The sequence below is a fragment of the Dasypus novemcinctus genome, chromosome 9, assembly GCF_030445035.2.
Source record: "Dasypus novemcinctus isolate mDasNov1 chromosome 9, mDasNov1.1.hap2, whole genome shotgun sequence".
NCBI lineage: Eukaryota > Metazoa > Chordata > Mammalia > Cingulata > Dasypodidae > Dasypus > Dasypus novemcinctus.
Genome location: NC_080681.1, coordinates 122489195 through 122559330, shown reverse-complemented (window position 1 = coordinate 122559330; position 70136 = coordinate 122489195). Strand labels below are relative to the sequence as shown.

The 70136-nt window shown below is 55.9% G+C and overlaps 1 protein-coding gene and 1 long non-coding RNA gene across 3 annotated transcripts in view; one reads left to right on the top strand and one right to left on the bottom strand.

Annotated features, from left to right (window-relative positions):
* Window positions 1-15331: 15331 nt before the first annotated feature.
* On the top strand, window positions 15332-19711 carry LOC111761666 (uncharacterized). Of its 2 annotated transcripts, XR_009187425.1 has the most exons (5): window positions 15332-15369; window positions 17189-17338; window positions 17854-17942; window positions 18238-18288; window positions 19062-19711. It is a non-coding gene; the product is annotated as an uncharacterized lncRNA (long non-coding RNA). The 2 variants fall into 2 exon arrangements; XR_002794957.2 differs by having other exon boundaries at window positions 17189-17942.
* Window positions 19712-53731: 34020 nt separating this feature from the next.
* Window positions 53732-70136, bottom strand: part of CIROZ (ciliated left-right organizer protein containing ZP-N domains) — a 17680-nt gene continuing 1275 nt past the window's right edge. The window contains exons 3-11 of the mRNA XM_071217176.1: window positions 68445-68569; window positions 66223-66366; window positions 62612-62650; window positions 61616-61750; window positions 61028-61112; window positions 59683-59879; window positions 59328-59451; window positions 54544-56379; window positions 53732-53998 (exon numbers count right to left, since the gene is read on the bottom strand). Of these exons, the coding sequence (XP_071073277.1) occupies window positions 53748-53998; window positions 54544-56379; window positions 59328-59451; window positions 59683-59879; window positions 61028-61112; window positions 61616-61750; window positions 62612-62650; window positions 66223-66366; window positions 68445-68569 (2936 nt within the window). The 3' untranslated portion in view covers window positions 53732-53747. The remainder of the gene's footprint in view (window positions 53999-54543; window positions 56380-59327; window positions 59452-59682; window positions 59880-61027; window positions 61113-61615; window positions 61751-62611; window positions 62651-66222; window positions 66367-68444; window positions 68570-70136) is intronic.

The window sequence follows — 70136 nt, the reverse complement described above, 5'->3', positions numbered from 1 at the left end:
CTATAGGTTTTTAGGAAGAAAATGTCTATTTTTTTAAAAACATATTATAAGGCATTAAAGCTGAAGAAAGGTTAAAGAGCTACTAAATTTCTTCACTTTGAGGATCTGCTTTTTCTGCTTTACTTTTCAACTCAGAGTTATCAATAGCTGTGTTTTCCCCCACAATATCATGCTCTGGGCCATCAAGAACACTGAAGATGCAGCATTTTAAAAACAAGGCTCCACCGGGTTTTCATCCAAACCACTGACCCCTCCTTGGCCAGTTTTTTTTGTTGTTGTTGTTTTGTTTTGTTCAAAGATTTATTTATTTATTTATTTATTTCTAGCCCCTTCTCCCCGCCACCCCGGTTGTCTGTTCTCTGTGTCTGTTTGCTGCATCTTCTTTGTCCCCTTCTGTTGTTGTCAGCAGCACAGGAATCTGTGTTTCTTTTTTGTTGTTGTTGCGTCATCTTGTTGCATCAGCTCTCCGTGTGTGCAGCACCATTCCTGGGCAGGCTGCACTTTCTTTCGCGCTGGGCGGCTCTCCTTACGGGGTGCACTCCTTGTGAGTGGGGCTCCCCTACGCAGGGGACACCCCTGCATGGCACGGCACTCCTTGCGCGCATCAGCGCTGCGCATGGGCCTTGGCCAGTTTTGAAGCTGTCTTTTTCTTTCCTTTTCTCTCTTTTTTTAATTAGAGAAGTTTAGGTTTACAGAAAAAGTATGCATAAAATATGTAAAATATAGAGTTCTCATATACCACCCTATTAACACCTTGCATTTGTGTGATACCTTTGCTTTAATTCATGGTAATTTATATTCTAGATTCTGATTCAAGGAGTTTGCATATTCTAATTGTTTCATATCATTGAAATCATGCAACATTTGTCCTTTAGTGTCTGTCTTATTTTACTTAATACGATGTTTTCAGGGTTCATATATGTTGTTGCATGTATCAAAACTTCATTCCTTTTCACTGCTGAATAATATTCCATTGTATGTATATGCCATGTTTTGTTTATCCCCCTTTTCCCATTTTTAATTGGGTTGGTTGTCTTTTGTTGTTGAGTTGAAAATTTTCTTTACATAGTCTGGATATTAAACCCTCATCAGATTTATGGTTTCCAAATATTTTCTCCCATTTGTGGGTTGTCTTTTTACTTTCATGATAATTAAAAGTTTACATTTTGATGAGGTTCCATCTATTTTTTTTTTCCTTCTGTTGCTTGCACTTTAGGTATAAAGTTTAAGAAACTATTACCTAATGTAAGGTCCTGAAGAGGCTTCCCTCCATTTTCTTCTAGGAGTTTTATAATTCTGGCTCTTAGGTTTAGGTTTTTGATACATTTTGAGCTAATTTTTGTATATGGTGTGAGACAGGGAGAGACCAGGAAGCCATGTCCTTATCTATTTTGTTCATTGTTCCACTCCAGTGTCCACATGCCTAGCAAATGTTAGACATGCATAAGCAGTTGATGAGCAATGAATACACATTTTTGCCTAAATGGGCGGCCATTTGTATAAAAAGCATTTATTGGATTCTACTTCTTTGAAATGTTACCTTTATCATGACTTTAATTCTCACAGACCTGTTTAATGAGCACAGAGTTTCTGTTTAGGGTGATGGGAATGTTTTCGGTTTCTTTTTTCCCTTTTTTTCCTTTTTTTTAGAGAAATTGTGAGTTTACAGAAGAGTCATGCATATCATACAGAATTCCCATACATCACCCCTCCATCAACGCTCTGCTTTGTTGTGGGGCATTTGTTGCAGATTATGAAAGAACATCATCAAAATATAACTACTAACTATGGACCATAGCTTACATAGGGTATCTTTTGCCATTCCCCGCCATTATTAATGGCATGTTTTAGTATTGTACAGGTGTTAGAGTTCATGAGAGAGCACTCTCGTATTTGTACTGTTAACCACAGTCCATCATCCGCTACCTGGTTCACTGTGTTACACAGCCCCGTGCCTTGTTCATCCATCCAAAGTGTGCACTCGGCGCCTCTCCCTGTCATCACAGAGCTGCGCAGTCTTTAGGGCGATGGAAAAGTTTTGGTGACGGATGAAGGCGACAGTAGCATCACGACATTGTGAATGTAATTAATGCCACTGAACTGGAGACTTGAAAGTGGCTAAAATGAGAGATTTCATATTGTATGTTATCACAATAAAAAATTGTTTTAAATGGACCTGATCTGTTCCTTTGATCAATTTACCTAAACTCAGTCCAGTACTGCAATAGTTTAGTTACTATGTCTCTATAGTATGTTTTCCCAGCTGTTAGGGCTTTTTACCTTTGAAAAGAGTTTTCCAATATTTTTACACATTTTCTTTTTCCAAAGAATCCCATAAGTGGACTATCATGTTTGGTAAAAATATATGTTGGGAACTTGCTTAAGACTATTATTTCATTTATAAATTTAGGAAAAATATTTTTTATTTCAATATTCTCATCCCATTCAAAATATATTATATCTTTTCACTCATTTTTTAAATAAAAATGTCAGAGGACAATATTTTCACAACCTAAGGGTAGGAAAATCTAGGGGGCAAAAAGGAAAAGAGTAGCTACACCTTTTTTATTACATCGAAATGTAAACAAAAGACCAGCAAAAGGCTGTGAGAAAAATTATTCATATCCAGAGTATATAAAAAGTCAATCAGAAAAATGGACAAAATATATAAACAGACATTTCACAGAAGATTAAATGAAAATAGCCAATAATCGTTTGAATTAAAGTTCATTAGTAACCAGGTAAATGAAGATAAATACAACAGTGGAAATATATGTATATATATAAACCTGACAAATTGGTGAAAGTTAAGAAGATTGATATCTAGTGTTGATAAAGATGCGAGTAAATCAGCAGTCTCATACAAGGCTAGCAGTGTATATGAGTTAAATTTTTGGAGGACAATTTGTCAATATCAAAATAAAAAAATTTGACCCAGAAATTTCACTCCTAGTGATCTCTTTTCCATACTCAGGTATGCAGAGATGTGTGTAAGTACGTTTTCTTACCTCATCACTTGTGATAGAAAACATTTTTTAAAGAACATAAATGTCCATTAATCAGAGAGAGGGTAAATACTCCCAGCCCAGCCACACTCTGAAACCCTACAGAGCTACCTAAAACGAGAGGTAGGGAAGTGGATGTGGCTCAAGTGCTAGAGCCTCCACCTACCATATGGGAGGACCCAGGTTCCATTCCTGGGTCCTCTTGGTGAAAAAGAAGAGAAAGCGTGCCTGCATGGTGAGCAGTGCCCACACGGTGAGCCAAGCGCCTGCGCAGTGAGCCAAGTGCTTGCGTGGCGAGCCGAGGGCCCACATGGTGAGCCGAGTGCCCATGCACCAAGCTGAGCGCCTGCGCGGTGAGCCAAGCGCCTGCGCGGTGAGCCAAGTGCTTGCGTGGCGAGCCGAGGGCCCACATGGTGAGCCGAGGGCCCATGCACCAAGCTGAGTGCCTGCGCGGTGAGCCAGTGACCACACAAGTGAGTCATGCAGCAAGATGATGACGGAACAAAAAGAAAGAGAGACGAAAGGCAGAGTCAAGGTGAAGCACAGCAGAGACCAGGAAGTGAGGTGGTGCAATTGACAGGGAACCTCTCTCCACATCAGAGGGCCCCAGGATCGAATCCTGATGAATCCTAGAGAGAGATGAGAAGACCAAAAGAGAAACAGATACAGAAGCTCACACAGCAAATGGACACAGACAGCAAAAACAGCAGGATGGGGGAGGGGGTGGGGAAGAAAAATTTTTTTTCAAAAAAGGAAAATCTATTTTTTTAAAAATAGAGGTAGAGCTATGTAGACCTATAAAAATCACGGAAGAGTTCCAAGGCATACTGTGAAGTGCAATGAAGCAAGTCAGAACAGTACATGTGGTGGATGTCATTTATATAAAAGACAGTTAAGATATTTGAAAAACGGGTAAAGGATTTAAACAGGCATTTCCCCAAAGAAGAAACATGCGTGTCTAACAAGCACATGAAAAAGTGCTCGACGTTACTGGCATTAGGGAAAAGCAAATCAAACCTATTAGGAGATATCACTTTGCAGCTACTAGACTGTCTACAACCAAAAAGACAGATAATAACAAGTGTTGGCGAGGATGTGGAGAAATTGGAACCTGCGTTCACTGGTAGTGGGAATGTAACTCAGTGCAGCACTGCAGGAAACAGTTTGGCAATTCATCAAAGGGTTAAAGATGGAGTTACCTGATAGTCCAGAATTCCACTCCCAGGCGGAGATGAGAAATGAAAATATATGTCCACCCAAGAACTTCTATAAGAATGTTCATAAAACAACGTTATTCACAGTAGTCAAAAAGGAGAACCCAAGCACAACAAGTGTAGCTCAGTGGTTGAGCACCTGCTTTGCATATACAAGGTCCCTCATTTAATCTCTAGTACCCTCTAAAAAAAAAAAAAAGAGTAGGACCCAAATGTCCATCGACTGATGAATGGATACATAAAATGTGGTCTAGCCCTACAGTGGAATATTACTCAGCCATAAAATGGAACGCAGTGCTGATACATGCGATAAGGATGTATCATGAAAACATGTGCTGTGTAAACAGAAGCCAGACGCAAAAGAACCATATATTATAAGATTGCATTTATGTGAAATGTCCAGAATAGGCAAATCCGTAGAGACAGAGGGTAGATTAGTAATTGCCTAGGGCTGGGGCTGGGGAGGAATGGAGCGCGATGCTAATAGACAGGTACAGTGATTCTTTTAGGGGTAATGAAACTTTCTAGAACCGGTTGTGGTGATGGATGCCCAATTCTGAGAAAACACTAAAACCCATCTAGTTGAACACTTTAAATGGGTGAATTGTCTGATATGTGAATTATCTCTCCCAATTAACTGTTTATTTTTAAATAAAAGATAATGACGCTGCTTGCCTTTGATGCTGTCTCACTGGTTTGTCATAGTTTCAGGCTTGGACTCTCAGGCCCAAGAGGGAGTGCAGAATCCAAAGACCCCTCTTTCATCTCCTTGATAATCCCCAACTCTGCTTCCATACCTCCCGGGACAAGGCGCTCACCGCTGCTCAGGTGACTCTGAGCAGCTGATTATTAGGAAGAATTCCCTGCTGGAGTGTAGACTCTTGAAGGGCTGGGACTGCACAGCAGACATTTATATATATATATATATATATATTTGATGTATGTCATATTCCACAAAATGCACACACTTTTAAGTGTGCAGCTTGATGAACTTTCACCGATGCACATACCCACGTAGCTGCCACCAGATCAAGAACAACTGTGTCGACTTCAGCTCCTACACTTTGACTTATTGAACTTACTCCACTCAGCTAACATGGAGTTGAAGAAGGTCAACCACCACAACATGGAGCCTAGAGTGTCTACAACTAGAAGAGGGAAGAGTGCATCCAGTACCCATGTGGAATCTAAGCCCTCACTTGACATAGGTGTGCAATGGACACAACCAATGTCCACAGAGGAAATGTGAAATGGGTGTGGGAACGGTAGCCATGGGGGCTGCTGGGTGTGGGGAACGGAAGGAAGAGATGAGATGTGGAGGCGTTTTCGGGACGTGGAGTTGTCCTGGATAGTGCTTCACGGACAATTACGGGACACTGTAGATCCCCCCAGGGCCCACTGGATGGAACGTGAGAGAGTCTGGGCTATGATGTGGACCATTGACTATGGGGTGCAGTGATGCTCAGAGATGAACTTACCAGGTGCAATGGATGTATCACGATGATGGGAGAGAGTGTTGCTGTGGGGGGAGTGGGGGGCGGGGGCGGTGGGGTTGAATGGGACCTCATATATTTTTTTTAATGTAATTAAAAAATAATAATAATAAATAAATATTAAAAAAAAAAAAAAAAGACAACGCAGCAAATAGACACAGAGAACAGACAACCGGGGCAGGGTGGGGGGAAGGGGAGAAAAATAAATAAATCTTTAAAAATAAAAATAAAATAAATAAAAGCAAAAAAAAAAAAAAAAAAAAAGAACAACTGTGTCGCCCCAGAAAGTCCCCTTCCTCGTCAATACCCAGGACTCATTTTTCATTTCCCCCACTGGACGGAACCCAGGCCTGAGACGCAGCCGCACAGTATTCGTGACAGCCACAGCATGTGCATCACATGGTGCAGTTTTCAAAGCAGGTCACTCCCTTCTACCTGCCCGAGACGTCAGAAGGAGACATTTATCCCTACATTTCACAGATGGGGAAACTGAGGCCCAGAGAAAGGAAGGGACTTATTCCACGGTCAGAACCAAAATAACTTAGATCTTTCTCTGATGCCCCCTCTAGAGAGCCCTTCACCATCCACCCATCCCATGAGGTGGGCGCCGGAAGTTTTAAAAAAACTGAGAATTAGAATTCACTCTACGTACTACGTGGCTCCTTCAGCAGCAGACTGAAGCCTAATAATTTTGTAAAATCTATTACCACTTGCCTTCAACACTGTTTACCTGCTAAGCACTTGTGAAGCACTTTGCATATATTAACACATTCATATCTAATTCTCGATAGAAACGTAAAAAGTAGTATTACCTCCGTTTTACAAATGACATTGCTGAGACACAGAGAGGTTAAGTAACTTGCCCAAGGTCACACAGATGAGAAATAGCAGAGACAGGATGTAAGAGGAGTGGGGACTCCTGACCGCCCCCTCCCAGGAGTCAGCCCCTCCCTGCCCCTCACTGGGCCTGCCCAGAACTCAGTGGGAAAGGGCAAGCACTGGGCTTCTGAGAAGTCCTGGAGGGCTTCCTAGAGGCAGCAGCATTTGGGCACCTCAGCTTGAGTTTGGGGTCTCTTTTAAGCTCTCAGTAGACTGAGGGCCGAGGAACCTGCGTGCCCCAGTGCTCAGCACTGGCCTGGCCTGCAGATGCACCAAGAAGTGACCGGAGGGGCCTGAAGAGGTTGTTCTGGCCGGCCCTGGGCTGGACACCCGGATGCAGGTGCAAGCCGGAGGGCCCCGAATGCCAAGCCCAAGGATAGGGAAGAATCTGGAGAAGAGAGGCAGGAAAGACTGGACCATCTAGTATCTTCTCTCCTGCACGCCTCCTGGCAACCCCGCCAAAACTGCGTCAGTATGTCCCTTTTAAAGGCTGGGAATTGGCAAAGGGGGAATGAAGCACTTGGGTGCAAAATTTAAGGGGCTCAGAAATCAAGATAAATACTATTTTAATGCTGTATTTTTTAAAGTCAAAATTAATGCAAAATAACATAAAATCCGTGGTGAACAACACACCAAAATTGCAAATCCCGTAGGATGGATGTTACTTGACTTTCCCTTGACCTCAGGCTGCAGCAGGGCGCAGGAGGCAGTGTAACCGATCTTGGCGTTATTTAAAATTTCGATGTTTTGTTCACTGCAGCTTTTTTTTTTTTTCTTCATTAATTTTAATTTTTTTAAGGACTATTGCGTTCAGGTATTATGTATCCTGATTACTGACTTTTGGCGCCCTGCCCCCATTCGCGCCCCACCCTGGTCCCGGCCTTAGGTCACACGACTAGCGACCCTGGCCTTGGGCTTGGCATTCGGGGCTTGGGGCTACAGGAGTCACGGGGACTGCTGGACTCCAGGCTCCACGGCCGCTGGAGGGGCGGGACAGGGGGGCCTGGAGGCGGGGGGCTCCGGCTGCCCCTGCCTGGGGGAGAGGGTCAAAGGCCACGGTCTCACGCCTAGAGCTGCGGGGAGAGGAGAGACAAAGACCCGCAGACCCCGGAGAGAGGGAGAGATGGACGGGGCGGGGGGAAGGGGACGCCAACCGAGGAAAGGGGGGGGAAAAGCGGAGAGGGCGGGGGAGGGAGGAGGTGAGGGGACGGGGGGGGGCGCTCGGGGGGGGCTCGGGCTAGAGGCGGGGGAGGGGCGCCCGGGGCGGGGCGCTGCCGGCCGCCCGCCGCCTGCTGCGCATCGATCGGCGCCCGGGGTCGGCGCGGGGGCACCAGCTGCCGGCGGGCGGGGCGACCGCACATTAGCGCGGCCGGGGGGCCGCTCCCCGGAACGCGGGCCGGGCAGCCCATTAGACGCCCCCGGCCGGCCGGGCGACCACCGCACGGGGGGGGGGCGCGGCTGGCTCCGCCGAGCCGGCCCCTGCAGCGCGCGGGCGAGGCCGCGGCCGGGGCGGGGTGCGGCGGCCCGGAGCCCACGCACCCGGCCGCCGGGCGAGGCGGGAGGCCCCTCCGAGGCCGCTCGGAAGCCCCACCTCGCCCCAAAGCCCCGCTCGGGCCCGCCGCTTTCCTCTCGATTCCCGAAACTTCGCGCAGCCCCTCGGCCGAGGCACGTGGTGCTCCCGGGGCCTGGAGCAGCAGCCCTCCCGTCCCCGCTCGCCCTGGGAAGCCCCTCCTGACCCCCGAGACGCCCTTGGGGGCCGACCTCCCTAACAGCCCGCGGGAAAGCGCAGGTTGCCCTCCCCCGCTGAGAGCCCCCCGGCTCCTCGCTGGGATCATGGTGTGGGGCGCCATGGGTGGGCGGCACCCAGCACACCTGTGATGAAGGAATGAACACAGAAGGAGGCAAAGTCTGCAGAGCCCACAGGGCGCCTGTGACCCCCTCTTCTTATGAGGAAGGGGGGCGTGAAGGATGCGGGGCAGAAATAAGGTGGAGGCTAGGTCTGCTACTTGGCAGCTGTGTAACCTTGAATGAGTTACTTAACCTCTCTGGGCTCCCGTTTCCCCACCTGCAGCTTCATCCAAGTCTGGTTGGGAAAGGCCCATGTGTATCCTAATTCCTGCCTGTGCAAGGAATCCACCTACGCACACACCCCACCCCACCCCACCCCACCCCACCCCACCCCAGAGCTGTACCTGAAACTGGGGAGGGGACTGGAAATCCCATCAGAAGGGTTGGGATGCAAGGACATGAAATGCGCCAAGAAACAGGCCCAGCTCCTTCTGCTGCTGCTGAGACCTAGATCCGGGAACTCTCTGGTGGGCAACTTGACCGGGTGCTCCTCCCACCTAAAGCCCGCCTTCTTTCCTGCTCGTGGCTAGCACTCCAGCACCAGGACACTTTCCTTCTTTAACTGAAACTCAAATAGCATAAAATTACCATTTTAAAGTGAAAATTCCACTGGCATTTAGTACATTCGCAATGTTGTCCAACCATCGCCACTATCTAATTCCAGAATATTTTCATCACACCCCCAAAAGAAATCCCATACCCATTAAGCATTTACTCCCAATTCCCTTCTTTCCTTAACCCCTGGCAGTCAACACCAGCTTTCTGTTGCTACAGATTTACCCATCTGGGACATTTCCTCTAAATGGAATCAGACAATTTGTGACCTTTTGCATCTGCCTTCTTTCACTCAGCAGAATGTTTGAGGTTCATCCGGGTTGTATCAGAACTGCATTCCATTTTATGGCTGCTTAATATTCCATTGAATGGATGTACCACAATGTCTCTCTGTGTGTCCATCGATGGGCACTTGGCTCACTTGCACCCTCTGGCTATTGTGAGCAATGCTGCACTAGTGACTTCTTTTCCTTTTTTTTTTTAAAGATTTATTTATTTATTTAATTTCCTCCCTCCCCCCTCCCCCGGTTGTCTGTTCTCTGTGTCTATTTGCTGCGTCTTGTTTCTTTGTCCGCTTCTGTTGTCGTCAGCCGCACGGGAAGTGTGGGCGGCGCCATTCCTGGGCAGGCTGCACTTTCTTTCGCGCTGGGTGGCTCTCCTTACGGGTGCACTCCTTGCGCGTGGGGCTCCCCTACGCGGGGGACACCCCTGCGTGGCACAGCACTCCTTGCGCGCATCAGCACTGCGCATGGGCCAGCTCCACACGGGTCAAGGAGGCCCGGGGTTTGAACCGCGGACCTCCCATGTGGTAGACGGACGCCCTAACCACTGGGCCAAGTCCGTTTCCCAACTAGTGACTTCTGAAGCGCCATCTATATGCTGATAATCCCCAAATATATATCTTGGGCTCAAAATTCTCTGGGGAGCCCCAGGCTTGTCTATTCACCTGTCTACTCATCACCTTTACCTGCATAAATAATAGGCAGGGCTGCCTCTAGCTCAGACAGCCCCTTGCAAGTCAGGAAAAGGTGACTTCCTTAAATAAAAAAAATTAAAAGTAAATAAAAACTTTAAAAAAAAAAAAAAAGTGACCCTGTACGTTATTCCATAACCTGCTGAACTGCAGGCAGGCTGCCCGCGAGAAAGCAGAATGCACCTGCCAGCCTCAGACCATGTTAGATGACCCCAGATTGGCCCTGGGTAAAGGAGGGGGAGGGGAGGAAAAGGAGTGGGGGAGGACAGGGGCAGAGGTGGGGGGAGCGCTGGCTCTCGGCTTTAATCAGTAGCATCCAGCTTAAATTCGTCTGAATGGCGGCTCCATAAATCAAGCTTCTTGTTAAACGTGCGGCCAGAGCGCATGCATCCTTTCGGGAGCAGTGAGGCTGCTGGAGGGCAGATGTGCCTCCAGCCCGGCCCCTCCGCCCGGCCCGCCGTGCCTGGAGGAGCATTCCTGCTGCCAGCCGCCCTGGCCGGGCACACCCGCGTGCCCGCACTCTCGCCCCCCGCCCCCCCGTACCCACGCACTAAGGCAGCAGCCACCGTCCATTCCCTTCCACTGCCCCCAGCCCCTCGTGAGGCACTGTGCCAGGTTGAGAGTTGGGTGGGGAGTGGGGAGGGTGAAAAACAGGCCTCTGAGAGAAGCTGGTGGACAAGAGAAGAACCTCTGGGGATGCCCTGGGATGATTGCAACCGGACCCAGCGAGTGCTGCACACTCGTGTGCCCGGGAGTGTGTGCCAGCACGCACTCATGAAAGACAAGTCTGTGATGAATGTGAATCCCCTCCGGATATGCTGTGCTTGTGCAGTGTACAACTTGCTCAACCTTAGGCAGCAGGGCCCTGATAGGATCAGTTATGCTGTGATAACCAGCACCACCAAAAGCTTAGAACAAAGATTTCTTTTGTTCTGATGATACATGTCCAGGCAGGTGCTCAGGACTTTCCTCCATGAGCCAATCAGGGTTCCAGACCCACGGCGGGGCCACCCCTGCACATCCTCCGGCGGGGGTAACCTCAGCAGGCGCCCGGCAGAGCTGGAGGTGATTAAATGTCCACACGTCCCTTCCACTCACAACCTCTGGCCAGAGCCACGGCCACATCTAACTCAAGGGGGCAGGGGAACAGGATATCAGGAGAGTGGGGATGTCTGCCTCAGCACCCCAAATGTCGCACATCCAAACCAAACTCCCCCCACAGTCTTCCCTCCAATTGCTCAGGCCAGACTTTAGAGATTCCTCTTTTACTTTGCTATCCCACAAACAAGGGGCTTACAAACCCTGTCACCTCTATTTTCAAAATGTATCCGGAAGGAAACTCATTCTTCCCAGCGCTGCACGATGGGCTGGTCTGAGCCACCACCTCCAGCCTCGCTTGTCTCAGTGACTTCCCACTTCCACCTTTGCCCCCTGCAGTTACTCTCCACCCAGCAGCTGGAAGGGTCCTGCTGGACATAGCGCTACTTCTACCCATCTATAGTAAAGAAGTAATCAGATCCTTCTGATTATGGGCAAAGATTTATGTATAATAGTGTTCATCAATTATACTTCTCTTAAGTAAAATTTTATTGAAGTAGATCATTCATATATGAACGTGTATAAAAAATGAATGTATGGTAAAATTTATGAAATTACAAAACAAACATACATACATCCCACAGGGTTCCCGTGCATCTCCCCACTACCATCATCTTGCCTTGTAGTGAAACATTTGTTACAAACTATGAAAGAGCATCTACTACTAACTATAGCCTGTATCTTACTTTTGGTGTATTTCCCTCCAAGTCACACAATTATTAATACCCATCAATTGTACTTTTAACAGTAAAAAGTTGGAAACAATTTCTAAAAAGATTTTTCTAAATATAGCAAGATATACTTTTTGAAGAAATACTAGGCAACGCTTAAAACTCAAGTTCTCAAAGAATATTTAACGCCAAGGGAAAATGCCAAGACTATAATGCTAAGTGAAAAAAATTGGATATATTTCTTAATTGAGCAGTGACTATATTTAAGCCATACATTTTTATTCTTCCTCTTTAAACTGTACTTACGCTCTTTTTATTAAATAGTTCACAAAAAAGGCAGGAAAAAGCAACATACAAAACTATACAATCTCGATTAGATTCATATATTTTATGCATCACCCCCCACTACACATTCATACAGAAAACACTGGAAAGAAATAGACCAAAATGTTAACAGTGGTTCCTTCAGGATGTGGAGATGTTGAAAGACTTAAACATTCTTCTCGACTCCTTATGTTTTCCAAATTTCTTATCACGATCACAGCAGTTGCGTTGCTTACATAATTAGGGGGAAATTTTTAAACATGGATTTAGGTCAGAGCCTTCCAAACGCTAGCTTCACATACAATTGTTGAGACAAGGATCCCGTGTGATCAAAAGCAGGCTAAAGACAATAAACCCAGGTTCACGGCCAGGACTTCCAGAGCCTTGACCGCAGCTCGGGTGGTGACCCTCGGTGGCGGCATTTCCCACACTCAGAGGGAAAGGGAGCCCCGAGCTGCGGAGTAGCGCACGATGAACCCCTGGAGGCCGACGGGCGCCCCGGGACGAAGAGGCCCCGGGGCTGCTCGCTGCTCGGGGGCAGCCCTGCCTGGGCTGCAGGCTCCTGGGGCTGCTCTGCTCTCCCCCGGCTCCCCCGGGCGGGAGCTGGCACCCGGGCCTGGTCTGGTTCTCCCCATCCCTTCTCGGGATCCCCTCTTTTCCTCTGAGCCGACCCCAACCCAACCGCCCTTAAGGTCACCCCCACTGGCTGGACTCCAGCACCTCATTCCCTCAAGCGGCCGTGACCTTAACTGACCAGATCGGGTCAGGGGATTAAGTGTCCCACCCCTCGATTTCATGATTGTATTGGACTTTTTGGTTTGTTTCTTTGTGTGTATGTGCGTGTGTGTGTACTGGGTGCTTTTCTGCACGAGAGGGCCCATCTGTCCTGCCAGCCGACCTGCAGGGTCCCTGAGGGTGGAGCTGGCTTTGGGGGCCTCTCAGGTCTCACAAAGCACCCAGCACTGCAAACCCTCTGCAAACACTTCGTGGGGAGCCCGACCCCCACAGTTCAAGCAGCTGCCTCGTCCCTTCACCCGAGTCAAGACACCTAGCTTCCCTGAACTCTCACCGACCTGCCGCCAGGTGCCTGCTCTCCTCTGCCTTTCTGAAGACCTCCTGCCCATCCCTTCCTCCAAGAAGTCCTCCAGGACTGCCAGGTGAGGCCATGGCTAGAAAGAGCTGCCTCTCCTCACACACAACTGGGACAAATGTGACAAGTGGGAAGGCTCAGGTGTGCTCCCTGGAGCACCCCGCATCCAGGTAAATTCCTGGGGTGTGCTGTCTATTGACTCACCAGGAGCTTCCCTTCCCGGTTTCGGTTTGCTCACCTCTCCAACAGGAACAGAGAGGGAAAAAGTCCTGTTTCTAATCGTTAAAGGCCCCGTTGTCTGTGCACACACCCAGGGCTGCCACCTGGACGGGGTGAAAATTCCGGCGGTGCGCTTTCTTGGGGCACACCTCCCCGTCTGAACGTGCCCTGCTGCAACTCTGCGTGCCTGTGAGAGGCGCTCACTTTTGTGGGTGTGAAGGCCTGACCCTGTGTCCTCGCAAGTGTGAACCCCAACATAGCGTGTGCCTGGGTGTGCATGGTACAAGGGCGCAGACGTGCGTTCATGGGGTAGGAAATGCAAGCGCAGACCCCCCAAGGGCGTGCGTGTCCTGGAGCACTCGAACTCAGGCCCCTCCACGGCTTGAGAGCCCCCCACCTTCCCTTGAAGCTCCCCAGGGAGCCCTGCAGGCCTCTGGGCCGCCAGACAGGCCCCTGCTCCACGCCCCCAACCCGGGGAGGACCTCGAAACCCAGACGGAGTGGAGGAGGGCTAAGAGACCCCACCCAACACACTCAGGCTCCCGGGGGTCTCCAAGCAGCCGGAGTCGATCCGGGCCACCCCCCCAAGGCCGCAGGCCCCCGCAGCCCCAGACTCGCTGTGGGAGCCCCGCCCCGGGGCCTCCCCTGTCCCCCACAACCAGGCGGCGCGCTGGGGAACCCCTCACGCCTGGCCCAGAGGAGCCGAGCTCTGACTCGCAGCCACAAGCAAATGGAGTGAGGATCCCCCGGCGCCCCGGCTCCCTACCCCCACCCTCGGGGCTGCTCTTCCCGCAAAATCAATCATCCTGCCACTGCGTTTGCGGGAAGTGGGGGGCGGGCAGGAGGGCTCGAGGGGCGCCCGTTCCCTTGGGGGGGTCCCCGCCCCGTGGGGGTGGTGGCCAGGACTCCCGGGTACAGGGCACCGGCCACAGCACTCCCGAGGGACCCCACCCCGAGGCCAGGGGCCCCCCCTCCCTGCCGGCCAAACCGGGCCCTAGGTGAGGGGGCGGGGTGGGGGGATCACTCAGAGGCAATGCCAAGGGCAGCAGACTGGACGCAGCAGGCCCCAGGGAGAGGTGGCCGGGCACAGTCAGCGGCGTGCCCCACCTCAGGCCGTGGAGAGTGACCCAGGGGACTTCTCGGCTGCCAGGGCCCCCTGCTGCCTGGACTGCCTCGACTGCCTCCTCCGTCCAGCAGAGGCTGAGCTTGTCTATCCTCCTGTTTCACATGGAAACGTGCCCATGGTTGGGAGGCAGATGAAGAGCCGCCATTTCTGCTAATAAAGACAGTAATGCGGCCAGATTTCAGCACGGGGCTGCAGCCTGCAAAAAGCGCTTATGCAGACCCGAGTTTATTTGATCCTGAAGACAGCCCCGTGAGCTGGCGGGGCAGAGACTGCTATTTTCACCCCCATTGTACAGATGAGGGTGTTGAGGGTCAGAGAAGCCCACCTGCTCACGCGACTGAGTCGATGGCAACCAGTGAGGACAGCGAGCCTGTATCCGTGCCTGGAGGAGCAGCCTGCGTGTGCGGGGAAAGGAGGGCGGGATGGGGGTGTCAAAGGGAGGCGGCAGAGGAGGGGACATCTCCCGGAAGGTGTGTTTTTGTAGAACGAGCGCCGGACTGGACTGGGAGGCCTTGGGCTGAGGTATAGCCGTGGCTCAGCACTGACTTGCTGAGGCAGCGGTGTCCCCTCCCTGGACCTCCACTTCCCTCTCTGTAAAATGGAGCTACAACCCCTGCCCTGCCCTGCGGGGATGGCACAGGGATCAAACCAGTGTTACTGGCTGGGAAGACTTTGGAAATGGCAGGAAGCTGCCAGCTGGCAGAAGTCCTCGGCCCACGCGTGCCTTGGAGCATCTGTGTGTCCAGTGGGGGAGGCGGTTCAGGCGGGGCCCTGGGTTCTAGAATCTGGAACTTTGCCCCGCTCAAAGTTCTAGGCTGGGGACCAACGTGGGAACAGGGCAGAGCAGTCCAGGGGCCGCCAGGAGCTCCTCTTGGGTACCTGCGAGGGGTGGGCTAGGGGGAGGGGGCAGGCCTGCTTGCCAGCTGGAATACTAGTGGTACAAACAAATCTGATGCTGCTGATAAAGGCTGGGCCGCCTCGGGCCTGAGCCCCACCCTGCTCCCCCGGCCCCCCGGCCCGCCCTTCGCTGATAGGATCAAGGCTGAGCTGTCCGGCTCCCCATTCTCGGGTGATGAAATCCCGGCTCAGTTGGGCCGGTGGCTAATGCTGCAGTTACCAAATCGCTGTAATTGAGATTAATTTAAGTGCCCGATTGGGTCAGCCCTTGCCGGCACCCATTAATTAGTGGGGGAGGCTGGAAGCCCTAACAGCTGGGCCCTGCACCCGACATGGGCTGGGGACAGTGGCTAAGGGCCCCTAGGAGGGGCCCCGGAGGACGTGGCCAGCGGGAGGGGGCAAGTTGGACAGCCCGCCCCATCCTGAGCTCTTCTTCCCGGTGCCCAGGACGGGAGGGGGCCCAGGGCCTTTGACTTGTCACAAAGGCAGCTCTGGGTCTCTAAGGGCTTAAGGACCCCTTGCTAGGGTGAAGAGAGGTGGTGGGAGGTGTCGGTCTCACAGGTTTCTTGGACTTCAAACAGCTCTTGCAAAACTTCTCGATGAGTTAAGTGCAAATGAATTTGAAACAGACAATGAAGTTCCTTACAGAGACACCTGGGCAGACAAAAATGAAGGGAAAAGCGCCCCAGGGAGAGCTCGTTTGGAGGTTTTTTTTTTTCCTGAACCCAAAACAGAGAAAAACAAACCCACCCGTCTGTGCCCGGTGCCAGAGGCAGGCGGACGCGCCCTGACTCAGTACCTGGCTGGCAGCAAGCTGGGTACACACGTGAGACCCGGGCACATGCCTAAGTGTAGAGAGCAGCAGCGCATGCGCACGCAGAGCCGGAAGTGCCGGGCACGCTCGCGTGGGGGTGGCGCCAGCCGGCGCTGGAGCGGAGCCCACGTGTGTGGGAGGGGGAGGGCGGCGGGGTGGCGGCCACACGCGTGGGGGCCTCTGGAACGAGGCCAGACAGGTGAGGGTGGGGCGGGGGCCTGGGGCCCCCCAGGCGGTAGCATCGGGCCGCGAGCAGCCCCCCACCCCAGCCGGAGCCCTGGCACTGCCTGGTCATGTGGGTACTCCTGACCCCGGGGGCCTCCCAGTTGCCCGACTGGTGAGGTGTCAGCGTGAGGGCCGTTGGGCCCCGCCTGTCCCATCCCTCTCACCCAACTTGCTCCGGTTAATTGTCGGGGTGTTTCATTTTCTCGCCGAGACTCTCACGGAGGGACCAAAGCAGGCTCTGAGTCACCGGGATGCAGCCCCCGCTTCCGCCCACTCTCGGGCCTTGCCCTTGCTCCCACCCCACCCCGGGGACCCCGAGGACCCCGAGGCGACTGGAGCCTGGCCCAGAATGACTATGGGGAGCCCTGGACCGGCTGGTGTGGCTGCCCACTGACCAGCGCCCCAGGGCGCAGGGCGTGTAACCCCCCCGGGAGCCCTAATGGAGCCGCCTCCTCGCTGCAGCACATTTGCAATTCATGGCTCCAGCGGAGATTGCATTAGGGCCGCCTGTCACTCGTGATGAATGTCGCTTGTTTTCCAGAAAAAAGCGGGTCCTGGATGCGGAGTGACAGGGCGGCGGAGGCACGGGCCCTTTCTTGCCCCCCCCACCCCCGGCTCTCCCAGGGGCCCCCGCGGCGGCCTCGGACATGATGGCTCCTGGGGGCTCGCGGGGGTCCCTCAGGGTCAGAACGAGAATCCCCGCAGCGCGGTCCTGTTTAAGCCCCTCCTCTACCCTGTCCCCCGGGTTCTGCCAACAGCCCTGCGGCAGGGATGCTGCGTGAGCTGCTCCACTTGGCAGATGAGAAAACTGAGATTTGCCGGAAGAGGGAAGGTGGCTGAAGACGAGCTGGCTGGCAGTGACGGGGACAGTGGTCCAGGGCTCTGCACGTGCAGGGGGGCTCTTGAAGGTCTGGGAGGCAACGGGGAGGCAGATTTAAGGGGTGAGGAGGAAGAATCGCCTGGGACCTACAGCCCCCCGACTCCCAGTCCTAGCTGGGGAGAGGGGGATCCCCCCCTCCCCCCAGGATGAGGTGCTGTTCTCTAGCCATTCCTCCATCTCTCTCCCTGGCAAACCCGTCCTGTCCCAAAGAGGGAGACCCTCATTTTGATGGGGAGGAGAGGCAGAGGGACTTTGTTCACTCTATCCCACCCCAACTGGGGCCCCCCACCAGATTAGGGGGAGCAGGTCACTGAGGTGCTGGAATTGCTGGAGATCTCAGCTGGGGTGCTCCCACATCCCCCAGGCCCTTCGGAACTGAGCAGCCTGGACAGGCCTCCTCCACGGTGACCTGGAGTCACAGTGGCTCCCAGTTTCCCCCAAAAATATACTATTTCATCCCTTTTCCTGCTCCTACCATCTGGAGCCACAGCTTGGCAGGGCAGGAGACAGGAAAAACAATTCTATCCATGCATGTCTTGTCAGGCCCATCATGGGAGAAGAGAGGAGAGCTCACCTGGGAGCAGTTTGTGCCCTTTCTCAGCTGCGATTTCTTGCAATTTAGGCAGAAGTTGGTGAGTCACAGATGGGGAAACTGAGGCAAAGTACTTGCGGCAAGTAGCAGAGGCTTGGTCCTCAGCTGTGAGTGCTGTTTTGTTCACGTGCCTCTGGCAGTGCCTGGCATGTATTTGCTGAATTGGGGATGGATGGATGATGGATGGATGGATGGACGGATGGATGGATGGATGGATGGGGGGGGGGTGAGGGGGTGAGGGGGTGGATGGATGGATTGCCGCAAGAGGAGGCTGTGGCTCTCCTTGGCAGCTAGATGCCTCCTCTCCTGACCTCCCTGCCTCCGCCGTGCCCTAGGTCTAGGAGCAGCCATCCTGGTGACACAAGTTTCCAACTCAAAATCAGCTGGTGGGTGTGGCAGCCTGGTTCTCACCCATTCAGAGGCAGGTTCCACGGGCCCCAGCCCCAAGTCCCAGACCTACCCAGAGGAACTGGGGGTAACAGTCCTGCCCCCACTATACCATTATAAAGCCAGCTACTTACAAATCACTGAGCCCTTCTTGGGTGCCAGGCTGAGTTGGCACTCTGTGTGTCACTTCCTCTCTAGGACAGCCCACCCGGGTACTGCTTTCCTTCTCCCCATTTCACAGCGCCTGACATCAACGTCTCGGTGATGTCTTGGGCCCTCTGCCAGTCCTGCCTCTCTGGTCTAGGGAAGTGGCCAGGTCCCCGCCCCCTGTTGCTGTCCACCCCTCCCCAGTTAGGGTGCCTGTCTTGGCATTTTTGTCACCTGGACTGCCAGCTGCCCAGTCTGCCCAGGGCAGCCCCAGCAGCAGTGCTGTCTCGGGGCCTCTCTCATGGACAGTCCAGTGCTTGTCAGCAAGGGCAGATGTCCTGCTCTGGGCCTGCTCTCGTGCCCCCGCCCCTGGTCCTCAGCGTCCAGGACCACACGGGTTTCCAGAATCCAGATGTGTCAAGTCCTTGCCCCCTCCCCGTGGGGCCGATGTTGGTTCTATGCCCCTGAGATGGAAGCTGCTGAACCTCAGCTCTGGAGTGGCCAGAGGCCAAGGCTCGGGGCTTGTCCCCCCTCCAGCTGCACCTCCCAAGCGAGGCATGGAGCCGAGCCTGAGAACACGGGGCCTGCAGGGAGCTGGCTCTAGGTCTCTGATGTCCCTTCCCAGCTGTGTGACGTCGGGCAAAGTGCTTTGCTGCTCTGGGCTTCGGTTTACTCATCTAAAACGTGGACATGAGGGGAGCCGGATATCTTGGTGGTTGAGCACCTGCTTCACAAGTTCTAGGTCCCAGGTTCAATCCCCGGTACCTCCTAAAAAGAAACCAATCACATGGTGCTGGGGTGGTGGTGATGAGGCTCACGGGAGCTGTTTGTAAAGCACCAGGCACACAGTAGGTGCTTGCTCAGAGGGGGAGCTACCACGATCCATTCCATAGCTCTGTGCAGAAGGGGTCTGCATTTCCATGCTCTGAGGCAGTGGGCCACCCCTGCACCTCCTGTCACCAGTCCACGCTGCTCTGCCACCTCCACTGCCATCTGTCAGCACCAGCTGCCACCTGCCACGACCCGGGCACCACGCTGGCCCCAGATGCCCACGGCCCTGCCGCGCCCTGCCCTCCTTCCAGACCGCTCCCATCTGCCGGCGGCTCCCCCAAGTCCCCAGGGCAGCCCCTTGATTCCACACCCCCAGCAGCTCCTCCCCAAGGGTCTGGGGCCCGGGACTGGGCTGGACGGCCCCTCCACTCCCAGAGCCCAGGCCCCCGCCCGCCCCGCCGCCCCGCGCTTACCACATCCTGCCGCTGCACTGCGTCTATTTCATCAGGCCGAGGATTGCTTTTTAAATAAATCTAAAAAACTCCACTTCCTCCTTGGCAAGTTCATTTTAAGTCATTTTATCTCTTTCCCCCCTATATTTTTCCCAAATAATGTGATTAAGTGACTCAGCGCCGGCTGCCTCTGGCAGGCCTGGCCTCTAATTCAGTTTGAGGACTGCCACCTTTGACCCCACTCCACTCTGGCTAAGAGAACACTTAAGCGATATTCTACCGCTTCCTACAGAGAGGCAGGGGCGGGGGGGAGGCCAGCGTGGGGGCGGCGGCGGGCGGGGGGAAGGGAAACAAACTTTCACATAAAATTATGGTATATGGATAATTGAGAAGTTTAAAAACATGAATCTAATTGTGCAGTCCCCGGAGAAGCCCATATCGAGCCACCCTATAAGAAGCCTGGGATCTCCCGATGATGATTTATTGCTAAATCCTAGTATTTTTCAATACATTATAGTTTTTAAATTGTGTTTAAATTGAGTGTAGAGGAGCAGAGGCCATTAGGAGATGCAGAAATGATGATTATATTTAAATATTCATGCACGCAGTACCTTATTATTGAATCTGAACACTAACAAAATCAATATTAAGTGCGGTTTGACATGAATTTATTTATGAATTTCGACTTTCTAAGTACTGTATTTTTTCACTCAAAAATTGTGAGTATAATGTAGTAATGATATCAAAACACAGTGTCAGGGAGCATTAGCTGGGGAGGTTATAAACCTCTGGATTAGGGGGCCCCAGATTGCCCTCAAAAGTGCTTAGTATACAAAACCCGATTCTTTTTTTTTTTTTTTTTTTTTTTTCCTGTTTCTGAATCGTGCAAATCCACATACACTCCAGAGAGGGAGGGCGGGGCGGCTGCGGGGGAGGAAGGGAGGCCGGGCGGGAGGGGCGGGTGGGCTGCAGGCACTCAGCTCCGTCTAGGCTGGTGCAGGGAATCGGGGGGGTCTCCGCGGGGGTCCCCCCAAGCTCCACCAACAGGATGCAGCCCCTCTGGCCACGGGATCCCTAGAGGGGGACACAGGGTGGGGGGGACGGAGCGTGAGGGTCTTTACTTCACAGACTCTTGATTTGGGGGCAGAGTGAAAGCGGTGGAGTCTGCCCCCAGGAAACCAGGGTAGAAGGAGCTGGAAAGAGAGCTGCCCTGCCCCCCACTCCCCCATTCTAGACCCAACGTCAGGGGCACCCCTATGGGCCAAGAGTTTAGGGCGCTGCCTCCCGCTCGGCAGGGCTGCGTCCCACCAGGAGCTGCTACGACTCCAGCGGTGCGGCCGGCACCCCACGGGTGGGAGTCGGGGGCTTGGCCCCATCTCCACCTCCAGCTTGTCCTGTGCACGGCCCCGGGACCCTTCCCCGCCTGCTGCCCAGGAAGCCACCTGCGGTTGGAGGGGCGCCCCCTCCCCGGACGTGGGCTCAGGCGGCCTGGGAGCTGGGCAGAGCCCTTCAGGCTGCGGCGGCCCCAGCCGCCCCCCTCGCTGACACCTGGCCCTCCGGAGCCCTGGCCACACAGGCACACGCGCGGCTGGTGCGAGATGGGCCAGCCAGGGTACGCGCCCACTTTTCACACGGAAATGGGCTCGTGCGTGTGTAGTACTTCCGGGAGACAAGCAGTATACACTTCCAATAGGGAAAGACCCCCGAACTGCCCCTGACTTGAGCTACGCTCCCCAGGCGGTAGCACAGACCTGACCCTGAATGTCAGCTCCCCAGGATACGCCCAATCAACTCCCGTCCCCAGCACCCCTAAATCCGCAAACAGCCCTCTTCTCAGAACTCGCCGCCGTCTGCCCCTGGGGCACCCACCAACACCCTGACACACTGGCCCAGGCATCCCAACACCCCAGCTGGGAAACATCCATGCAGGCAGGTGGTCCCCCCCAAACAGACCCGCGATCATCTTAACACATCCCCAGATTCACCCCCAAACATTTTAACATGCACGCACGGACACCCCAGCACACAGACACCCCCTCTTCTCCCCACCAGCCCAGATCCTAAGCACATCCACGCCCCTGCCCCAAAGCAGGCTGGGGGCCGGGTGGGCGGCCCCAGCCCCTCCCACGGGGGGGACAGTGGATGGCTGAAGCCTGGGGTCGAGGGTCAACCAGCACTTAGAAGGTTTGATTTGGAATATTCATCAGCCTTTGGGGAAAAAATAGCCCGCACAGGAGGAGGGGGAGAAAAAACCCAACCCCGACCCTAAACTCTTTTCCAGTAAATCGATGTATTTTGCTATAATTTTATTAGGAATATAAAAGGAGCCTTTTCAAAAGTGCTTAGGACGCAAAAAAAAGAGGCGGGCGATGGAAACATTAGTCTGTCTGTATTAGCAATCCCATAGTCACATTTTATTGTTACTGTCAGGATGCAAAAGCTGTGCTTAAAACAAAATAATACATAATGTATTACTGAGGCATAAACATCAGCGAGCCGTGCGCGGCCGGCGTTTTTATTTTAAAAAGAAGATACAGAAAATAAAAAAATAAAAGTCGAGGGACCGAGGTGGGGGAGGGGTGCAGGCAGCCTCTGGGGACTGGGGAGCCCAGGGCGGGGGTGAGGGCTGCTCCCCAGGGATGAGCTGTGCCCCAATACCACTCCTTATTAGGCGCCCCCAGGAGCAATCTGCTCCCAAAAATAAAGGCCCAGCCTTGGAGACCTTCCCCTGTCCAGTCCAGCCTCACCCTTGGTCCCGCGTGGTTTATAAAGCACTGGCCCTTTGTCCTGCATCCCAGGGAAGGAGGCTAGTGACTGTTTTTGTCCCTGTTTTGCAGATAAAGATATTGAGGCTCAGAGAAGGATAGTTATCGGCACTAGGTAACACAGCAGGTGAGATGTGTGGTCAGGCCTAGAATGAAGGGCAGGCGCCAGCCTCCTGGTTCAGGGCTTTCCCTGCTATACCGAGCTACCAGAGTGCTTGATGGGCTCCAGCTGGGTGCCAGGGCGCTGGGGGAGGGGGGGCTCCCTGCCCAACCCTTGCCCCTTCAAATCCCCCTCCAACATCAACTAGTGTAATCTTAAAAAGACAAACCAGGGAAGCGGACTTGGCCCAGTGGTTAGGGCGTCCGACTACCACATGGGAGGTCTGTGGTTCAAGCCCCGGGCCTCCTTGACCCGTGTGGAGCTGGCCCATGCACAGTGCTGATGCGCACAAGGAGTGCCCTGCCACGCAGGGATGTCCCCCGTGTAGGGGAGCCCCACGCGCAAGGAGTGCACCCCATAAGGAGACCCGCCCAGCGCGAAAGGAAGTGCAGCCTGCCCAGGAATGGCGCCACACACACGGAGAGCTGACACCACAAGATGACGCAACGAAAAGAAACACAGGTTCCCATGCCGCTGACAACAACAGAAGCGGACAAAGAACACGCAGCAAATGAACACAAAGAACAGACAACTGGGGTGGGAGCCGGGGGAGGGGGGGAGGGAAGAGAAATAAATAAATAAATAAATCTTTAAAAAAAAAAAAGACAAACCAGATCTTGCCTCTCCTGTGCAAACACCCTGTGCAAACACCCTCTGAGTGCATCCCCATCCACCTAGGAGACAGCCTGCCCCTTACAGGGCCCCCCACCCTAGTCTCCTTCTTTCCCACCCCCTGCCCCTGGCTTACTCTGCCATAGCCCCACTGACCTTGGCACACTAAGCTCACTCCAGCCTTAAGCTCCCACTGTTCCCTCTGCCTGGAAGCAGATATTGCCTCCTCCAGGAAGTCCTCCTGGATCGCCCAAACTAAACTAGCCCCTCCATCTCTTTTTCTCTTATCTTTGTTTTTTTCTTCATTTTCTTATTGTCTGTTTCCCCTGAACTAGAGCATAAGCCCCAAGAAGGCAGGGCCCTTGTTGGTCTTGTCCGCTGCAGTGTGCCTGGCACCGGCACAGGCACAGCCCCTATTTGTTGGATGGAAGGACAGGTGGACAGTGCTGTCCCTGTGGACAGTGGCGGGGACTCAACTGCTCCCCGTTTCTGGGCTCCACCCCCCACTGGAAGCAGCGCCCCCAGCCTGGGCCTGACCCAGCTGCAGCCCGCGTGCTCGGGGCAGGGCCTCCCGATTTCCACACCATCTGGCCCCAGCGCTGCCTGCGACATCTGGGACGGCTCCTGTCACCGGGGCTCGGATGCGCCCCCACCCCACTTGCCCTGGCGGTTCTCTGCACTCTGGGAGCAGGCGCTGCCTCCCCGCCCCGGGTTCTCCACGCGCCCAGCCCTGGTCCCTCCGCAGAGCTGCTGTGGGATCCAGCAGGAGCAGGGACTCCCGGGTGCTCTCCACCCTCTCTAGGCCCCGGCACCCCGTCCCCCGCCCCCGCACCCAGGCTTCCCTCAGCCTCTGGCCAGCTCTGGGGCCCCGTGGCTCCCTCGCGGCCACTGGCCCTCATGGGAGGGCTTAGGGACGCCGTGGTTACAAGTGGAGGATGTGGCTCAAGCAGCTGAGCGCCGCTTCCCACGCGGGAGGTCCCGGGTTCCGTCCCGGTGCCTCCTAAAAACAAGCAACAAGCAAACCAACGACAAAACCAGCTCGGGAGCCATGTGGCTCCGTGGTTGAACACGGGCTTCCTGCATTCGAGGTCCAGGGTTCAGAGGTTTTGAGGCTCTGGTACCTCAAAAAAAGAAGCAAAAACAATTGGAGTAAGGCAGACCGGGTTCGAGCTCTGGCTCTGCCTCTGATGAGTTGTGGGACTGCAGATGCGCTGCTTTGGCCTCTTTGTGCCTCAGTGTCCTCATCTGTAAAATGGGGACAACAATGGTGTCCACCTCACCTGGCCTTCGGAGGGCTTCTGAAGGAATGGAAGACAGTGAATGAGACCCCTTTAGCGCACTCAGGGGTGGGGCCAGAAGCTGGAGGATGCTGGGACCCGGGCCCCACCCATCGCCAGCCCTCCTGGGGCAGCTTCCCCGCGGTCACAGGGCACTTGGCGCCACCTAGTGGTAGACGAGGATGCCTGGGGCATGGGGCAGGGGGCACGAGGGGGAGGGGCTGGAGCAGGGTGGACCCGGGAGGGGAGGGGCTGGCAAGAGCTGGTGCCTTTCTGCTCCCTGCGCCCTGCCAGGGGCCAACATGCGCCCAAGTCGCCCAGGCCTGAGGCCATCCTGGGAGAACCAAACAGGGAGAGGCCAGGCCAGGAGCCCCATGGCCCAGCTCAGGAGGCCCTGCCAGCTCCAGCAGCCGCTGCTCAGACGCCAGAGCCAGGGAGTCCCCGAGCAAGGCAGGAAGGGACCAAGTGGCACAGGCAGCCCCCAAGCGGCCCCGGCCTCCCGCCCATCATACCCGCCCCCTCGGGGCTGGTAGGTGAGACTGGACGGTACCTGTTCACTCATTCACCAAATCACTCCCTTCAGCGCAGGTGTGTTCAGTCCTTACTGTGTTCCAAGACCCAGGGCCGGGGGCGGGGGGAGGATAGGGGAACAGGACAAACCCCTACTTCTGTGGGGCTTGCATTGCAGGGGCTGGAGGGGGGAGGGCAGGAGGGACAGGAGGGGACAGCAGAGCCAATGCCCCACATGCACAGTATGTTTAAACCAGCCCAGATGGCGAAGGTGCTGAGGGACAGGGAAGCAGGGGGAGGGCTGAGGAAGGCGTGCGTGGCAGGGGCTGCCAAGCTGCCGGGCTCTGGTCGAGCTGTGTGGCTTGGCGGGAGCCGTCCAACCTCTCTGTTGGTAAAAGAGGAATAGTAGGAACTACTGTCTGATCAGCTTCTCCCCAAGACTGAATGAGGCTCAGCACCCAGGGACGTTCTGGTGGCTGCGGGACCCTCTGCGGGGCTAAGCGTAGGTCAGGGCTGCTTCTCGAGACCCCACCCCAGCCTCCTTCAGCACCCAGTAGGGGCTGTACAGCCCTGTGTATGTGCACAAGAGAGGGGCCCCCGAGGGCCCTCGGAGCTGCCCAGGTGGCCTCAGGAGTCGGGCTGAGCGCCGGCAGGTGAGTGCACGTGTGCACGTGGCCCGGGGCCGGCCGTGCAGCTCCACGCTGTGTGTGCCCGTGTGTCTACAGAGCGGGGCACCGCCCCGGGTACGGAGCACCGCACGGGGTCTTCAGGGTGGGGGTCCCTGGAGCAGGCTGTGCCGGGGTTGCGAGGGGGCGGGTGGGGTCCTGCCAGAGACTGTGCCAACCACCAGCCGCACGGGGAAGCCACGGGGTGAGGAGTGCCGTTCACCCCCCCCCTCTTGGTGGGGTCCAGCTGGTGGGGTTACCCAGCGGCCTCTGCCTGTCGGAGCTGGAGGCGAGGGGAGCCCCCCCTCAGGGCAGGCTCTGAGACCCACCCCAGCCCGCTCAGGGACCCCCACCCGTGCCCTGCAGGAGTCCAGCCCTGGGGGCAGGAAGGCTGCTTCTGACCTGGGGGGGCACAGGGCGCGGAGGCTGCAACCGTGGGCAGCACTGAGGGCGGCTCTCTATGCCTGGTGCCAGGCTGCCCCGGGGGGCGACGGGGAGGCTCCAACATCCCTGGGTTGACCTGGATTTTCCTCTTCGTGGCTTTGTGGCCTTGGACAAGTCACATGATCTCTCCAAGCCTCATTTCCTCTCCTGTAAAACAGCAACAGAGAAATTCACTGCGGTGGGATTTCTAGAGGGAACAGACTTCACAAGCAGACAAGATGCTCAGCCCAGGGCCCCTGGCAGGTTCTCGTGACAGGGCTTTGAGTTTTTGAACGGCGACGGGCCAGGATGCCAGCCTTCCGTGCAGCCCCGTGCATGCACCGCCTCATTCTTCACAGCTGTGCCCATTTTTCAGATGAGGGCACCAAGGCCAGCCACGGTGATGTGATTGGTCTGAGCCTGTCACAAGCGAGTGGGAGAAGCAGGACTCGCACACAGGCAGGCAGAGCCCGAGAGCTGGGGCGCCTCTACATCCCTGCCCCGACGGTCCCTGGCACCCTCCACCACGCCCCAGCTCAGCCCCCAGGGCTGATTTCACCTCGAGCCACCAGGCTTCCAAAGTCTGTGCAGAAGAGAGCGGCATGGCCAGAGGGAACTTGCTTCCCACATGCCCGGCTTCCTCCCCGTTTCACGAGGCCGGGCAGGGAGCCTGGGTCCCCCTGCCCATCGGGGGTTCGCAGCCCAAAGGGGGACACCGAGAACAAACGGCAGAAGCCAGCCAGGGGAGCCTGTGCTCGGGGACGCCGGGGGCACCTGACCTGCCGCGGGAGGGGAGGCCAGGCCGGCGCTGGCCCCCAGCCAGCATCTGAGCCGCGTCCTAAAGGACATTTGCTGGAAAAGTGAAGCGGTAAGGGCACTTCAGGCAGGGGAGAGCAGGGCCAAAGTCAGGGAATGTGGGCGAAGGCAGCATGTGGAGGAACCCCAAGTACTTCCGCGGAGGGCAAGGTGTGTGGGAAAGGGGGACGCCCAGGGGAGATGGTTCTGGTAACCAGGGCTGACCAATACCCGCAGTGCCGGGGGACAACGTCCGGCTGTGCCCCCGAGCGTGTGGGCCAGGGATTTGGAAGGACGCAGGGCAGCCACGTCCAAGGCCTCCTGGGGAAGACGCGGCGGTGTCTGGGGGGCCCTGGAGTCAGCTGAAGGCTCGTCCACCTGCTGGCGGGACTCAGCTGGCTGGAGCATCACACACAACCCCCCCATGGCCCCCCAGGGGAGCAGCGGGGGTTTCCTCGCCGCACAGTGGCCGGGTTCCGGAGGCAGGTGTGCCAAGAGAATCAGGCGGACGAACGTGGCACTTCCACGACCCAGCTTGGTGGTGTCACTGCTGTCCTATAGCCACAAGGCCCTGCCCGGATTCGAGGGGAGGGGGCATAGATCCCCCCCACTGGGAGGGAGGAGGGTCAAGGTCACCCTCTAAGAGGATACGGGTTGTTGTAGCATCTTTGGAAAACGCAGTCGGCTACTGAGATCCTGCGTGACCCAGATAGTGCTGGGCCAACGAGGCCACGCTTGCCCAGTATGTGGGGCGATAAAAGGGCAGAGGGCAAAAGGGGACCAGGAGAACTTGGGGCATCAGAATCACTGTCCAAGGGGCAGGATGTCCGGGGGAGGACTCCCAGGGTGGTCCCCAAAGAATGCTGCAATCCCACCCTTCCAACCACCCGCACCAGGCTGGGGCCCCAGGGCCCCCCCATAGCCTGGGGACCCGAGGCCGGGAGTTTGGGGTGCGTCCTCGGAGCCCCCATCCCTGGAGCCCCTTATTCTGGGTGGCTTTCTCTGGGGTGCTGGCTCTCCCCCAGCCCCAGGCAGGGGGTGCCTCGGCCTCCCCCTTTCCAGCTCTCTCTCCTTGTCCCCGACATAGCTCCCAGTAGCTGGGAAGCCTCAAAAGAGAGCAAAGACCCCTCTCTGCAGCGCAGGTGAGGGGTCAATGTGCAGGACGAGGAGACGCAGAGGCTTCTTCTCACCCGGACCCTGCCGGGCTGGGCCTCAAGTCTCCCCTGCACTGCAGACCCTCGGGGCCGGGACAGGGTGACTCGGCAGCCGCAGAGCCCCTGCCTTTTCCATCAGACTCATGGGTCTAGGTGACAGGGCTCAACAGCTGGCAGCATCTCCCTCCCGGGGCTCAGCTGGGGCAGCCTCCATTATCAAGGGGGAAACTGAGGCAGGGGGCTAGAACTTCCAACCTGAGGACCTGACAACTCCATTAACTCATCATTCGTGTAAAAATCCATCTCCCCAACTACTCCGCGAGCAACTGGGGGCTGGCACTCTCCACTGCGTCTCTGTGACTCAGCACAGAGAGGGCACGTAGTAGGTGCCTAGCATGTGTTGAAAATGAACGAATGATTCTTCTTTATTTTTATATCCCCAGTATATAGCATTGTGCTTGGCGCATAGTAGATGCTCAATAAGTATTTGTTGACTGAACGGATGAATGAGTGAGTCCTATGGAATGAGTGAGTTGTCTGGCTCTCCCGGCACACAGCAGGTGCTCAGGACTGATTGAACTGAAAAGACAAAGCACAACTCCTCCTTGGGCTCACGGGAACCCAACTCAGCGTCCCCGGAGGACTTGGGCTCTGGGGGGCTGTGGCCACATGCTCCCCCCACCCCACCCCCTCCATCTCCCATCACCCCCTCCCCTAGCACTGGAACAGGTGGGTCAGAGGCAAGGGGGAGGGAGGGGAGCAGCTGATGAACACAGGGAGGCAGAAGCCACCGCGCTGGGCCCTCCCCGCGCACGTGACACGAGGGTCCCGGTGGCCCCTCTCTGGCCAACCAGGAAACCCGTTCCTGGGAGTGCCCAAGAGAGAGGACCCTCCCCCCCTCCCCAGGAGACCCTGCTTGCCAGCCCTCCGTGTGCTCAGGAAGCTGGGGCAGCCCACGGAGGGGGAGACGACCCTCTTCCTGGCAGTTTAAAGCGTTTTGGCGTTTGCACGAGGGCACATGTAATATTTAAATGACTTCCACTCGGCACGACTGCCTGCCTGCCTCGGCTTCCCAGGTGAATTTGTAGGCGCTGAAATGGTCTCATTTCCCACACAAGCCGTGTCAAATATAATTTGGGTGCAAAGTTGGTAATTATACGTAACATCAGTCTGATGTGAAAAACACTGAAAAATTTAGCGAGAAGAGACGACTGGAGAGACACAAGTCTGAGGCCCAGCCAGAAGAAGGCAGGCCCAGGCCCCAACGAAGCCGACGTCTTTAATTAATAATAGCATGTTTTCAGGGACTCAAAGGACGCAGGTCCCCAACTGTCTGAAACTCCTTTGTCTACCAATTACCAGCATTTGGCAGGAGGGTGGGAGGGGGGGCGGCTGGGGCGGGGGGAGAACCAAGGAGGAGGGAGGGGCACCCGGATCCTGGCGGAGAACTTGCCGAAGTTCGAGCTGCTTCTGGAGACTCCGCTCTGCTCCCTGTGCCAGAGACCCGTCCCCACGCGTCCAGACTGCGAGCGGAAGTGGGCTGTGTCCCCTCCAGTCTGCGGGTGACGTGCGGGAAGGGCGCGGGGTGTGGCTGCCGGCCAAGCTGCCCCAGCAAGGCTCGGAGGGCCGGGCAGCTACGCTTGCTGCCCCTCCGGGTGGAGAGTCTTTTTCTTTGCTTTGCTTTTCTTCTCCTTTCTTTTCCTCTCTTTTTTTCAACAACTTAAGAAAACACTTTCTGTGAGGACAGGGACGAGTCTTGCTCGCTCACCCCTGTACCCCCGGCATCTGGCACATAGTAGGCGCTCAATAAATACTTGCTAAATACAGGCATTGTGCGAAACAAGCACTAGTGCTCCTCTCCCTAACCCCGCGTGGATGGAGTGAGACACCCCCCCACCCCACCCCCACCACGGAACGATGCCGTGGACATCAGAGGGTAAGGGACAGGCCCGTTTCGTGGGAAAGAATTGTGATCCCGCCTTCCCAAGCTCTCTGACCTTGCGATAGTTCCCGAAAGTCTGTCTCGGTTTCTTCATCTGTAAAATGGGCACAATAATAGCCCTACCCCCTGGGCCCGCTGAGAGTTCTGAATGAGATCATCTGAACAATGCCTGGCTCGTCTCACGGACCGTTCGGGCTGCTGGGGGTGTGAGATCAACCTTGACTTCCTTGATTCCCCGAGAAGTCATCAGTAAAAATCCTCCTCTGCTTGGGGTCCCTTCATGGAGTGGTGTCCCCTGGGGCTCTGGGCCTCCAGGAGGGCGTGGGGGTGAGCTGAGGGCACCTGTGGAAGGCAGCCACACCTGGGAGGTGGAGGTGGCTATTTACATCTTGTCGATGTGAAAGCGAGCTTCCAAGAGGGGAAATAACGTGCCCACAATTCACACTCCAGCAGGGCTGGTTTGGCTTCCGTGTCCACACGCGTAACCTCTGGACTCCACTAAACACACTAGAAGATTCCGCTGGATGGTAACAAACACAGTAGCTCACATTAAGCACTTACTGAGCGAGAGCCGGGCACCCTGCCTAGCCCTCCGCAGGGTTTACCTCGATTCCTCTTCTCACCCTCCCCGCACGACGGGCCCTGCTTCTCCCCAGTGTGCAGACGAGGAAGCCGCGGCACCCAGGGGTGAAGGAGTGTGAGGTGGGCCGCAGGATGTGGGAGGTAGAATGAGGTGCAGGCTGAGCCCGCAGGGGCTGCGTCCTTACCTGTGACAAGACCACCTGCCCGTAAGTCCTAGCCAAGCCCTGCCCTGACTGTTCACCCCTGCCACACGGTGGTTCTTGACCCTCACTGCAAGCTGGCGTCATTGGAGGACCTCAAAAAACATGATTACCATATGCCCTAGCAATCCCTTTCCTTGGATATGTACCTAAAGAAGTTGTGGGGGGCAGATGTAGCTCGAGTGGTTGAGCACCTGCTTCCCATGTATGAGGTCCTGGGCTTGACCCCTCGTACCTCCTAAAAACAAACGATGAAAAAAACCAACTCTCATTGGGGAGTGGATGGAGCTCAGTGGCTGAGCACCTGCTTCTCATGGACGAGGTCCTGGGTTCTATCCCCAGTACCTCAAAAAAAAAAAAAAGTGAAAGCAGAGACCCAGGTATGTGCACGCCAATGTTTGTGGCGGCCTTGTTCACAAGAGCCAAGAGGTAGAAGCGAATCAAGTGTCCATCAAAGGCTGAGTGGAGAAACAAAACGTGGTCTGTCCTTACAGTAGAAAATTCTCAGCCATAAAAAGAAATGATGTTCTGATGCATGTGACAACATGAATGAACCTCGAAGACATCATGCTGAGCAAAACACACCGGGCACCAAAGAACAGACCTTGTATGATTTAACTTACATGAAATAATTAGAATATGCAGATTCTTAGAGTGAGAAATTAGATGACAGGGTAGCAGCAGCAGGGGCGGGGGTGGGGACCAGGGAAGTGATGTCAAGTGAGCGCAGCGTTTCAGTCTGGGCTGATGGAAAGGTTGGGAATGGACGGTGGGGATGGTAGCACATTATGAAGATAACTAATACCAGTGAATGGTGTACTTGAAAGCCGTGCAAATGGGGAATTTTATGTTGTTTCTATGTTAGCACAATTAAAAAAAAATTTTAAATACACTTATGCCCAGGTTTAAGGTGGTCTAGCTACTACCTGGGCAGCAGGATTTGTTAAAGCTCCCAGGTGATTCTATAGTAAGAACCACTGCCCTCAACCTTTCTTCAGGTAAAACCGTAAATTTTAAAATAAAATTTTATTGAAGTGTGTCATTCATACATGAGCCAACATAAACAATAAGTGTATAGTACAAGTTGTGAACTTACAAAGCAAACATGCATCTCGTCACACAGGGCTCCTATACATGTCCCCACCCCCAGCACCTCGCATCGCTGTGAAACGTGTGTCACAAACTATGAAAGAGCATCGTCAAAATATTACGACCCACTATAGACCACAGCTTACGCTTGGTGCATTTTCCCCTGACCCACCCGATTAGTGACACCCCATATTAGTAATATATATTTTAAGCCTTAAATTTGGAGCAGGGCTTCTCAAACTTCCATATGCATGCGAGGCACCCGGGATTTGTTAAAATGCAGGTTCTAATGCAGTGGTTCTCAGACTCTAACAAATTCTCTGGTGACACTGATACAGCTGGTCCAAGGACCACATTTTGAGTAGCAAGACTCTAAATCAGGAGTTCTTAACCTCTTTTGTTCCACGGAGCCCTTTGCCAGTCAGGTGAAAACCACGGACCCCTTACCAAGTCCACACTAGACTGGGTATTATCTAATGAACATATCACACCCGCTCCAACACGTCCCCACAAGAATACCGTTTTCGGGAAACGGACTTTGGCCCAGTGGTTAGGGCGTCCGTCTACCATATGGGAGGTCCGCGGTTCAAGCCCCGGGCCTCCTTGACCCGTGTGGAGCTGGCCATGCGCAGTGCTGATGCGCGCAAGGAGTGCCGTGCCACGCAAGGGTGTCCCCCGCGTGGGGGAGCCCCACGCGCAAGGAGTGCGCCCGTGAGGAAAAGCCACCCAGCGTGAAAAGAAAGAGCAGCCTGCCCAGGAATGGCGCCGCCCACAATTCCCGTGCCGCTGACGACAACAGAAGCGGACAAAGAAACAAGACGCAGCAAATAGACACCAAGAACAGACAACCAGGGGAGGGGGGGAAATTAAATAAATAAATAAATCTTTAAAAAAAAAAAAAGAAAAAAAAAAAGAATACCGTTTTCTGGAATTTCAACTCAAGCTCACGGACCCCTGGTTAAGGGCCCCTGCTCTAAATCAGTGGTTCTCAAACTCGCAGTCACATTGGAGTCATTTGGGAGTTGTAAAAACACCAATGCCTGGGACCCAGCCCAGAAAGTCCGGTTTCCCTGGCACGGAAGGCCGGTGGTTCTCAGCACATTTGAATCACTTGGGGAGTTTTGAAAACATACCTATGCCCAGGCCACATCCCATGCCAATTAAACCAGTAGTGCTGCATGCAGGTGATTCTAATAAACATCCTGGGCTGAGAACTGACAGGTTTGAACCGTGCCCCACATCGTAGTCACCGTAGGTAAAGCCTATAAAACCCCAGGCAAGCTTCAACATCCTTCTCCAGGGGTCCGATTCAGGGGGCTGGGGGCACGGCCCAGGAATCAGCATTCTGACCTCAGGGCAATGTCAAGAAGCGCTCCTCTGTCTACTTCAGCCTCAGCCCCTGCTTAGCTAAACCCTCTAAACCAGCATCAGCCCCACCTCCCCTACCAGGAGGAGCCCGTTGATCCGGCTTGTGGGGCCCCATTCCCTGGGGCTCAGAGAGGGATGGAAGGCAAGGCTTCCGGTGACCTTCTGCCTGTGGCTGACTAGTGCTCAGAGGTCAGCTTTGCCCCGGGACGGGCAGGGAGGCGGGTCGCCGGCTTCCAGGAAGGCAGGGTGGAGCAGCGACTGGACAACCTGACGGAGGACTCCCGTCCAGCCAGTTCTTCCTCCTTGGCTCCCGGGGCCACCCACTTGGGCAAGTCAGGACAACAGCCCCCCCACAGGCCTCCGTCCCCTGCTTCCAGAACGAAAAGACTGATCTCGCCCGAGCTCACCTTGTATGTGTTGGTTGTGCATTTTGTTTTTATATTCAAGTAGTAACTGCTCAAGGCAAAGATCTCAAGCAGATCAGAAGCATGTTAAGTGGAGTCTCTTTCCATCCCAGTCGCACTCTTGGAGGTAATCGCTTTTAATAGTTTCTTGTCTGTGCTTCCAGACATTTTTTTTTGCATGTACAAACATATATTTGTCTATACTTTTTAAAAATGGGGTCATCTATATTGTTGCAATTTGTTTTTTTGCACTTAGCAATATATCTTGGGTGTCTGTCCTTGGCAGTTTATAAAGATCTGTCTCATTTTATTAGAAGGCTGCGTAAGAGGCCATCGTTTGGATACACCGTTGTTTATTTAGCCATTCCTCTATCATTGGGTGTTCAGGCTGCTTTCGTTCTTTTCCTATAATAGACACTGATACAGCTAACACCCTCCATCTGCAAATCTACCTGCAGCTCCATTCCTGGAAGTGGCATTGGGCCCACCCCTGCTTTCCGTCTCTCTCATTTTGTGAGAGGTTAACAAGCTGGCACCTGCAACGTGCATGGAGATCTTTAATGAGGGGGCGAGTTGGTGACAAATAGCTCTGTCCTGAACAGTTAGGGTGGGCGTGGATTTCGCACCAGAGCGAGAAGGTTTTTGTCAGAAACTGAGCACCGGGAAGCGGACTTGGCCCCGTGGTTAGGTCATCCGCCTGCCACATGGGAGGTCCGCGGTTCAAACCCAGAGCCTGCTTGACTCGTGTGGAGCTGGCCCACGCGCGGTGGGGTGTCCCCACGCAGGGGAGCCCCACGCGCAAGGAGTGCGCCCCGTAAGCAGAGCCGCCCAGTGCGAAAGAAAGTGCAGCCTGCCCAGGAATGGCGCCGCACACACGGAGAGCTGACACAACAAGATGACGCAACAAAAAAGAAACAGATTCCCGTGCCGCTGACAACAGAAGCAAACAAAGAAGAGCACACAGCAAATACACACAGAGAACAGACAAGTGGGGCAAGGGGGGAGAAGGGGAGAGAAATAAATAAATCTTAAAAAAAAAAGAAACTGAGCACCACCCCTGCTTCGTTCCCATTATCGCCACCAGTACTAGCCCCATCACCACCACGATGGCACCACTGTCCCACCTACCTCCCCAACACGATGCCATCATCAGAAACACCAATGCCATCATTTCCACACCAGCGTTCTCCATTGCAGACAATCTAACTTTATAAAAAGGGGATTACGCATATACTTAAATGTAAACAGCTACACCTAGAAACTAGAAAAAACATCAGAGAAATTCTTTATGGCCTTGAAGTATTCAGTGACTTCTCAAGACACAAGAGCCGGGAAGTGGAGTTGGCTCAACGGATAGAGCATCCGCCTACCACATGGGAGGTCCAGGGCCTCCTGACCCATGTGGAGCTGGCCCATGCACAGTGCTAATGCGCACAAGGAGTGCCGTGCCATGCAGGGGTGTCCCCTGCATAGGGGAGCCCCACGCGCAAGGAGTGCGCCCCATAAGGAGAGCTGCCCTGCACAAAAAAAGTGCAACCTGCCCAGGAGTGGCGCTGCACACATGGAGAGCTGACGCAGCAAGATGATGCAACAAAAAGAGACACAGATTCCCGGTGCCGCTGACAAGAACGCAAGTAGACACAGAAGAACACACAGCGAATGGACATAGAGAGCAGACAACCGAACAGGGAGAGGGTGGGGAAGGGGGAAGAAATAAATAAAGGATAAATCTTAAAAAATAAAAAAAAAAAAGACACAAAAGCAAAGACCATAAAAGGAAAAAAGCCAACCTGATAAATTACACTTCTTCAAATTAAAAAACTTCTGTTCTGGGAAGTGGATTTGGCTCAATGGATAGAGCATCCACCTACCACATGGGATGTCCAGGGTTCAAACCCAGGGCCTCCTGACCCATGTGATGAGCTGACCCACACACAGTGCTGATGCATGCAAGGAGTGCTGTGCCACACAGGGGTGTCCCCCACTAGGGGAGCCCCACACACAAGGAGTGCACCCCATAAGGAGAGCTGTGCAGTGTAAAAAAAGTGCAGTCTGCCCAGGAGTGGCGCCACACACACAGATTCCCAGTGCTGCTGACAAGAATGCAAGTGGACACAGAAGAACACACAGTGAATGGACACAGCAGACGACTGGGGAGGGGCAGGAAAGGGGAGAAAATAAATACAAAATAAATCTTAAAAAAAAAAAACTGCTCTTTGAAGACATTGTTTAAAATATGAAAAGACAAGCTATTGACTGGGAAAAAATATCTGATAAAGGACTGGTAGCTGGATTGTATAAAGAACCCTCAAAACTCAATAACAGGAAAAGAAACAACCCAAAAATATGTGGGTGAACAATTTGAATAGACTCTTCGCCAAAGTTAAATGGACAGCAAATAAACACACAGAATGGTGCTCAACATCATTAGTCATTAAGTAAATGCAAATTAAAACCACAGTGAGATATCACTACCCACCCATTAGAATTGTTCAAACAAAAAAACTGACACCAAATGCTGGTGAGGATGCAAAGCAACTAGAACTTTCATACATTGCTGGTGGGGATGCAAAATGGTACAGACACTTTGGAAAACAGGCAGTTTCTTATCAAGTTAAGCATATACCTAATATGCAACCTACCAATCCCATTCCTAGGTATTTATCAAAGAGAAATGAAGATACATGTCCTCACAAAAAACTGTACATGAATGTTTTTAGCAGCTTTATTCATTGTCACCAAAAATTGGGAACAACCCAAATGTCCACCAACAGGTGAACAGATAAGTAAGCAATGCCACATCCATTCAATGGAATACTACACAGAAATAAAACGGAAAAATCTACTGATCTATGTAGCAACATGGATGACTCCCAGAAGCATTGTGCTAAGGGAAATAAGCCAGACTCAAAAGGCTATAGACTGTGTAATTTCATTTACGTACCATTCTAGAACAGGCAAAACTATAGGGACAGAAATCATTTGAGTAGTTGCCAGGGATGCACCAGTTGTCATGTACTGTTAATGTTTAACAACCAGCTCATGGAGAGTGGAGAAAAGAACACATAATGTATATTTCTTATAAATATATAATATAGATGTTATATATAACATATATGTGCTTATTATAAATTTTACTGATATAAAATATGTGTAGCCCACAATTTACAAATAATAAAATTGTTGGGGAGCAGATGGAGCTCAAGCAGTCGAGCACCTGCTTCCCACATGGGAGTCCCAGGTTCGGTTCCTGGTGCCTCCTAAAAACAAAACACACAACAAACAAAGCAAATGAAAAAACCAACTCAGGGAAGCCAATGGGGCTCGGTGGTTGAATGCCGGCTTCCCACATATGAGGGCCCAGGTTCAGCACCCGGTACCTTAAAAATACAAACAAGCAAGCAAACCCTGTTAATCCCATATAGCCAAGTGATTCTCACCAGAATGCCTTAGTAAATTTTTGCCAGACTCATGTATCTGTAGCCAGACTGTGGCTGTAATTGACCAACAAGTGTAGGTCGACAAGATTAAAGAGTAAAAGCACCTACTCTCACACACAGCTTAGACACTGAGGAATGAAACTCCCTCCCCCTAACGTACAGAGTCCATTAGCAGGACTTTACTACTGCACAGGGGGGTCAGGCAAATGCCTCGATGGTGCATTACAAGAACTTCCCATCAGCTCTTCAATGCAAAGCCCAACAGAGAGTCGGCACCCTAAGACTCTTTGAAGCCCTTGCCTCAAAAATCCTCACCTTTCTGTCTCTATCAATCCTGGACTGTCTTTTTGTAACTCTAACCCAGTCCTAACCAAGCCCCAGCACCGAAAGCGTTACCATATGCAAATTATACTTTAAACCAGACTTCCAAGTCTCAGTAGACTCTGACCATGTCTTCCCACTTTGAGACACTGACAAAGTTCTGTGGGAGAGGTATTCTCCTTTATCTCAGTAAAATATACTCAGCTTTGTCTTGTCAACAGGTTGTGCTGGTGATATCTGGGGAGCCATCATTTGACAAGATAAGACAAAAATAAAACTAATAATATCTAAGACATACGCCAGAATTTCATGGGTTCATCAATGATCTGAGTGACTTCTTGGCTGAATCAGATGATAGTTTTTATTTCTTATTTTATTTTATTTTTTTAAAGATTTATTTTTTATTTATTTCTCTCCCCTACACCCCAACCCCCCCAACCCCCCATTGTCTGCTCTCTGTGTCCATTTGCTGTGTGTTCTTCTTTGTCCGCTTCTGTTGTTGTCAGCAGCACAGGAATCTGTGTTTCTTTTTGTTGCGTCATCTTGTGGTGTCAGCTCTCTGTATGTGTGGCACAATTCATGGGCAGGCTGAACTTTCTTTCATGCTGGGCGGCTCTCCTTACGGGGCACACTCCTTGTTTGTGGGGCTCCCCTACACAGGGACACCCCTGTGTGACACAGCACTCCTTGTGCGCATCAGCACTGCGCATGGGCCAGCTCCACACGGGTCAAGGAGGCCTGGGGTTTGAACCACAGACCTCCCTTGTGGTAGATGGATGCCCTAACCACTGGGCCAAGTCCACTTCCCTGGATAATAGTTTTTAAATACTGGAAGACTGCTTTCCCCAGATTTTTTGTGTTATTCACAATGTAATGGCTACAGATGAAATGTACTTTTAAATGTAATGTTTCATCAGCATTTTTCTCCATTGCTTCCTTTAGTCCAGACCATCCGAAAAACCCTGATTTGTGGCATCTGCCAAATTCCCTGGTCTAAATATTCCCACCACAGCCAATTTCAAGCTACCTACATGAGGTCACTGAACTCAGTGTTGGCGTATAATACAATAAATATCATTTATTTGTAAGTTTCTATAATTTAATATTTAATGGCGGCTGTGTTTAACAACTAGCTTGCAAAGTTCCTGAAAACCTACCAACCGGCTCCCGTGAACTGGAACTTGCCAGCTCTAGCAACCACCCGGATTGACTCCAAAGAGGAACCGAGGAACTTCTGGGGCAATGGAAATGTTCTGCATCTCGACTGTGGGGCCAGCAGGACTGTACGTTTGTCACGCTGCATGGAACTACACGTAGAAAAAGGGTGAATATTACCATATGCAAGTGATACTTTAACAAACCGGAAGAGGGGGTGGTATTGTCTACTGCAGTCAGGCTCCGACGCTGCCCCGGCGGAGTCTTCTGCTCCTGTCAGCAGCTCGACCCACCCAGGGCCTCCCTTCCAGATCGGAATCCTGCGGCCGCCTCTGCCGGAAGGGAGGCCGGAAACGCGCACTTCTGCTTTCTGCGTTGGGAGGGAAGGATTCCTATCGTGGGAGACACTTCAGATCCAGGAAGAGGGTTTCCAAGGTGCCGGTGGTCACGTCGACATGGAAATGGTCCCCGACGGTGTCCACTGGTCACTGCCACCAGTGCGCTATGTCCCATGAACACTGGCACCTGCGTTCTCCCCATCGCCACCCGTCAGCATGGCCCCAGCCCTTCCGTGTGCAGGCGCTCTGCTAGATGCCACCGTGCAGACAGGTGTAGGACGGGTCCCTTCCTCGAGGGCCCAGCTGTGGGGCCTGATCTCCTCCCCTGCAGGGCGGTGTGCTCTAAGCTAAGGGGCTAAGGCATCAGGGGCTGCAGGAGCCGGACAGGGAGGGGCCGCAAGGACTAGAGAGGGAAGAGGAGGTTCCTAGAGATGGGGGCATTGGAGCTGCGCTTTGGCATATGGGAAAGACCTGGAAAAGGACAGCAGAAGGAGGAGGACACCTGGATAGGAGGATGCCGGTAGGCAGAGGATTGGGGCTCAGCTGGGGGTGGAAATAAAGATGGTGTCTCTTACACCTCTTGACTGTGGCTTCAGAGTAAGAAATATATGTAATACACCCTTACCTCCAACACATACATAAAAGAGTGGTTCACAAGGCAGTACCGACCCTTTCTCCATGCCATGTACTCTATTTTCTACTCTAGTTTATCCTATTTCGTTATTTTTTTTTAATGCTGGTCATCATTCATTATATTGATTTCATGACTCATCAGTGGCTCATGACCCGCAGTTTGAAAAACACGGCTGCAGGGCTGTAGAACCAGAGGAGAGGCTGGCACAGGGCTGTGGAGGGCCTGACCGCCAAACTGTAGCACTTGGACTTCACCCTGTGGGTTCCTGAGCACAAAAGCCACGTGCGGAGTGGCAATTTGAGATGATCGATCTATACCATCTATCAAGATTTAAAATGCACAAAACATTTGACCCAGCAACTCCACCTCTAGGAATATGGCCTACAAAACACTCACCGAGCAGCATATTTGCTGCCGCGTGGCTTCTCATTAGGAAAACAGGAAGCCACTTAGGGCGGAATGCTCTGCAGCCTTAGAAGAAGGAGGTCAGTCTCTGTGTCAAGAGAGGCAGCTCCAGACATTCGCGGAGGGGAGACAAAATAAGTCGTGCAGCCAGATGCGTGGTTTGCTTTAGGTTTTGGATAAAACAAACCCGTAGGTATGTGTGTGCTTGTGTGTGTGGATGGCTTTCTAGAAGATCTGTAAAACCCAATACCACACCAGGAGTTGCCACAGGGGCAGAGAAAAGCATGCGGAGGCATCCACATCGTTCTCCTTTTCAATGAGCACTTATTCTCGATGGGCTCACATGACTTTTAAGTGCCAGCTTAAAAACCGGTGGAGCAGAGGGCACGTTTAGGGCAGTGAAACTCTTCTGCATGCTCCTCTAATGGTGGGTACCTGACCTTACACATTTGTCAAAACCCATAGAACTGGGAAGTGGACTTGGCTCAACAGATAGAGTGTCCCCCTACCCACATGGGAGGTCCACAGTTCAAACCCCGGGCCTCCTTGACCCGTGTGGAGCTGGCCCATGCGCAGTGCTGATGCGCGCAAGGAGTGCTGTGCCATGCAGGGGTGTCCCCTGCGTAGGGGAGCCCCACGTGCAAGGAGTGCGCCCTGTAAGGAGAGTCGCCAAGTGCGAAAGAAAGTTCAGCCCGCCCAGGAGTGGCGCCGAACACGGAGAGCTGACACAACAAGATGACTCAACAAAAAGAGACACAGATTCCCGGTGCCACTGACAAGAATAGAAGCAGACACAGAAGAACACATGGCGAATGAACACAGAGAGCAGACAACTGGGGCGGGGGGGAAGGGGAGAGAAATAAATAAAGATAAATCTTAAAAAAAAAACAAACCCATAAACTGTACGACACAATGGTGAACCTAGTTGCAAATAATGAATCAGTAGCTAATGGACCACACTCACTCACGCAAGACTTTCAGAGCAGGGCAGCCTCTGCGTTCCCGTACTTTGGAACTACTGGCAAAGAAGATTCTAAAGGAATTTTAGTAGCCAAAATTATGGGCATTTTTGGAGCTTATCTTTTGTTTAATAAAATGAACACAATCTAGATTCCAGGCAAACAACGAGCAAGAAATTTCCATTCTTCTTGGAGGTTTATTGCAAATCCATTGAACATTCTGGAGTATGTGGACTCCGACGGCAATATCAGGAAAAACGATTGAACAGCAAAAATTAGGAATGATAAATTCCAACTTCACATGGATGTGTTTGGGAATATTTAGTGAAATGGGAAGTGTCGTTCTTTGGATGAACTGTGAAGAAATTGGTTGAAGCCATGTTTATTAAGTTCTAAATGAAGTTTTGGTTACATTACTCAAAAAAAGTGGTTCTCCTTTAAAAAAAATAGGGCAAGCTGTGTGGGAGGAGAGGGTATATGGGAACTCTACTTTCTATACAATTTTTCTGTAACCTTAAAACAGCTTTAAAAATAAAGAATATTATTTTTAAAAATCAGTGTAATGTGGGGGGTGGAGAAGGTTAGAGGGCGGGCTGGGGGGCGGGGAAGGAGCCTGCGGAAGCGGAGAGCGGCTGTTGGAGGTGGGCAGAGGCACCCATCAGCCCCAGCGCTGAGTGCGGTGTGGTCTGGGTCGCTCACTGACAAAGGCAGCTACAATGCCCTGCAGTAAACACTGGGAACTCTGGGACCCCAGAGAGGCGTTTGATCCCACCGAGAGTCCCAGAGAAGTGGCTGGAGCAGGAGCAGGGCGCGGGAGCAGCAGGGCTGAGCTGGAACGGGCCGCTGTGGGCAGCAGGGGAATGGAAAGAGGCACCCTGGGGAGCCCAGAGCTGGACCCCCTGGTCTGAAGGTGCCAAGAACCCCAGAGCTGCAGGCTGAGTAAGGGCTGCCCCTCAACACACACAAACACACACACACACACACACACGCACGAACGCCCGTGTTTCCTGCCAGCCCCGTCCTGGAGATTGGCTGCAGGGCGACCTGGGAGCAGTTATGCACCCAGGGCGTGGCCCTCCTCTTGCATGACTGACAGCTGCAGAGAGCCCCCCCAATATCACTCCAGCCTGCAGGTGGGGGTGGGAGCCCACCTGCCTCTTCCCCCAGCAACAGCCTCGATGGAGGAGGGAAAGCATCTCCCTCCTGCGAGAGCCCCCGCCCAGTTCCCATCTGGTTCTCATCGGCCCTGTTTGGTTCCAATCGTTCCACTTCCTGCTACCGTCTCTGGGCGCCCTGGACCACCACCACCCCAACTGTGGGCATGCACCCCCACACACTGCCGCAGCATTTCGACCCTCAGCCAGTCCCCATTGGCCACTGTCTACTGGCCAAATCCTCACTGTGGCCTTCAAACCACCCCCAGAGGCCCCCCTTGGCCCCCACCACAAACATGATGGGTTGCCTTACTCCTCCCCCCTCAGGGGTCCTCCAGTGTTTGCTCTGCCCACCCCCCAGAGTGTCCCAGGCTTTCCTAGCGCCCATCCCCATCCTCCGAGCTCCAACAGAACCTCCTGGAATCCCCTCTGTGCCCTTGGCCTGGACCCCTCCCCCTCCTTAGAGGGCTCTGCCGGGCTCAAACCCCACCCCAGGTCCCTGATAAGAGGGAGCCCCGGAGGCTGCCTACCCTGAGAGGTGTGTGAGCAAGAGAAGGGGTGTTTAGCCTGGAGGGTGTTTCTCTCCAAAGAAGAACAGTCCGAAAACTGCTTCCAGGGGCCAAGGGACCTCAGGGACAGAGTTGGGGTAGGGTGGGGGTGGGGGTGTCAGGGATCAAGGGGGTGATAAGCCAGAAGGAGAGGGAGGGAGACTGACCCAGACAGTAAGGACCCCAGACACCTGCCCAGGTGGATAGAGAAGCGGCTTGGAGGAAAAGTGAAGAGAGGGAAGAGGACTTGGCTAAATGGACAGAGCGTCCACTTACCACATGGGAAGTCCAGAATTTAAACCCCGGGCCTCCTGACCAGTGTGGTGAGCTGGCCCACATGCAGTGCTGATGCGCGCAAGGAGTGCCGTGCCAGGCAGGAGTGTCCCCGGCGTAGGGGAGCCCCACGCGCAAGGAGTGCTCCCTGTAAGGAGAGCCGCCCAGTGTGAAAGAAAGTTCAGTCTTCCCAGGAGTGGCGGCCACATACACAGAGCTGACGCAGCAAGATGACACAACGAAAAGAGACACAGATTCCCAGTGCCGCTGACAAGAACGCGAGCAGACAGAAGAACACACAGCGAATGGACAGAGAGCAGACAACTGGTGGGGGGAGGGGACAGAAATAAATAAAAGTAAGTCTTTTTTAAAAAAGTGAAGATATTTTCACAGTGGTTACAATTAAAAACAACAACTGGGAAGCGGACTTGGCCCAGTGGTTAGGGCGTCCGTCTACCACATGGGAGGTCCATGGGCCTCCTTGACCCGTGTGCAGCTGGCCCACGTGCAGTGCTGATGCGCGCAAGGAGTGCCCTGCCACGCAGGGGTGTCCCCCGCAGCAGGGAGTCCCCCGCGCAAGGAGTGCGCCCCTGTAAGGAGAGCCACCCAGCGCGAAAAAAAGTGCAGCCTGCCCAGGAATGGCGCCGCACACACCGAGAGCTGACGCAGCAAGATGACGCAACAAAAAGAGACACAGATTCCCTTGCCGCTGACAACAGCAGAAGCGGACAAAGAAGAACATGCAGTGAATAGACACAGAGAACAGACAACTGGGGTGGGGGGGAAGGGGAGAGAAATAAATAAAAAATAAATCTTTAAAAAAAAAAAACAACTGAGGGAGTGCTGAGTTCCTAGCCAGGGGAGCTCTGTCACAGTCCCTAAAGGAACAGCAATAATCCCCCAAGTGCAATGGCAAAGACCAAAAAAGGAAGGTCCAACAATGAGCCCTTCATACTAATGACTATGCTTGTAAGCCTGTGCACCTGAAATAAGAACAAGGCCTAGAGCTGCAGGGCGCCTAAGAGTTACCTCCTGAGAGCCTCCATGTTGCTCAAATGTGGCCAGTCTCGAAGCCAAACTCAGCATGTAAATGCATTGCCTTCCCCCCAGCGTGGGACATGACTCCCGGGGATGAGCCTCCCTAGTGCCAAGGGATTACTACCAAGTACCAGCTGATGATGTAACTAGAAAATGACCTTGAATAAAAGGGTCTACTCAGACCAGCAGAATATCTCAGTCTACATATAATACCAGGAGTTAAAAATGCTTCTTGACCTGAGGAAAAGGGGGAAATGGAAAGGACAAATGAGTTTATATGGCTATGAGTCTCCAAAGAGATCTGGGACATTATCAGAGGGGTTGCCCTTATGCACACCTGAGCAGAGTCCCAGAGACAGATAAAGTAGATACAACCCCAGGTATTGGTTCTGCTGAGGGCTACAGAGACCCACAGGTTCTATGATCATAGCAGATGGAGTTCAGTGCCATGTCAGTTGGCCTTACTTTGGAGTTTGTGTTTCTGTGCAGTGGAGCTGGACTTAGATGTGATCTTTGTCCACAAGTCTCTCCTTTTACTTTTACCAGAACTGTATTTGGTGCTGGGGTTTAACGTATACCAAGGGGACCTGAATCTCTGGACTGACCATGTGATAGCCAGGCCCTAAGCCTCAACAGACTTGCAACGCCTACACTCTGGTTTATTGGCCTTACCCCACTCAGCTAACATGGAGGTGAAGAAGGTCAACCACCACACCAGGGAGCCAAGATTGCCTGCAACTGAAAGCAGACGAATTGCATCCAGCATCCGTGTGGAATCTAAGCCCCCTCTTGATATAGATATGGAGCGGACACAACCTTTCTAAGGTCCACAGGATGGAGGAATAGAGTACAGATTAGAGTGGACTTACTGATATTCTATTCATGAACTATTGTGATTACTAATCAAAGAAAATGTGGCATTGGGGTGGAGAAAGTGGCCATGGTGGCTGCTGGGGGTAGGGAATAAGAGGAAGAGATGAGATGTGGGGGCGTTTTTGGGACTTGGAGTTGTCCTGGGTGGTGCTGCAGGGACAGTTACCAGACATTGTATGTCCTCCCATGGCCCACTGGGTAGACTGTGGGAGAGTGTGGGCTATGGTGTGGACCATTGACGGTGAGGAGCAGCGGCGCTCAGAGATGTATTCACCAAATGCAATGAATGTCGCATGATGATGGAGGAGGTGGTTGTTACGGGGGGAGGAGTGGGGTGAGGGAGGTGGGGGGTATATGCGGATCTCATATTTTTTGAATGCAATATTAAAAAAATTAAGACAGAAAAAAAAGAAAGTGACGCGAGCTCCCTCTGCACCTGCTTTGGGACCACAGGGGCTCTGTCACCTGGGAGTGAGGCTCTCTGGCCAGAGCAGGACTCTGCCTTCAGCCCTGCTGGGTGGTGCAGCCATGACTGGACAACACAGCCGCAACTGGGCCATGGAGCCTTGACTGGACCGTGCGGCTTTAAGGAGGCCACGCAGCTGGCCGGGCCACGCACGCTTTGTACCACTTGCCCCACAGGGTAGCTAATCGCTCTCACTTAGGTTCACTGTGAAGCAAACCCCATTCTCTACATGTCACGTGTGTTAACTCCTCTACTACCTGCAGCAACCCCACTAAGTAGCTGCTAAGACTATTAATATTATCCCCATTTTATGGATGAGAAAACTGAGGCACAAAGAAGTTAAGTAACTGACCCAAGGTTATGTGTCAATTGGTAAGCAGCAAAGCCAGCATCCGGGCCCAGGAGCCTCTGAACCCCATACTATTTAGAGGCCCAGGACCTCCCACAAGAGAGCTGGGAACTCTGGTTCCAGACCCCATCCCCCCACCCCCCCAGGGGCCTGGACCCTGGATGGGGGGCTACTGGGGGCAGGAATGAGGACAGGGTTCATCTGTGTCTCCCCAGCAGCCGACACTAGACTTTTGTGGATTCATTCATTCACATGGTCATTCATTCCACAGGATCGTCCTGAGCACCCCCTGGGAGCCTCCGACCCCTCATCAGTAACGCGGGGACACTGCCTAGAGCAGAGTCGTCCAATAGAAACACGTCGAGCCACGGAGGTCCCTGTCAGTTTCCTAGCAGCCCCGTTTAAAAAAATTTTTTTTTAATTTTAAAAACAGGTGGAATTAATTTAAACATGCCTTTTCAAGCAGATCCAAAACTGTATTCTTTTGACATGTAATCAGTGTAAAAAGTATTAATGAGCTATTTCACATTCTTCTGTTCGTACTGAGTCTGAGAAAGCCTGGGTGTCTTTCACCCTCAGGCCCCAGCCGCGCCTCAGGAGCTCGGCAGCCACGCGTGGCCATCTCACGTGGACACACGGCCCGAGCCCGGAACGTTCCGTGGCGCCCAGACGGCGGCGAGGGGTACAGAAGCCCCCGCACCTGCTTGCCCGGGCGGGAGCGTGGCCAGGTGCGAGGTTCTGGGCGCCTCCGGCCCTCGGCCTGGCAGAGCCTCCTCTTTCCTTCCTTGGGGCCCTGCTGGGTCAGGAGCCGGGGTCCCCCTGGGAGCCCCCTGGCTCGAGGTGCTGCTGGCTTTCCGGGAAGCAGGGGGAGGGAGGAGGGAAGAGCAGGCTGGGCCATGAGCGGGAGCGGGCTGCCGCCTGGCACAGGAACAGGATTTGTTTGCACCTCTTTGAAGCGGGAGATGAAAGCGGACCCACACGGCTGCCTTTGATTCCGTCCTCCTGCGCAGCTGCAGCCAGCCGGGGCCCAGCCCTTCTCCCCAGCGCGGCCCCAGGGGCTGCGGGAGGGGCCCCAACCGAGGGTGTCTCTCGCCAGGGGCAGGGGTAGGGGGGCAGAGGACGCACTCGGTCCTGGGAGATTTACCCTCTGACAGATCCCACCCGAACGGGACAGCGCTGGCCGTCCTCAAGCAAAGGGGACGGGCCCGGTCGGGAGGGGAGAGGGTCGAACACCCCGGCTCTCCTCTGCCCGGGCCCAAGCGTCCCCCTGCAGCAGCCAGGCCTCTGCAGCGAGCACAACAGAGCGCGGTGGTGGAGAGCTGGGTGCTCCCCAGCGGGTCCGCTCCAAGCGCCTTTAACACAGCAGGGGTTTCCTGCGGACCTACTGCGCGCTGGCACCGTTCTACGTGCCCTCCTAGCCGTAGCTCAGAGCTGGTTGGATGACCCACCCCCAGGGCCAGGCCCTCTCCGCTCTGGCCTGACGCCTGCGCCCTCCTCGCCCCCTCCCAGGATGCCGAGTGGGGAGGGGAAGGACAGCCCCTGGCCGGGGGGAGGGAGGACAGGTGAGCTCTGCGGCCTGAGAAGGCAGCCTGGTGAAGTGCCCAGAGCAGAGGCCTCGGGCTCTGGGCACCCACCAACCGCCACCCCCACGGGACTCCTGGCAGGCCCCTCCTGTGGCCCAAGCCTGCAGACCCCCCTCAAGCAGCCGAGGGTGGGCAGCAGCAGCAAAGTTTGGGGGCCAGCAGGAGTTAGGAGGCCTGCTTCACCAGGGGCGCGGTCCGTGCAATCCCCGAGCCCGGACCCCGCTGGGGCCGCAGGGAGAGGATGTCCTGGGCCCTAAGCCCTGCCCAGCCTCGGGATGTCTCCCGGCCACCCGCGGGCACCACCACCGCCGCCTCCTCGTGGCCCAGGGCACCGCCCTGGGCTGGTCCCTGCATTCTCGGGAGCGCGCTGCATGCTCTGGGACCTGAGAAAGGAACGTGCTCTCTCCTCCTGTTCTCTGCGTTGACATCTCACCCCTCGCTTGCACGGGTGAGGAAAGAGAGAGGAGCTTTGCATGGGTGAGGAAGGGTGGGGGGCAGCTCAGGGCTGGAGGCAGGAGCCGGGAGGGTGAGAACCGGTCCTGAGCACACACGAATGACCACAGGCCCCGCTGAGGGAGACCCTTTCAGACCTGTCTCTGGCCCTTGCCTCACTGTGGCCATAGATGAAGAGACAAAGGCTCCAAGTGGCGAAGACACCTGCCCACAGTCACACGCTTAGGAAGTCCTGCGGCCTGGACTTCATCCCAAACGTCAGTGTTGCCAGTTTGTTCTTCCCACTCAACCAGACTGCTGAGAAGCTCAGTCCCTCTCCCCAAGAGGGTCCTTTGAGGCCTGAAACTCCAGGGACTAAAGATGACACGAGGCAGGAGGACGCTGGCCTTGGAGACACACCGTCTGCGGGCGCTCGCCAAGCCCACAGCCTCAGCAGCCCACCTGCGACCTCCCACCTCCTCTCCCGGGAACGGGGGGGCCACGTAATGCAGGATTTCTGGGGTGCCTGGCTCCCGGGGTGATTTCAGGGGGTGCGGGGCCTTGGAGAATGTCTTAGTAGTTACAGACTTGTCCTATCGTGCGAGACCCGACAGAAGGCACCAGCACGTCCGGCTCCCAAGTGCGCGGCTAGCTTGGCTCGGCTCGTGTCTGCGAAGCACGAGATGGTGCGAGGCTGAGCGTCCCCCGGGGGGCGTGCGGGTGGGCAGGGGGGCTCCACTCCACGGAGGCAGGGCGGGAGCCGGGAGAGGAGAGGGGACGCGGGCCAGCGAGGCCCGGGGCGCGCAGCCATCCGGGGCCCCCGCGCCGAGCCTGGAGACCACATTGCTGTCCCCCGCCCCGCGCGGGCCGCCCGCAGCTGGCTGATGTAAAACACATATGTTTTGACTGAACCCGCTCTCCCCACCTCCTGGAAAACGCCAACATTAAAGGGAGCGTAGCTTTGTAAAACTGAAACTGTAAAACGCTTCTGAAACCCAGCCCGGGGGATTAAAGAAACCACATGAAAAGGGACCAGGGACGACCTGGACGCTGACTTCCTGTTCAGAAGTTCGCTGAACATGTGCCTCCCACCCGGGCGGTGGCGTGGAGCGCGGAGGAGGAGGGAGAGGGCGGGCCGGGGCTGGGGCAGCGTGGGGGGTGTCCCGGGGGGACCCGGGGAAGTCCACAGCGCAGGCCCCAGACCTGACACCCTCGGGCCAGGGTCCTCCCGGGGGTCCTGACTTTGGGGACCTTGAGGAGAAGCCCCCCCTTCCTGCTTCCCAGCCCCTTGCCAGTCTCCCCGGTGGGTCCTCCTGCCCCCCGGACCCCTAAAGCTGCAGGAAGCGCCCGTCGCCCCAGCTCGGCCCCCTGCCCAGCGACCCGAGGCACAGGCCTGGGAGCCTTCACGCCCCAGCCCCACCGCTCACCGGGCGGCAACGGAGGACCTGCAGCTCCTAGCCCACGGGGTCGTTTGGGGGGACGCTCTCGGCCAAACGCAGGCAGGCAGCAGGGACTCCATAAACTGTAGCCCCCGCCACGTCCCTGAGCACAGTGAGGTCAGCACAGGCGGCCGCGAGCGGGGATGCTGCAGGATGCTGCGGGGAAGTGCCAGGAGGAGGCGCTTCTTCCTCTGCCCTCATGACCTGGGGTGTGAGTCCCGGGTCCCCCAGTCTTGCTCTTGCCACATGACCTTGGGCAGGTCACACCCCCTCTCCAGCTTCACGCTGGGAACAAGAGGATGGGACAAGCTGGGCCAAAGGTCCCACCTGGCTCAGAGCTTTCAATTTGGGAGCAGGGAATGAAAAGAGGGGAAGAAGTCTGCGTGTCCCCCACGCAGGGCGCCCGGTCCATGGACACACACACATACACGTCACACACACTAACACGCACCACGCACACGGCATACGGATACACAGACCCGCACGCCCTTTGCTGGCCATCGCCACCCCCAGTGAAGCTTCATCACAGCCCTCCCTCCGTTACATAAACTCCCCATGCCCTCCAGTGTCCCCCGCAATCACTTACCTAATATTAGGATATTAAAAAATATGGCAAGATTTTAAGAGACTTATTAAAATGCAATTAGCAGCGTGTACGACTTAAGCAGGGAGATTATTTTTAAAAATGACTTGATTGTGCAGAATACCTCACACCTTCCCAAGGCCGTAAACCTGCCAATCACCCTCTCGAAAGAGGAGGTTTCTGCGCTTTCTCTTTGTCCTTCAAGGTTTTCTCATGCCCCCCAACACCCCCACCCCACCCCCTGACTGTGGCGGCTGTGGCCCCCACCCCACAAAAGCCACACGCACGTGCAGAGACCCCGCAAGAGGCCCCCCAGGAGGAAGGCAAGGGCTTCATCAGGCCAAAGGCAGAGTCTGGAGAAGTTTCCAGAAACCTGCCAGAGGTAGACAAGGGGATGGGGAAGTCCCCACCCCCCATCGACCCCCCGCCCTCGTTAGGATTTGAATCTGGAGCAGGAGCTGCCTGAGAGGGCGTGGCGCACCTTCCTCGCTCTGAAGGGGCCGGGGCGGGAGGGGCCCAGGAAGAAGCCCTTGGAGCGACGCTGCGGTGCGACTCCCGAGCCCGGGAGACCCCCTCCCACAGCCCCCGGCGGCGCCCGCGCGGCGGCGCTGGAACGGTGGGTTGTGCTGCCCCCTGCTGCCCGCTCTGCGCACTGCAGCCCAGCGGCGCGCACGGTCCGGGGGTCCGCCGGGCTCCAGCTGCCCGCGCGAAGGACCCCCCGGGCGCGTCCCCCGCTCTCACCTGCGGAGAAACACGTCCCTGGAGCCGCCCCCTCCCAGGCAGCCCTCCCCTGACTGAAGGAGTTTACTGGCTCCTACTTCCGGGCACGAGGTTGCCCCTGGCCCTTTTATTCCAACCATAAAAAGGCTATTTCATTGAGAAACGACGTCCCATCGTCCAGCCGTGTAACTCCTCTCAGAGCTCTTGCTCAGCTGCCAGCCAGAATTTATGTTTCCTGGATGATGTCCCCTGGGGTTGCAACTGGAAACGAGGGAACAAGGGCTGGAGCCGGGTAGGGGGTTCCTTCCTCCTTGATGGACGCGCGTTTATTCCCTCCTAGGAGCCCGGGAGGGGGTGAGAGGCAGGGAGCAGGCGGAGGTGCACAGAACACGTGAGCTGTGCAGGTGCCCGGCCGGGAGCTATCGTTATGGGGGCGAGGAGTTCTCTGACGTGGGGGATCCCCTGGCACCATGCTCCCAGCCAGTCCTTCTCAGCTTAACCTAAGGGTGCTCCAGAATCACTGGCAGGGCTGGTTAAAACACAGATTGCCGGGCCCATTCCCTGCGTTTCCGGCTCTGTAGGTCTGGGTAGGGTGGGCTGAGAATTTGCATTTCTAGCAAGTTCCCAGATGATGCTGCTGATCCAGGGACCCCGCTTTGAGAACCGTTTCTCTGGGGCTTTGGCGATCCCGGGTCTGGGAGGCCAGACCTGGAGCCTGGGAGAGGAAGCGGTTTGCTGGCGGTAGATTGGCACCTGCGCGTGGGCCCTGGCAGGCTTCAGGGAGAAGCATCTGTCCCTGTCATCCCATCTTATCCTACCACCTGGCTTGGCCTGATGTCCCTAAGAAGCCTCCATATCCCCCCCAGAGACCGGACCTGCGATCAGCAGAGGCGTCAGAAGGTGAACCAGGGGCTGGGCTGACGGAGGGAGGGGTGCTAGCCGTGGAGGCTTAGCTCACCTTCATCTCCGAGGCATGACCCACAGGTTACCTAGCTGGGAGGTTGCCAGTTTATCCGCTCCTGTTTCAAACAGCCCGATGCCGAAACGCAGGCTCAGAGAAGGGAACTGAATTGCTCAACGTCACACAGCACGGGCAGGCAGAGCTGGTCGCCCGACACCCGCCTCTCTGGTTGTGCTGCAATTGGGAGGATTCCTAAACTGATGACTACAGTTCCAGTTTTAAGTAATATTCAAATGCCCACTGGAGACTTGCAGTTCAGGCTGAAAGAGTGGGTTGTGATGTAAGAACCCACAGAGTGGGAAGCGTCTACAACGTGGAAATTCAGGACCTTCAAAGAGAGAAAAACATGTGGCTGCCCGTGGCGGGGCCTCAAAACAGGCTTTGTGCTGAAGGTAGAGGAACCCGGAGGGAAACTTTGACTTGCTCCGTGTGATAAGGGAGAGACACCCAAACGCATCCCAGCCCCTGGACTTCGCGCAGAGTCACGGCAGAGCTGCCGGATGCCAACCTCCCCCGATGAGCCAGGCTGCCAAGGACCTGCCCACGAGGGCCCACCCAGGGGGAGAGCCCCTGCCTGCCAGGATCCCCCAGATCGCAGACACATGGCAGCCGTCAGCTGTAGGCAGATGACGGCGCGGCCGGGCCGTCGCCGTGGGAAAACGAGACGTCCCCGAGGCAGGCAGGACCCCCACCCACCTGCTCCCTGGGCTCCCAGGATGGGGTTCCAGGTACCCCTCCAGGCTCCCTGGTCAGAAATCCTGGGTTGTCCCATCTCAGGGGGGAGCAGGAGCCCCTCCCGAGGACCCCGAGCGCTTTCTGATTAAACCCGGCTGGCCGGGCTCTGAGTCGGTGCCAAGCCAAGCCAGGGGAAGGAAGAGAAGCGAAGTGGTTTGTTCCGGCTGCCCAGCGCCGCGCTGGGAAGAGTGCCCAGAACGGTTAATGCCCAAACCTCTCAGCCTTGCAAAGCGCCGCTCGCCCGGGGGGGCGCAGCGCCGCTGCTGCCAGGTAAAGGCTGGTGATTTCATTAACTCCATTCCCGTCTCCAAGGGCACAGGCTAGTTAAGCACGAGGCGTTCTTGGTAAAGGGTCAGTTCTGATTCTCGGGTCTCTCCCTCTCTCTCTACCCTGATCTACACGGTCCCAAAGAAAGCTGGGTCACTCTGCAAAGATGGAGAGAAGGGAGTGGTGGGGGACTAGAGGGAGAAACAGACACGGGCACAGAGAGAAGAGAAATTGACTCCTGGTGGGAAACGACCGCAGACTGTCCTTCTCAGTTGTGTGGCATCCAAGATGTGTACCGTCTCAAAATCACAGAGCAGTTACCTCCACTGCGTCCTCTGGATACAGGGGTGGCACCGGCCGCCCCCAGAGGGGGCTCCTTGAGTCTCCTTTCCTGCCCCTCTGCCCAAAGATCTCTGTCCGACTTCCCGTGAGACCAAAATAAAAGCTGTCCTCCTGGTTGCAGCTTCAAGTCCTGCAAGCCCTGACCTGGGGCCCCCGCCTCCCCCTGCTCACTCCTCCAGCTTCCCTGGCCTTGCCTGTCCCGGCAAACCCTCCCCAGGGCCTTTGCACTTGCTGCCCCGTCTCCGAGGTCTTGCCAGGCTTGGAAAGACCCAATCCTGCTTCTTTCCCACCATCCTGCTTCTTCCGGGGGGCCTCCCCAGACCATCCCACTCAAAGCAGCTCCAGTCCCGCCCTCCACCAGCATCGTCAGAAAGCAGTCGTCCTTGTGCGTGTGTCCACCGTCGTCCCATACCCCCCCACACACGCACACACACGCTCACATATGCACGCACACACGCCAGAACTTTGGCTCCTGGATGAGGGAGTCTGTCTCTCTGTCCAATTTCCTGCTGCCCCTCCCCACCCCCCCCCAAGCTGGAACAGCGCCTGGAACAGAGCAGGTGCTCCACGACCGCTGTTGAGTGGTGGGGTGGGGCACCCACTGGGGAAGGTAGTTGGGGGTCTGGAGACCACCCAGCAAAGACCCACAACATCAGGGCTGGCCTCTAACCACTGAAGATACCAGCAATGAAACGGCTCTGCGCTCCGGGGCCATGGGCTCCCCAGCAGGGCTGGGGCGCCTTCTGCTGGTCTCCCCTGGAGGTGTCAGGCTAGCCCTGGCCTGGGGGCTGCCTCCCCCGGGCCGCAGCCGCCCGCAGGGGAACCGCCTGGCAGGGTGGGGGCTGGCCTTGGAGTCACGGCTTCGATTCAAGAAGGGAAATCATCCGAGCTTTTAAAAAATTAAATGGAGTCAGTAATTTGATTTCAGAGAGAAGCTGAAAACCTCGTAATGGCAGGAGCAGCTCAATTCCGTGGTGAAAAGGAAAAGCTTTAAATGGGGCTATTAAGCTTTTGCCTGGGATGGATCTGCCCGGAGAAGGAAGGAGGGGGCGGGCCGGGGGGAGACGGCGTCTTTGAGGGAGAGACCGTTTATCAGCCGCGACAACCCTGATTATTTATTTATTTATTTATCTCGCATTCCGGGCGTCGCCGACGGCCGCCTCTCCTTGGCCGCGTTTCAAATCCCACTTCCAGTGATGGGTCGCCTCGGGCGGGGCTGGGGGGGCTCCCTTCCAGGGCAGCGGCGAGCGTGGCGAGCCCTGGCGTGGGCCACTGCGCCCCGGCTGCAGCTGTGCGCCCCCGGGGCCGGGGAGCACCCGCTTCTCGCCCGGGGTCACCGGGGGTCTCGGGGTGGTCCTAGCCAGCAGAGTGCCAGCTGCTGCCGCGGAAACGAGAAGAAGGGCGTGGTGAGTCAAGAAAACAAAAGAGCAACACTCTCCGCCGCCCGGCCCCTCCCCAGGTCATGGGCCCCCCGAGTCCTGGGGGGGGCACGCACCATGGGGTCCGATGGCCTCCCCGCCCAGAGATGTGTGAACCGGGGCTGAAGGCCTTCCATGCTCCTGGCACCCCCCCTGTCTGGAGCCGGGAGCCGGACAGTTGGGCTGCTCGCCCCGGGGATGGCCAGCAGGTTGGGGTGGGGGGAGCCTGCACCCAAGGTTTTCTGCCCATCACCCATGGCCTCACTCAACCCTCAACAACTCCATCAGGGGGGAGCTCTTATCATCCCCATTGATCAATGGGGAAACTGAGGCCCCGTGAGGTCACGTGCCTTGTGAGCAAGCAAGGGGCTGGGACTGAACCCCAGCCTTCACCCTGAGAGCAAGAAAAGGAGGCTGGGCCGGCCTGGGAACGTGCCCCCTCTCCCCTCGGTGAGGCCCGGGCCCCCCTTTGCAGTCTGCACCCCTCGGGGCTCCTGGGACTCACCTCGGAGTCTCCCCACCGTGGTCTTCCGACGGTCTGGAGGCCCTTGGCTCTCGGGGCCTGTTGCCAAGGTGGGCTCTGGGGGCTCCTGCTGGGGCGCGCCCCCGCCCCCCGGCCAGCAGGGAGAGGGCCTCCGAGCTGCGCCAGGCTGGGGGAAGGAGGCGCGTGGGAGCCCACGGCTCAGCGTCGGGGGCGGGGGAGGGCTGGGTGTCAGGGCCCCCCTTCCCGCGCCACCGGCCAGCGGGGGGCTGACTGCAGGCCTCGCTCTGGCCGAGCCCAGCACCCCTGGCCCTCCCACGCGAGGCCGTGGGCTTCTCGGCGGTGGGAGCCGGAGGACTCCCCGGCAGAGCTGCCAGCACTGCTCTCTGCTGGCCCAGGGGGAAGGCGCACTGGCAGAGGGGCTGCCGGCCGCGCTGGGCCTCCCGGCGGGCTCGGGCCCTGAGTCCCCCAGGCGGGCACGGGGGTCTGGCTGCTGCCAGCGCACCTTGGAGGTACTCAGCCTTGGGGTGGTGAATGTGGCCGCCCTTCCCCGCCGGACGGCGGGTCCTGGGGACGACACGTCCAGGTGCCCCCTTGGCTGCCTCCTGGGGGACGTCGGGCCCTCTCGGGGTGGCCCGGCAGGCCCCGTTGTGGAAGGTGTTTCCAGGTGCCCTCTCGGGGAACGGCGGGCTCCCGCGGCCTCTGCGGCAGGACTGGTCACCTCCTGCTGGAGCCCCTCCCTGGCCGGGTCAGGCTGCCCCCGGCGGGGCTCGGTTACAGGCCCTGACAACCCTCCCAGCAGGAGGGGACTTGCTGGTGGCTGGGCGGGGTCCTGCGCGGGCCTTGTCAGTGCAGCCAGCCGGCCTGAGACCGGGGACGCTTTGGAATGTTCAAACCTCCGGGCAGGTGGCTGAGGAGAGGTGACTTCTGAGGCCCAATGCACAGCCAGGGCTGTGGGGCCTGGGAAGACCGGCCGTGGGGACGCGGGGCTGGCCTGGAGCTCCCCGAAGGGCCCCGAGGAGAGTGTGGCTGATGGCAGGGAGGGCCCCCGGGGTGCCAGGGATGGCTCCAGCCCCGCTCTGGGGAACACGGGGACCGCAGCGGCCCAGCCCCGGCCCCCAGGCCTGGCTCTTGGCAGGAGTGACCTGAGCTCCTCCTTCAGCGAGCAGGCAGTGGGGAGGAGAGCGCCAGAAGCAAGAGCAGGTGGGCTTCGGGCACCCTGCAGGTCAGGAACCAGCAAGGGGTCCGTGGGAGCTGAGGCCCCCGGCTGCCCCTCCGGGCCTGGCTCTAAGACCCCAGGAACGAGTCCTTCGGGGAGCGGGAGGGCTCCCCTCCCCCCGCCTGTGTGCACAGCTGCCCCCCCACCCCGCCTCTTTTCCCTGTGCCCCAGAGCACCGGGGGGCTGTGAACCAGGCCAAGCAGAGGGGAGGGGGGCTGCCCTCAAGGGGGAGCTCTCGGGGTGCCCAGCTTTTTCCAGGGAACGTTCTGAATTTGAGGAGGACGTGGCAGGGCTGGGGTCTGCAGGGGGTCTGTGGGAGGGACAGTGGTGAGAGGGAGAGGCCTGCAGCCCGGCGGGGTCCGCGGATGCCCGGTGGGGGCCGGACCCTGCGGGGGAGACTGTGCACGGGGGACACAGCGATGGCCGCGGGCCAGCACTGTCATCGGAGGGCTGCTGTACAAGGCCCCGAGACAGCACTTCCCGGAGGCCTCCCGAGGCAGCTGACCCTGCAGTGTGGAACGGGGCAGAGGCAGCAGATGGCGGTCCAGCCGGAGGGGTCCCTGGTCCTGGGGGTGTGGGGGAGGGCGCGGTCCTCGGTGCGGCAGCCGCGGCAGCTGCGGCAGGCAGCTCGGTTCCCGAAGCTGCGGGAAAGGAAGCAGCGGTTAGCCCTCCTCCTAAGGCAGCGAAAGCCTCGCGTCCTTCTGCAGGCCACGCACGTCCCCTTTTATAGAGACAGGGAGACCGAGCTCCGAGAGGCAACTTCCAGCCCTGAGTTAGGAAGGAAGGAAATTCACAAACATTGACTTGGAGTCTTCTGACTATTGTGGGTGCCAAAATATATTTTGAAACTGCATCTCAGGATGTCAGGTTTTCTGCTGCCCACAAATCAAAAATGACTCCAGACATTGCCAAATGTCTCCTGGGGGTGCAAAATCGCCCCCATTTGACTGACCAGGAAACTGAAGCACAGAGAGGTCAGTGACTTGCCCAAGATCACACAGCTAATGAGCAGAAGGACTGAGATTAGATGCCTGCAAATTCCAGCTCACAGATTCAAGTACAGCTCTTAGCCGTGCTGGGTTTAGCCTTTGTGGTGTTTTAAGTCTTTTTAAGATCAATTTATGAATTTTGCAAAAGTGGGAGTTCTTCTGCAGCAATCCAGATGTCCAGCTTCTCATGGACAAGCAGATGATTTAGTCATGCTGGGCTGCCCTCCCGCAAGAACCGGCTCCAGCTGAGTACGCGGCGCTCTGCAGCCGGGCTGGGGGCCTCCAGGTCTTCCAGTCCTGGGGCTCAGGGTTTTTCTTGTCCTCGGGCTGCCTCCCTCATGTACATCCCCTGCCTGGCCCCTGGAGGCATCTTGGTCTGTGACCCCTGCTTCAAAATTTGAAATCAGCTACAGCTAAACCTTCCTCTTGGTTCCTCTTCTCCGCGGCTGGACAGCCCATTTCCTCACTGTTTGTAACGTGTGCGAGCTTAAATAATTAGGATTTGTCTTATAGGTTCTAAATACTTTTTTAGCGGGGAGAGGAGGCGCCGGTAAAAAAAATCTGTAACCACAGACAGCTTAGTCCTCGTGCATCCATACTCCAATGTATTTATTTATTTATTTGTCCATTTGCTGTGTGTTCTTCTGTGCCCGCTTGTAGTCTTGTCAGCGGCACCAGGAATCTGTGTCTCGTTTTTGTTGTGTCATCTTGCTGCTTCAGCAATCCGTGTGTGCGGTGCCACTCCTGGGCGGGCTGCACTTTCTTTCGCGCTGGGCAGCTCTTCTTATGGGGCACACTCCTTGCACGTGGGGCTCCCCCACGTGGGGGACATCCCTGCTTGGCAGGGCACTCCTTGCGCGCATCAGCACTGTGCATGGGCCAGCTGCACACGGGTCAAGGAGGCCCGGGGTTTGAACCGCGGACCTCCCATGTGGTAGACGGACGCCCTATCCAATGAGCCAGATCTGCTTCCCCATACTCCAATTTATTAGTCACATATTTACACAGAGAAATGGACTTTGTCTTAAGCAATTTTTAAAAATTCATAGTGAATATTCAATCCCACAAGCATTTATCAAGTGCTTGCCATGGGCGGGGTAGCACGATAAGGCCGATGAAGAATCAAAAGCTGAACAAGACACGGCCCCTGACCTCCAGGAATTCAGAGTGGAGGGAGAACCGGGACGGTGCACCAGTAACTATAATAAGAATAGAAAGACCTAGAAGCTGCAGGGAACCAGGGAGCGGAGAGATTCATTCTGGCTGCTGACATTAAATTAATAAAACAAGGAAGAGAACATTCTCTCCCCGTGTACATTTTTCCAGAGAGGGAAAAAAAAAAATTCTTCCTAAAATGTTTTTCTTGCTCTTGCTATTTTTGTCTTTTATTCACCATCTCCCTATCGAGAGAACCTGTCCTCTGAAGAGACGCCAGGACAAAGGTCCCCTACTCTTATGCATGTCACTCAGGCCTACGTTTTCCATTATCGTCCTCTAGACATTCGTCCCTCACCAGGTGAATGCTTCGTGAATATTATTGGATGAAACTCAAGCCCTCCCTTTCCAAAGTCAATGGCGTGGCTGCAGGAACTGTTAAAATAAAAGCAGCCAAAATGTGTAAAACCCTGCAAGAAACCTTTCCATTTTTAGCAGACTGTTCAAACTCACCCCCCCCACCCCCCGCCTTTTCTTTGTTTCTAATTCTGAATTGGGGGCTAGATGTGGTAGGCAGTCCCCCCTTTTAATCTTTAAATATAGTTCTGAATATAATTACATTTTTATGCAGCACCGAAACATCATATCCTGGTAACGGGGCACTCTTGCGCTATTAACATCTGAGTTAAATCTCCTGCGCGTCTGTCTTCTATTGAGGACAGTTAGGGATTATAAGATGAAAGTGATCAACATCATTTGTGAATTATGTGTATTTCCTTGCGCCATATTTCAATGGTTTTGCTCCCGGTGGTTCTGCATGTGTGAAGGCCAGGTTGTTTGGGAGCTGTGCTTTCACTGAGAACGGAGCCTCCTGAAGCCCTTTCAAGACCCGAATCCCTGCGTCCTGGCCTGGAGGACGTGCGCCTCGTTGAGAAGAGGGTTTCTCTCGAGTTAAGAAAGAAACTACATCCCCCCAGCGGTGTTCGTTGCCAGGGAGCTTGATCCATCTCTTTAGGGACACAGGGCGCCTGGCAGATCAGAAGGGAAGGGGCTCATTGCGCACCAGGCTCTCCTCTAAGCCCCTCCTGCCCCTGACCTTGGCCGATCCTCACACGCGTCCAGTGAGGCAGGCTCCGGTATGCCCATTTTGCAGATGGAAAAACCCTTGGCTCAACAAGCCTGAGTGACCGGCCCAGGTCCTACACCCGGCTAGGATGCTAGACCCCTGGCAGGCTGGCTCCAGAGCCAGTGACCTTGGCTCCACGTGGTTCCTGTGCCATTCCTGTCCCCAGGCCAGTTCGACCAGCAATCACCTGGTTGGGTTTGGGACCTGCGGGGCCCAGAAGGGGTGTCTCGTCAGAGGGAAACGCACCTCGGGGCCGGGGAGGGGGCTCGTGGGGCACGTGCGTGTCACGGGCAGGCGGCCCTCGTGCGGTCTCACTTACCCACGCACGGGAAGAAGTTCTCCACCGTCCAGAGGACGGGGGTGGCCTCCTTGGCGAATTCCAGGGTCAGGTCTACCCTGTAGAAAGCTTGCGTTCCCAGGATTCCTCGGGCCTCCTGGCATTGCTGCAGGGCAACGAGGAAGTTGTTGCACGAGGCGAGGCGTGTGCCGAGGGTCGTGTCCCCCGGGTCCACCTTGGCGAGAGTGCCCGGCGTCGGGGGCTTCGGGGGCGAAGGTCCCGTTCCAGCCAGCCCCACAGAGCTGCTCTCCACGTTTCTAACCCCACACGATGCCGAGAGCCCCAAGGAGACGGCGCCTCGGGAGGGAAAGCTCAGCTTTGGCATCAGGACACTGACCTGGCCCTGGAGCCTCCCGGCCGCGGGGAGGCTGACCACCACGAAGTCCCTGCTTTCAGCGACCGTGAAGGGGCCAGAGGGGTGGACGTGGAGGGACGTCAGGCTCAGGCTGTCCTCGATGTGGGGGCCTCTTCGGACCGAGCCCAGTCTCTGCTTGGGGATGTGAACCAAGAGCTCCGACTCCGGCTGGGCTGACGCTGGAGAGAAAGACACGGGGCGTGGAAAACACACACTTGCGGGGACGGGGACGGGGACGGGGGCCCCTGCCTGGGGCCGCACAGCCCACCTCCTGGGCTGGCGAGCTGATGGGAGTCCCTGGGGTCCTGGGGTCCCTGCCTGCCAGCGCTGGAACTTGGCTGCACCAGAGAAGAAGAGAAGAAAAGAGCCGTCCCCACACACTGGCGCGATCCTGGATCCTGCCGTTTGCAAAGGCCAGGAAGGGAGTGGCTGCCAGGAGCAGAGCTGCCCTGGGGCGCTGCAGAAACGTCCCTGCCAAGACTCTCCGCAGCTCAGGCGACCTCGCCTGGTGCCCCTTCCATTACCAAAGCTGCTCTTAAGAAATACAGCTCCTATCAGTTGTTTACACTTTAGTAAGAACTTCGTTGTGTCAGCTCTCTCAAGGGGCACTTCAAGCCAGCACTGCAGTTGCTAAATGAAAGCATCTGTCTCCAAATAAAGGGATTTCAAGCATCATAAACGGAGGAGGAGAGGTGCTCGGGGCCTGGCAGAGCCACCCCCAATGTCCTGCACTCGGTTCATCGTAAAATTCTATACGCATGTAAAACCTGGGCCACCCCTGATCCCCTACACTGGGTCCACCTAACTGCACCCAGTTCTTCAGCACTTGAAGGCCCTGGAGGTGGGACGTGGCCACCCAGCTCCCACCTCTCTACATAACATAAGGCGCACAGGAGCCGTGGCACGCAGGCTGAAGACACCCCTACCAGAGACATACGCCAATCAGCGGCCCCACCTGGCCTGCCACGAAGGCCACGGAGGCCACGGAGACCCAGAGAGGCTGGTGGAGGCTGCAGACTCTCACCCACCTTTGCGAATAGTTCCCAGAGTCTCAGACTCCTTGGAGCCCATTTCCAGGACCTCCTGGGAGTTCTGCTTTGGGTCGCCATTCCACCACCCCCAGCCCCACCCCATCCATGCCACTCTAGCAAGGGCAAACTTCTCTGTGTCCCAGGCATTTCAGAAATGCACAGCCAAGGTCACTAGGAGAGGAAAGGCGGGTCTGGACAGATGAGAAGACAGTGCCCAGAGAAGGCCGGAGAAGGGAAGGGACGAGAGCGCGCTGGAGGCGGGAACGGCGGCCGCGAGGGGCGCTCCTGGGGCTTACGCGGTGGGCAGGCAGCTTCTAAGGAGTAAGCACGGTGGCCGCTGACCAGCCGGAGAGGCAGGAGCTCTGCGGAGGTGTTCAGCACCTGCGGGGCGGGGGAGACCCTCCTGTGACCTCTAAAACGGCTCTTTCTGGAAACAGACTCCCTCCCCGGGCCCCCCACCGTTGGACTGGTCTCTGGACCAAACCCCCGAGTGGTGCAGAGCCGGGGGCAGCGCCCCGAAGCGAGCAGGAAATATTATTTAGCAGGGATATTTTTAGCAGGGAGCAGGCTGGGAGCAAATGTCATGTGCGCCGTCTCCTCTTACATGGCAACTTTGGGCTATTTAAAGAGATGGTAATTACGCTCCTGCCACCGTGATCAGGGCGCGCTGACTACATGATTGCACAAGCCCCTCATCTGTCGAGCGGAGCACTTTGCACTAATGGGGCCCAATTTTCGAAGCCGCCTGCCTAAATCTGTCCAGTCTCCCAGGTGGACATTTGAATCGGCACCGGAGGCACAGCAAACGCTGCCAGCGATTCCTGGGGGGGACGCTGGCCCCCGGGAGCCTCCCCAGCCGGGCGGGCCTGCTGCCCACCGCTCACCTCCCTCCTCTGAAGGTCCTGCCTGGGGCTCTGGACGGTGACGGTGGTGGCATTGATGTCCACGTACAAGCCCATCAGGCTGGCATCTTCCAGGGATGCCACCATCTCCCCTCGGAGCGACAGCAGCCACGGGGCCTGGAGGAAGAGGACACGTAAACCGTCTGGCCGGGAGACCCCGTAACTGGGGGTGGAGGACAAGGGACCCTTGAGGGGACACTCAGGAGGGTGGGCAGGACCGGGAGACGGGGCGGGCAGGGCGCTGGAGGGCACCCGCTCTCCTTGGGGGGCGCACACCCCTCGGGGAGCGCTGGGTACACAGCAGGTGCACTCTGGCTGCAGGGACTTGCGGCTGGCCCTAAGAGCAATACCAGCCCGGCACCCGGCGCTGCGCCCAGGCCAGGCACAGCCAGGTTCTGCCCTCATTACCCTACTCTAGAAGGACACTGGCAAGGGGGCCTTGAATAAAAGTGGGTGCCTGATGATAGGAGAGGGGCAGGGAGGGGTCTCCAGCCCCCAAGTAGGAGGAACTGGAGAGAGAACTGGAGGGAGGGCTGCCAGCTATCTTCAGATGCCCCGAGGGGCAGGAAACAGAAGGAAGTGGCTCCTTGGGGGAAGCTGCAGAGGGCAGACCTAGGACAGGTGCAAAGTGTGGGAAGCAGCTCTTCCCCAGGGCTGCAGGGGCCTCACTAAGGGGTGAGCTGCCCGTCCCCGGGGACTTCGCACAGGGAATCTGGCGTGGGAAGGACCGCCTGCAGGGGCCCCCAGCCCAGCCCCCCACAGCCCCACCCCTGTGTTCCTCTCAGGGGGCTTCAGGGGGGCACCAGGACAGGCGTTAAGCTTCTGCTCCAGGACTTGGGCCTGGAAGCGTTGGCACTGTCCACGGACACCCTTCAAGGGGGCACAGGGGAGGCCACACCTCTGGCCACAGGGCATCCCCGAGCACCAGGCCCAGCACAACCAGCAGCCCCTTCCGGAAAGTGGCTGCTGCCCCCCTACCTGACCGCGGGTGCTTCCCAGGGGCAGGGGTCGTGAGACCTGCAAGACAAAGGAGAAGCCAAGTCTCCCTGGCACACGGAGAGCCAAGGTGAGTGAGTAAACATTCCTGCCTAAGTGTGTAAGAGCCGGCAATTACCCCAGCAGGCGGCCACAGAGAGGGCGGGTGCCAGCCGGGTTGTTTGCTCATTACGACGAGAAAACCATTTATGTTCTGGGACTCAAGTGTCAACAGACCCCGGGAAATGTCACCGCCTCAGCTGCCGCCCCGGGCCGGGCCAAGGGGCAGCTGGGGGCTCGGGCACAGCTGGCACGACCACGAAGGCTGCGTGTGGCGCCCATCGGGACCCGTCTGCCGTCAGGGTTGTCCGGCCCAGGCCTCTCCCTGGTCCTTCCATCTCGCTTTTCTCCCGAGCTCACCCGTCTCCTCCTCGCCCCTCTTCTTTCCGATTGGGGTCCCGCCAGCCGTGGGAGACAGAGCCCTCTGGGCGCCTGCTCACCCACCTCACTGCACTCGGGCGACCAAACCATCAGCCCTGGATCAGGGAGGCTCCCAGGCCGGGGCTTCTGGTTTCTGGGTATTGGTCCCTGCACTGCCCCTGAGCCTCGCAGCCTCATCGGGGGCACCTGTCTCCCCGTTTCACAGGTGAGGGAGCAGAGGGGACAGTGCGGGGAGGCCCTCCCACGGCTGCCAGTGCCACCCCCCGCCCAGCTGCTCTCTTGGTTCCTTCTGCTTCTTCCAAGTCCCTCTGGCCTCTGCCCCCCACCTGGACAGAGAGGCCGTGGCGAAGGAGAGAGTCTCCATCCAGCGGAGTGTCCCTCAGAGGTCACCTGCTCCCACGGTGCAAGGAGGGGGCTGCAGCCAGGGCGGACTCACCTGGACGCTTCCCCGCCCCAAGGCCCGCCTCGCACCCAGACGCAGAGGGCGGTCCCAGGAGGCTTTACTAGAAGGCAGGGTGGCGGGCAGTGGCCCTCCAGACCCCACCGGCTCAGGCCCTGCCACCCCCTGGCCCAGAGACCCCCCAGGGGCTGCTGAGGGTCTGAGGCTCAGGACAGTGCCTGGAGCTCCTGGGGGAGTCCCGGCCACTCCCACATCCTTGGACTTGCTGCTTGTGGGGAGAAGGAAGCCACAGAGGAGACGCTGTGCTGCTGGCAGGGGACAGGACACTCAGCGTGTGTCCCTTTTGAACAGCAAAACCTTGTCCCACCGCTCCCACAGACCCGTCTGCTATGACCTGGAGTAACCCCCCGGGGGCTGGGTTTTAAGAAAGAAGGAAAGACTCGATCAAGTGCATGTTAAAAATAAAACGAAATGCGCAGTGCCCTTTAAGGCCGGGCCACCGGTTGCCACGCGGAGGCTATATTCAAGGCCCGCGGACATTCGGCAGGACCTGCGGGCAGCCTTCCTGGGAGCAATCGCTAATCACTGCGCCGAGTTTACGGGTGCCCCTGGGCACACTTAACCCAGGGCAATGAATAGTTACTGCGCGGCCTCCCGCTCGGGGCCTGTGGGCACACTTAAGCGAGCGCACGCATCGCTGGGAGCGGGCACGGCTCGTGTACACCCTTGGGCACCCCGCGCCATCAGCGGGGAGAGGCAGAGTATTAAATATCTATGTGCCCTGTGCCCACAGCTGCGTTTAGCCAAGGGCAAGGCCGGTGAAACGGCTTTAATTAAAACTTAATGCAAGTTCAAGGTGCAGCCACGGAAGCAGCGGCTGCAGAAGCCACCAGGAATGAATCAGTCAATTCGATGAGGTTCTGGGGGGGAGGGGAGGAGAGGGAGCCGGGGAGGGGGGCCGGGACGGCGGCGACCTGTCCTCCCGTCGCTGCTTGCTGCAGACCGGCTCTCTCTGCGTCTCCGTTCTGGGAAGCGGGGACACCCCACACTCCCCGTACCGCAGTTGGGGAAGGACGCTGGGGAGGGGGCACTCGGCTTCAAGGCCGGGGCTGGGAGCGGGTCCCGCGGCTCTTCTCAGCCATTCAGCCCCTGTCCTGTCCCCGGCTACATCATCCCCCTGGTGGCAGCTCCCAGAATTACAGGCCCAGTGCAGAGGGAGAAATGACCAAACCAATACTAGGGAGGGGGCAACGAAAAAGGCAGGTGGCAGAGAAAGCCCCCCTGCACAGCTCCTTCAGGTTGGGGGGGCGCGCAAAAGCGCTTCAGAGATGTCTGGCCACCCGCCCATGGCAGCGAAGCAGGTGGAGCTGAGACGAGCTCGGTTTTGCTGAGCCGGTGGTCTGGGGTCTTTCCCCCGTACCGTGCTCGTTTTAAACTTCAGACCATATTCCCATTATTATAAGAATAAAACTGTTCATTTCTTCCTGGGGCAAGGGACCTGTCTTACTCAAATGTGTTCTCTTAGCCCCAGCACAGTGCCTAGCACGTAGCAGGGGCTTAATAAAAGCTCATTGGACGAAGGGTGCCTGCCGTTAGCAGCCTTTCCTCTCCAGCCCCTCCTTTCTTTCCTCCTTTCCTTTTCTCTCCCTCCCCTGCCCTCCCCTATCTCCTGCCTCACGCCCATCTCCCTCATCCTCTCAGCCAGAGGTTGCAAACTGCATCCCTCAGGCCAAATTCAGCCCACTGGAGGGTTTTGTTTGAGCCAGACAGTGTTTAAAAAATGAAATCAACCTTTTTTTTAAGTTGGGAGTTTCCACATGCAAGTATGGATTTCCAGTTTCTCTTGAAAAGCTGGAAAATCTGGCAAGAGGGGGCCAGAGTTGACTGGCAGCTACCCCTCCAGAGGGGTTGGGGTTTGGGATGCGCGCTGCAGCCCGCCAGGCCCCTCCACTCTGCCGGGGTCAAAGCGCACCTCCCATCGTCAGCAGAGGACGCGGGCAGTTTTCCCAAATGCTGCCCGCTTAGTTCTCTCATCTGTGAAATGGGGGAGTCCCAGGCCCTTCTGCAGAGGATTGCTCTGAAGAAGAGACGAGCTGACAGTTACAGCAGCTCCTGGCACAGAGTGTTTTCTAAATAAATGAAGACATGAATGAAATTCTCTATTGCCTCTTCGGTCTAACACACTCGTCTCTGCTGTGGCCTCGGTCCCTGGAACACACCGCATCACTCCCCCCCCCCCCCGCACTGTTCCCCCAAACTCACAGAGGCTCCCTCAGGGTTAGAGAGAAACTCAATTTCCAGGAGCTCACAAGGCAATGAAAGAGACTCAGACTTTGGGAGAAACCTCTGTTTCCTGGTCTTCAAAATGGAAACGTTAGAGCCGACAGCATCGGAGGTCCTTTTTACAGCCAAATGTCTTGGATGTTACCTGGGAGCGAGACTGAGCACCCAAACTAGCAAGTTGTTTCGACCCAGAGAGGAAGAAAAGAACGGAAAGGACACAATTCTATAGCTTGCCTGCCACCGTCCCTTATGGGAGCCGTGTTGGAAAATCAAGAACCCCATTCAGGGGTCTTTTACTCCACCCCCCCAGGAGGGGGAGACCAAGTGGGTAACAGTCCAGTGGCCCCAGCACCCAACAGGCACCTGCGAATGTCCGCAGAGGAGTGAGGCCGCCCCGGACCGCCGGCCGACAGCACTCTGCCAGGGCCCCGTCCCGTGGCTCCGGGCCGCGCCGCCTGCCCCGGCCGTCGGGGAGAAGCCGAGCCCGTACCTGAACGAACGTGGGCCCGCAGTGCACGCTCTCCTGGCTCAGCCTCGACGTGACCACGGGACACTCCATTATGTAGCGATCGCTCTCCTCCAACCTTTCCACCCCTTTGTGAAATATTCTGATTTCCAACCTATAATTTCCTGTCTGGAAGTAGGGCAAAAATTCACGAGTGCAAATGAAAAAGGAAAATACAGTTAATAGACTGCAATTATAGGTCAGTGACTAGTCACAGCTACTGCAATTAACACTCGCTGCCTCGAAGCCAGGTGCCTCTCGCCGAGGAGAGCCGAGGAGCACGACCCAAGCGGGCCGGGCCGTGGAACCTGGAACCCGCTTCTGGGCTCCGGCCCTTCGGCCCCCACCGGGGCAGCCCTCGGGCTTGTGGGACGTCCGTAGAGGTCAGGAAGGTCACCCCTGGTCAGACAGAGCAAGAGCTTGTCCCTAAACGTCACCTGGCGCCTGACAGACACGAGCTCGCGCCTTCCCTCCTGGGGCCTTGTAAGGAAGGCTGTCTTAGTCCCATTGAGAAATGGCTGCGGGGGGGGGCTCAGAGGAGGGAGGTGACTCAGCCAAAGGCCTGGGACTGCTGTTCCTGAGCCTGGACATGGGGCCAGGCCAGGCTCTGCCCGTTACTCGGCTGCCTCGTGTTTGAGTGCCACATGGGGCTCCAAGGTGTCAAACCCTGAGTCCCACAAGGGAAGCAGGGACTCCCCTCATCCAGCCACAAAGGAAGGGCGGAAGTTTAGGCTTTGCGGTGGCCCCGAGGGAAGGTGTGGGGGGGTGGCGGGGTGTCGAAGGGGAGGGGCGGTTACAGAGAGAAGGAAGAGAAGGCGTCCTGCTCTTGACCACAAGCCCACCGGGGAGAAACTCTGGGTTTGGACAAGGAAGGGAGAAAAAGAAGAAATGAAGAAATGAAGAAAAGAGAAAATGGAGGGGTTGGGGGGGGGGCATTTGCATCCTCTCAGAAGCCAGGAATTGGAATTAAAGCAACGGGAGAGCCCACAAGAGGCAACCTCCTGGCCTCACGCCACCAGTCGCCGCTTGAATCACAGCCCCCTTCACCCTCCTGCCCCCTGAGGGCAGCTCCGCTGCTCCTGCCCCCCTCTAACTGGCCCCTGAGCCCCTGCTCAGAAGCCCCCTCCCCTGAGCCTTCCTCAGGGGGGTGGGGTGAAGCTGGGGCCGTGGGGGAGGAGGAACTCCATGAGAGAGCGCAAAGAACGCGTGCACATCCCACTGAGCGGAGGGGCCTGTGAGCCCAGGAGGGGTCTGTGCGAGTGAGGGACCCTGAAGCTCAGGCCCAATCAGCTGTGCCCTAAATCAGCCTCTGGGCAACGACGCAGCACCATTTGCCCACTTCACTAAGCACTTACTGTGTGCCGAACCCTGAGGCAAACAGGGTTCCCCGAGACTCCAGAGCTGGTACGAGCAGATACTTTATTAACCAGGGTGGCCGGGGCAAGGATAGAAGCAGGTACATTACACAGCAGCAGGGATCAACCACCGGGAAGACTGCCTGGAGGAGGCAGCGTCCAAGCTGAGTTAACACAGTGCTGGGGACTGATTCATGAACCCACAAAAGACATGCTCCAGTCTTCATCTGTGCTCCAGTGGGTGGGAACCCACTCGTAAATCGGGCCTTGGAAGAAGTTACTATTACTTAAGGGGGGACGTATTTGTGACGCACATCTTCCAAGATCCACATTAAATGAGGCCAAATTGAATTACACCGTGTGACGGACTCTTTATGGGCAGAGGACATCCAGAAGCATGAGTGAGAAGACGCCAGAGGCCAGTGGAAGTCAGGGGAGCAGACAGGAGAGAGAGAGACGGCGAGAGCGCACGTGGCAGAGGCTGGCCCTCCGGGCGCCGGGGACTCAGGACCCGGAGGCCAGTCCTGCCAATGCCCCACTGCCGGGCTTGGAGCCTCCAAAACCGGGAGACAACAAACCCCAGTGGTTAAAGCCCCCCACATGTGGTGTGCGGCATCGCAGCCCCCGCCGCTGCGCCCACGTCTGTGTCTAGACTTCCTACGCCTCCGGCAGGAACCGGGCCAGGACCGAGCCTGGTCTCGCCTCTCTCGCCTCCCTCCTGCAATGCCACCAGGCGCAGGCTGACCGGGGATCAGGGCGCAGCCTCCTCCCGCGACATCCGTGGCCAGCCTCAGATGGCAGCTTCCCAAGAGACAGCCTCGTCTCCCCACAAAAGCTCCTTCCCAAGCCCACCTCCTTCCTCACGGAGCAGGCCGAGAACCGAGCTTGGAAAACGAGATCGCCGTCCGGCTCCGGATGCAGAAAGTAGCCGCATTTGGCGAGGAGCGAATCCAGGCGGTCGGGGCCCCTCCCGGTGCCTAAAGTGGGAGAGGGACAGAAGCGCAGGTTGGGTGCCCTGGACGTATGGCCCCGGCGAGGTGGGAAGTCTCGGGCCCCCAGGTGAAAAGCCGTGGGCTGCTAGGCCTGGGCGCTCCTTGCTTGGAGTGAGTGGAAACAGTGGCCGCGGGAAAAGGCCTGGAGAGCGGTGCCCCGGCCGGGCCGCCCTGAGAATAAATCCAGATTCCAGCCCCTTCTCCCCATTCCGGTCACCCGCCGGGTCTCTTCTGCTGCCTCCTCCCTCTCCCTTCTGCCTGTTCTGCAGCCAGCAGGGTCCTGTTCAAAACTAGATCAGACCATGTCACGCCTCTGCTCAAACCTCCCCATTTCCCACTCCGAGGAGAAGCCACAGTCCTTGAAGGCCCGTGACTCCCCCTTCCTCTCGCCGACCCCTCCCCACATCCATTCACTCTGCTCCCGCCCTCTCCACCAGCCACCCCAGCCTCCCTGCTACTGCTCCAGCATGCCAGGCACATGCTTGCCTCAGGGCCTTTGCACGGGCTGTGTCGGCTGCCTGGAACTCTCTTCTCCTGGAACCTGCATGGCTCACTCCCTCGCCTCCTTCAAGCCTTTGCTCAGATTTTCAACAAGGCCCACCCCATCCACTTCCCCCTTTTCCTGCTCTCCTGTTTCCTTTCTCGTCACATTTTTTACCTTCTAATCTACTGTCTCCTTCCTTTATTTTACCATATCTACTATTTGCCTCTCCCACCAAAATGTCAGTTCCATGAGGTTTATGGTCTAGGGCTTAGTGCAGTGTCTGGCACTCAGAACTCAATAAATATTTGTTGAATGAGTCAAATAGAAAGAGTGATATCTCTGGGCCAAAGGACTATGAGTAGTTTTGATGATCGTCTTTGGATTTCCTCTAGTTTCCTCTTTTCCTTGTATTGCTTTTGCCATGCTTTTTTAAAGTCATTTTTAATGGCTCACCATTTCATTTTCAAATACTTGACTCTCAAGTGTGTGTTGGATGGACAACGAAAGTGCCAGTTCAGAAAACGGCGGGGGAAGCCTTTCCGGGGGAGCTCCCGCCTCTTAGAAGCACGCCGCTTCCACTGCTATCTTTAGCAGGAGCTGAGGGCCGTGCGCTGGCTCGGGAGGCGCTGAAAGGCAGGCTCTCACTGGGGAAATAAAGTGTCTAAGTCGGGATGTGCAAATTGACCTGGATCATTTTAGTTTTGCATTCACGTTTGCACTTTGTAAATATTTGCCTGGCATCCTGCTGCTCACATCTGCTTGCTGTCCCCTCAAGTTTATGGAAGGCAGCAGGTACCGTCATTTCCCCACCTGGCGCTGCCAGCACTGCCGCGTGAGATGAAAACTCTCCGGCGAGAGCCACAGGTGCCTCTGACAGGGCCTAAAACTAATGGCCTGTGGCTGGCCGCTGTGACTAATTCTCTGATTATTGACTTTATGATTTTACGCTTAAAACTTCTTTATAATAACACACAGAAATGTTTAATGGGCTCTATCCAGAGCCATAAAAATTACTTATTGAACAAGCATTTTAAAACTATTAATCTATTGTTTTCCATTAATAATTGC